The sequence below is a fragment of the Coffea arabica genome, chromosome 7e (genome assembly GCF_036785885.1).
Source record: "Coffea arabica cultivar ET-39 chromosome 7e, Coffea Arabica ET-39 HiFi, whole genome shotgun sequence".
NCBI classification, from domain to species: Eukaryota; Viridiplantae; Streptophyta; class Magnoliopsida; order Gentianales; family Rubiaceae; genus Coffea; species Coffea arabica.
The window spans coordinates 7,491,384-7,544,739 of NC_092323.1; the positions used below are offsets into that span (position 1 = coordinate 7,491,384).

General features: G+C 37.7%; 10 protein-coding genes across 20 annotated transcripts; 4 read left to right on the forward strand and 6 right to left on the reverse strand.

The window, feature by feature from the left end:
• The first annotated feature begins 734 nt into the window (after positions 1 to 734).
• LOC113702418 (uncharacterized) lies at positions 735 to 6,301 on the forward strand. 3 transcript variants are annotated; one of them, XR_003451125.2, is made up of 14 exons: positions 735 to 993; positions 1,114 to 1,196; positions 1,326 to 1,383; positions 1,575 to 1,634; positions 1,900 to 2,029; positions 2,743 to 2,966; positions 3,065 to 3,157; positions 3,258 to 3,329; positions 3,727 to 3,759; positions 4,064 to 4,204; positions 4,776 to 4,832; positions 5,637 to 5,732; positions 5,849 to 5,987; positions 6,108 to 6,301. XR_003451125.2 is itself a non-coding variant. In XM_027223628.2 (13 exons), exons 1-13 carry the CDS (start codon positions 898 to 900, stop codon positions 5,906 to 5,908), a joined length of 1,203 nt encoding a protein of 400 aa, XP_027079429.1. In that variant the 5' UTR covers positions 735 to 897; the 3' UTR covers positions 5,909 to 6,187. The 3 variants fall into 3 exon arrangements, 1 of the variants encoding a protein (XP_027079429.1); XR_011818359.1 differs by having other exon boundaries at positions 6,112 to 6,301; XM_027223628.2 differs by having other exon boundaries at positions 5,849 to 6,187.
• Positions 6,302 to 6,954: 653 nt separating this feature from the next.
• LOC113702420 (uncharacterized) lies at positions 6,955 to 8,322 on the forward strand. 2 transcript variants are annotated; one of them, XM_027223629.2, is made up of 2 exons: positions 6,955 to 7,294; positions 7,431 to 8,322. In XM_027223629.2, exons 1-2 carry the CDS (start codon positions 7,099 to 7,101, stop codon positions 8,225 to 8,227), a joined length of 993 nt encoding a protein of 330 aa, XP_027079430.1. In that variant the 5' UTR covers positions 6,955 to 7,098; the 3' UTR covers positions 8,228 to 8,322. The 2 variants fall into 2 exon arrangements, with proteins under 2 accessions (XP_027079430.1, XP_027079431.1); XM_027223630.2 differs by having other exon boundaries at positions 7,434 to 8,322.
• A 351-nt stretch (positions 8,323 to 8,673) lies between these two features.
• Positions 8,674 to 10,915, reverse strand: LOC140011467 (uncharacterized). Its single transcript, XM_072060379.1, has 3 exons — positions 10,643 to 10,915; positions 10,427 to 10,502; positions 8,674 to 9,514 (listed from the first exon to the last, which is right to left on the reverse strand). The coding sequence occupies exons 1-3, from the start codon at positions 10,688 to 10,690 to the stop codon at positions 8,796 to 8,798; spliced, it is 843 nt and encodes a 280-aa protein (XP_071916480.1). The 5' UTR covers positions 10,691 to 10,915; the 3' UTR covers positions 8,674 to 8,795.
• A 5,054-nt stretch (positions 10,916 to 15,969) lies between these two features.
• On the reverse strand, positions 15,970 to 18,099 carry LOC113702385 (heavy metal-associated isoprenylated plant protein 21). Its single transcript, XM_027223574.2, has 3 exons — positions 17,856 to 18,099; positions 17,613 to 17,688; positions 15,970 to 16,601 (listed from the first exon to the last, which is right to left on the reverse strand). The coding sequence occupies exons 1-3, from the start codon at positions 17,928 to 17,930 to the stop codon at positions 16,309 to 16,311; spliced, it is 444 nt and encodes a 147-aa protein (XP_027079375.1). The 5' UTR covers positions 17,931 to 18,099; the 3' UTR covers positions 15,970 to 16,308.
• Positions 18,100 to 19,517: 1,418 nt separating this feature from the next.
• On the reverse strand, positions 19,518 to 25,343 carry LOC113702488 (uncharacterized). Of its 4 annotated transcripts, XM_072059635.1 has the most exons (13): positions 24,979 to 25,341; positions 24,821 to 24,883; positions 24,005 to 24,139; positions 23,885 to 23,914; positions 22,721 to 22,823; positions 21,927 to 21,997; positions 21,739 to 21,843; positions 21,483 to 21,516; positions 21,109 to 21,209; positions 20,490 to 20,549; positions 20,228 to 20,431; positions 20,043 to 20,157; positions 19,518 to 19,833 (listed from the first exon to the last, which is right to left on the reverse strand). In XM_072059635.1, the coding sequence occupies exons 1-12, from the start codon at positions 25,117 to 25,119 to the stop codon at positions 20,068 to 20,070; spliced, it is 1,137 nt and encodes a 378-aa protein (XP_071915736.1). In that variant the 5' UTR covers positions 25,120 to 25,341; the 3' UTR covers positions 19,518 to 19,833; positions 20,043 to 20,067. The 4 variants fall into 4 exon arrangements, with proteins under 4 accessions (XP_071915736.1, XP_071915735.1, XP_071915737.1 ...); XM_072059634.1 differs by having other exon boundaries at positions 19,518 to 20,157; XM_072059636.1 differs by lacking the exon at positions 24,821 to 24,883 and having other exon boundaries at positions 19,518 to 20,157; positions 24,979 to 25,343.
• Positions 25,344 to 26,875: 1,532 nt separating this feature from the next.
• Positions 26,876 to 32,294, reverse strand: LOC113702160 (uncharacterized). Of its 4 annotated transcripts, XM_027223193.2 has the most exons (9): positions 32,001 to 32,289; positions 31,014 to 31,146; positions 30,173 to 30,306; positions 30,025 to 30,082; positions 29,802 to 29,936; positions 29,117 to 29,719; positions 28,889 to 29,032; positions 28,650 to 28,778; positions 26,876 to 27,855 (listed from the first exon to the last, which is right to left on the reverse strand). In XM_027223193.2, the coding sequence occupies exons 3-9, from the start codon at positions 30,280 to 30,282 to the stop codon at positions 27,241 to 27,243; spliced, it is 1,794 nt and encodes a 597-aa protein (XP_027078994.2). In that variant the 5' UTR covers positions 30,283 to 30,306; positions 31,014 to 31,146; positions 32,001 to 32,289; the 3' UTR covers positions 26,876 to 27,240. The 4 variants fall into 4 exon arrangements, with proteins under 4 accessions (XP_027078994.2, XP_027078995.2, XP_027078993.2 ...); XM_027223194.2 differs by lacking the exon at positions 31,014 to 31,146 and having other exon boundaries at positions 26,876 to 28,125; positions 32,001 to 32,294; XM_027223192.2 differs by lacking the exon at positions 31,014 to 31,146 and having other exon boundaries at positions 26,992 to 27,855; positions 32,001 to 32,172.
• Positions 32,295 to 33,051: 757 nt separating this feature from the next.
• LOC113702492 (E3 ubiquitin-protein ligase SINA-like 7) lies at positions 33,052 to 36,593 on the reverse strand. Its single transcript, XM_027223727.2, has 2 exons — positions 36,076 to 36,593; positions 33,052 to 33,886 (listed from the first exon to the last, which is right to left on the reverse strand). Exons 1-2 carry the CDS (start codon positions 36,514 to 36,516, stop codon positions 33,179 to 33,181), a joined length of 1,149 nt encoding a protein of 382 aa, XP_027079528.2. The 5' UTR covers positions 36,517 to 36,593; the 3' UTR covers positions 33,052 to 33,178.
• An 870-nt stretch (positions 36,594 to 37,463) lies between these two features.
• Positions 37,464 to 43,063, forward strand: LOC113701674 (ATP-dependent Clp protease proteolytic subunit 3, chloroplastic-like). The gene is made up of 5 exons (XM_027222434.2): positions 37,464 to 37,917; positions 38,258 to 38,372; positions 41,414 to 41,589; positions 42,331 to 42,426; positions 42,528 to 43,063. The coding sequence occupies exons 1-5, from the start codon at positions 37,558 to 37,560 to the stop codon at positions 42,816 to 42,818; spliced, it is 1,038 nt and encodes a 345-aa protein (XP_027078235.1). The 5' UTR covers positions 37,464 to 37,557; the 3' UTR covers positions 42,819 to 43,063.
• Positions 43,064 to 43,312: 249 nt separating this feature from the next.
• LOC113701675 (uncharacterized) lies at positions 43,313 to 47,397 on the reverse strand. 2 transcript variants are annotated; one of them, XM_027222436.2, is made up of 4 exons: positions 47,070 to 47,397; positions 46,604 to 46,986; positions 45,611 to 45,653; positions 43,313 to 44,186 (listed from the first exon to the last, which is right to left on the reverse strand). In XM_027222436.2, the coding sequence occupies exons 1-4, from the start codon at positions 47,188 to 47,190 to the stop codon at positions 43,741 to 43,743; spliced, it is 993 nt and encodes a 330-aa protein (XP_027078237.1). In that variant the 5' UTR covers positions 47,191 to 47,397; the 3' UTR covers positions 43,313 to 43,740. The 2 variants fall into 2 exon arrangements, with proteins under 2 accessions (XP_027078237.1, XP_027078236.1); XM_027222435.2 differs by having other exon boundaries at positions 43,313 to 44,192; positions 47,070 to 47,337.
• Positions 47,398 to 48,157: 760 nt separating this feature from the next.
• Positions 48,158 to 49,363, forward strand: LOC113701490 (uncharacterized). Its single transcript, XM_027222186.2, has 2 exons — positions 48,158 to 48,572; positions 49,069 to 49,363. The coding sequence occupies exons 1-2, from the start codon at positions 48,284 to 48,286 to the stop codon at positions 49,221 to 49,223; spliced, it is 444 nt and encodes a 147-aa protein (XP_027077987.1). The 5' UTR covers positions 48,158 to 48,283; the 3' UTR covers positions 49,224 to 49,363.
• The last annotated feature ends 3,993 nt before the right edge of the window (positions 49,364 to 53,356 follow it).

Below are 53,356 nucleotides of genomic sequence, written 5' to 3' on the forward strand. Positions count from 1 at the left end.
AACTCATATAAGCTTATGTATTGGTGTAATTATTGAAATGGTGTTATAGACACATTTAATTGAAGTGTGATTTTTATTGTGCAATTAACACAAAGACATATAAACATGTTGTGCAATAACTAGTTGGAGGGTATTCCTTTGTTTAAAACAACTTATGTCTCCTCTTTGGTAATTTTCAACTGACATCTGTAGAGGTCTTTTGGATATAGTAAAATTATAAAAGCATTAATAAAGCAAAATATACAAGTATGTGCTACAATTAGAATGTACTATTATTAGATTTGTCATATTTGATGACTACTTTTTTTAAATGTATTATTATTTGTTCAATGAAAAATTCTCTTTAACCACATACACCAAACACCCGCCCGATACATGGTACTTCTCACCTAGTTTTCCGTAGAAAAAGAACATATCTCAAGGACATAAATAGCAATATAGGAGCAAAAGTTTTGTAGAGTCAGAACATGAACTATTTTGCTTTACTGTTTTGACCAAGGCAAATAAATCAAGTCGACTCACGAGTTACATTACAACTCGACTCGTCAAGCTCGATTAAATTCTTATTCTCTAGACTCAACCGATAACCAGAAGGCGCAACATTAAAACAGGAGCGCCTAACATTGTGCGCACGCCTTTACCTGAAACGATGATACAGAAAATAGACGAAAAAAGTGTGAATTAAAAATTGGCGGCAGTATATAAACTGGGGTTTGCATGAGAATTAGAAATTTCTGGACTCGTGCCAGAGTAATAGTACCTCAGTACCATCTCGAACTTCCCCGAGCAGAAGATAAAAATCATGTTCCCAGTACCACTGTACCAGAAGTAACAGAACCCTAAAAATCTTCCTTTACGAGCAACGAAATCAGCACCCTTTTTTAATCGGAGACAAAAATGGATCCACAGACAGCGTTGGAGTTGGTTAAGCACGGAGCTACTCTTCTACTGCTGGACGTTCCCCAGTATACACTTATCGGCATTGATACTCAGGCACTACTCTGATGCTCTTTTAACTCTTTAATTGTTTTTATTTTTGTTCTTAATTTTTTTGGTAAATTGATGAGGAGTTCTTTACCTTTGAGACTCGAGTTGCTTGAATATGTTTTGCAGATGTTTTCTTCGGGTCCGAATTTCAAGGGCATTAAAATGATTCCTCCTGGTGTTCATTTTGTGTACTATAGCGCATCCAATAGGTGATTTTGTACTTGCCCTTCTTCTTTTAAACAGTTCTCATTTTTTCACTTCTTCGATTGACCTGAAGGATGAAGTTGATGTTCTTTTCCCAGTTTGCAGAAGCTGATATTCTTTTCCCCTGTTTGCAGAGAAGGCAATCAGTTCTCGCCGATTATTGGATTTTTTGTGGACGCTCAGCCCTCCCAGGTTTCGAGATAACTTGCTGTCTTTCATTCTTGTATCTTGTATGAATTATTGCTGGAGTATTCGGTTTTTAAAGTGCTGATAGGTTCGAGATATTGTTCTGGAATGTTGGTTTACCATAGTCTGTCTTCTTTTGGTGTTAAAGTGAACTGAATAGGGCTAATCTGTGTCATGTCCAAATAACATAATAACAGGTGATTGTTCGGAAATGGGACAAAAATGAAGAACGGCTCACCAAACTCTCAGAAGAAGAGGTATGTTGTTGAACCAAATGGATCGTTTCCTTCTTGGTGATTTATATGCATGGAAGTTGCCTGTCAGTGTGTTGTGACGTCTTGTAAATGTCCTCTACATTTGATTTACTAGTTAAAGCCTGTCGAAATTTTTAGGGGTACTCTTGCCTGCTACTCATCTAGGGAAGAGGACAATGTTCATGGGGGTACCATAAGTAGCTAATCTTATTGAAACCGATGAACTCTTTAGGCTCATTGTCTGTTAATTAACCGTATCCTGCTACAGGAAGAGAGATATGGTGATTCAGTGAAAAGAATGGAGTTTGACAGACAACTGGGACCTTATACCTTAAGCGCATATGGGGATTGGAAGCGATTATCTAACTACATCACAAAGGACACTATTGAACGCATTGGTAAGCATTGCAGCTTATTTGTACCTTCATCTGTCTATTTATGTGAATGCTGGTCTATTTAGAATGAAGGATATCACCAAGTAATGCATAGCGAGACATACTTGTTTGGTTATATAAGGTAGCTTGGTAGATGGTTCAGACACTTTGCATGTTTAAAGAGTTTAATCTTTACACTGGTCCATTGTTGTGCCCATTGTAGGGGTAATTCTGTGGCTCTTTTCTTCTTGTTAGGACCCTATGTTTGCTGAAACTATGTGCTCACATCTCACTTAATATGAGATCTTTCCTGCCTATGACACTTTCCCACCATCTTGCCTCCTTGGGCCACTCCTCCAGCCAAAGGTGGGGAAAAAATGGTGTAATGCAGTATCAAGATGTCATATTATCCTAGCACAAATTAATTACATGGAGGAAGAAGACTGGAAATTTTGGATCCCATAGTTAATCTTTATTCCCAGTGTTATTGGATATACAGATATTTGGGTAGGATCCGATTCATTTCATATAGTACATTTATGTAGATGATTGATGTTGGGTAGTCATAAGGCAAATTTAATTTAGAATTTCACTGATGTCATTTGCCTTCACTTACTGAAGACAATTCTACTCTCATACCAGGCATAGACATTTCTTCATAAATAAACTGTTATCTATAGTGTTTTTCTGCATTCAGTTTGTTGTTTCTGTCTTTAATTGTTTTTCTAAATTCACAGAACCAATTGGAGGGGAAATTACAGTTGCATGTGAAGTTGACATGATTGGAAACAGTCCCAAGACAGCAATGGAAAAAGCTTTAGCTGAGCAATTAAAGACCAGTAAGTTTTCAGAGCCAGGAGAAAATTCTCAAAGGAAGGGTTGTTACTACACACCAATTCCGCGCCTTATCAAGCACAAAGGAATTTGTGCGGAGGAGCTAACCAGTTTGAATCTTGACAAGGTGTTTCTTGAATCATTCTAGCATGAAACTTGCTGAATATCTTGATTCTTGAATATGCTATTAGGCTTACCGAGAAAATGGCTACTCTGTCTAAATAGACCCAGCTACTGGAGAGCTTATTGGTGCAAGATTATGGTGGTACAGAAGACTTGCTTCTAGCAGAGCTGCAATTTGCATTTATTGCATTTCTGGTATGATTAAATCAATCTTCGTCACTTTTCATTTGTTTATATCTTTTTAGATAATTGTAATGGCTAATGTAACCTATCAAGTTGACTTGTGAATATGCAGATGGGGCAGTCACTGGAAGCATTTATGCAATGGAAGCTCTTAGTTAGCCTCTTACTTGGTTGTACAGAAGCTGTAAGTGTTATGATGTGATAAATAAAAAACTAATACTTCTCTTGCTGGTGATAAGTACCCTTCTTTTTTTTTTTAAATCATATAATGAATTATCGAAGATCACAAGTGAATCATGTGCTAGAATAACTTTATTGTCCTTCAATTATGACAATGAAGTTCACCTTTGTCATTATGGGATCTTTTTACTTTAATTTGTATATTCTTGATATAAGGACATAATTCTCTCTGCATTTAAAATTTTCTCACTCCATCAGAACATTTTTTTGTTGCCATTATCTCTTGGTTGTTGTAGAATTATGCTGATTATTATCAATTTCTTTGCTACAAGACTATGAAAAATGATTTTGAACTTCAATCTTGCTAGAGTTTCTAATCATTTTGGATTTATTTGCTGCAGCCTCTACGGACGAGGAGTCAGCTTTTCACAACGGTAATGCTGTTAGTCATTTGATCCTCTTCATATATTATACTTGATTATTTGGTGGTTAAGGATGCATCACGAAACAGCTTGCTAAATCCTTGTCATAATGTTTGGGGTTTGACTACATGCCAAGGGAAATTTTGTTGAGAATATTAGTACTTTCAGCTATTGTTATATTGGTTTTCAATAATATATACTATGATATTTGTCAGTCAGACCACTTGTCGAGTGCATTCTTGTATATGCATGTTTTTCTTCATAGTTGTTATCCTTTTTCTTGCACACTGACGTGTTGCATGCTGTATAATTGCAGTTCATTAGAATCATCTATTATCAGTTGAAATATGGATTCCTAAAGGATCATCAGAATACTGCTATTGCAGAAAAAGGGGCTCTAGCCTTGTTGGATGAATCTTGGTTATCTGCTGATAGCTTTCTACACCACCTTTGCAAGGTTTGCTATCCATAGGCATAATTATTTAGGTCCAAGATAATGTGCAATGATCCTACTTCATATTTTGTTCCAAATCTATGCTTTTCAATATAGTTACTTGTTCTCCCATTGGCCAATTAAGAATTATGGTTTTCTAATCGTTTTCTTCAATTAAGAATTACTTCATTTCTTTTTTGGACTAGATGGTAATAATGCTTTGTAAGAATGAGTTTTAGAATGTTCAGGTTATAAGCATAATCTGTCTGGATATTCATGTTTAAGATAGCAAGTTTGAGCAAGTTGGCTGTCTAATTGCTTGTTTAGTGGTTGACTGCAATAATTTTCTCAACCTTGTGACTTATAATACGCTGACAAACTTTAGTGCTATAGTCAGTTTACCTGAATACTTGTCAGAATGTACATGATATGATAGAATGGGATTTCCTATCATAACTCCATCACCACACACCGAAGACTAACTGCACTGTGACCATTATGCATGTATTACTGATTATTAGCTAGACTGCTCCAAAATAGTGAACTTGGTCGTCACTGGATGATTATTTGTATTCACAGTCTGAATTTGATGCAGGATTTCTTTTCATTAGTCCTAGAAGCTCAGGTGGTGGATGGAGAACTTTTGTCTTGGGTACGTGTTTTAGACCATAGTTACTGCTACCTACGCATTAACAAATAATTCCTGTATGCTCTTTTCGTTGTAGAAACTGCTTTTTTTCATTTCCACTGGGAATATGAATAAATATACATGATGAATCTGCACCATAGTGGTTTTCAAGTGAATGGCTTGCTGAAAACTGAGAAATAACAGAGAGTTAAAATGAGCGGTTGAATAGCTGCTGAATAAAAAAATTAGTGTACTAAAGTATGGATTTGAAGACCAAAAGGGAAGGAAAATGCAGTGCTAAGTAACCTTATCTTGATGACGCTAGTAAAGAAAAAACAGACTTGTTCTTAGAGCCATTGGTTAATGCATGGTTAAAGGTAGATATGCCCTATAGTACGAGAACTATTGAGTCTAAGGTATTATGTGCTAACCGATTGATTTTGTTAACAACAAAGACCGTGTTTTGCAGTCTCAATTATTCTTATGTATAAGTAATGGGGCCAATATGCAATATATGGATGAAGGATTATTAGTAACGTAAATTGTTTGTAGAAATATATGCATGGTCTCCTTAGTGCTTATCACCTCTTGAATATTAGAAAGAACATATTGGCTTTTTGTAGTGTAAGATGTTGAAAGTTTCAGATGTGAGCTTTATTCTCATGCCTTTCAGTAATTGCTGGAGTTCTTTTTGGTGTAGTGCTATTACATTTCACCCTATATGGACATATATTTAATCTGTCACCATTTTGGAAACAATGAAAAAGTTGTTTGTTTGCAAACTCAAGCCAAGTTGATACTTAGTTCTGCCTTTTTGTGAATTCTTAGACTAGAAAACTGAAAGAGCTGCTGGAGGATTCTCTGGGGTGGAACTTCCGGCAAAATAGTGCTGTTGATGGGATGTACTTTGAGGATGATGACGAGGTTTGCATGATAGGACTACAGCATACTACTAGTAGTTATGTTCTATTACGAAAGAAACAGAGACAGACAATTTATTCTTTCATAATCTTTACTGAACATGTTTTTCAACTTCACAGTTTGCTCCGGTGGTTGAGATGTTAGATGAGTCATTTAATGATGGTGCCCCGGTTTCATAGAAGCGAGCCGAAACGTGCATCACTTTAGCATCTGGAATCACTCAAAAAGACTTTAAGCTTGCTTGCAGGAAAGCATCGAGTGAGCCCTTGTTTCAGTTTGTGCCTTTAGTTTTCACTGACAAAATGTGGTTTTGAAACGCTTTAACATCATGCTATACTTTTGCACATAACCATCTCAATGTACATTCTTCTTTTGTAGCTAGACTCTCCAAATCTGCCTAGGCTGGTACTCCGAAGCGTTGATCTGATTTTTGAGTTTCAGCGATGTTTTCATGTCAAGTCTTTTCTGTACTACTCATATTTATCATGCTTAACTTACACTGCGTGTACAGTAATTTCATGAATCGTCCAGTGCTGTAATTTTTCTCGATTATTCCCATCTCAGTTTCTTTAGCTAGCTGCGGGACATGTCAGGTTCTAAGAAGCCAAAATGTCTCAAGATCAAGTCTGAAAATTTCTCTAGTAATAGGAAACTAAAGAGGAACCTTGACTTCGGATGTTTTCCTGGTAACTCGTTTGTATGTAAACAAATATTTACAGACTTGGCTCCCTCAGAAATTGGACTACTCTCGATAAACAGGGAGTAATAGGCAGAAATTGTTTTTATCATGCTTTGAACTATGAAATAAAAAAGGGAGATAACTAGTTCAACAAAAATTAAGGACAGGATACAATCTACAGGTATATGCTTTAGAGACTTTCCCAAAACTTTTGCTCCACAGTAATTGAAAATGTTTGAAAATTACTTTCACTTTCTTGGTTGGGGCTTCACGGTATCCAAACCGGAATGCAGTTAAAATTCCATGCCACTCCTTGCAGGTATATGATTTATGCTTGTGCCAGTTGGAACTTGTAATTGCGAGAAATGACAGTTTTAAAGAGCTATGAGACTTGACCGATTAAACTAGGAATAACTATTAGATTCGAAGTTCGATTTGGTTACATCCGTTTATGCGATCTTCGACTAATTATCATCTAACAAATGTTCATAAGAAAATCCAGAGAGTAAATTTGCAATAAGCCAACATACAAGAGATAGCTCAAAAAAAAAAAAAAAAAGGGATCAGCAAGCAATAAAACGACAAAAAGGCAAAAAAGGTCCGAAAGACCTCCGTCGCGGCAGAATGCTAAGGACACTCTGGGGAATGAGTGTACGCATCTGATTTGGCAGCGCCGGTCGGAATTCCGAAATGGTATTAGCCCAAATAAAAATGGCCCGGCGTCCCTATTCCCGCCTTTTATTTCTTCCTTGCCACTTCAATATCACACCGCAAGCGCCCTTACGGTCGCCATTTCTCGCAGCCTTGCAGTCTATTCCTGCCAACTCCGGTTCACTTGTCGTTAACTTTGGCTGTCGTTGCCCCATGCCGCACTTCCAGAAGCAAGGTCACCTTATACCTACCCCCTATTTGTGAAAATTTCCCACAGAAAGCTACCACTAGTAGTGCCTCTCAGGATGACCAATTTCTAAGTTGAACTTTTTTTTTTTGTTGGCCCTAAATTTTCTTGTTTTTCCTGGCAGCAGCAAGATCGTATGCTCGTGGGAGGCGTTCAGATTACGATTTATTTGGCGGTAAAGTTCCGGGGTCCAAGGAATTTCGAAAAACTTGGGCAAAACAAATGAACGACGAAGAGGATTGCCTGTGGACAGCAAGCGAAGATGACGAAAGCGATAAGGAAGATGATCATAGCCGTCTGAAAAAAGACATCAAGAAGGCTAAGCAACGAGCGAAGGAGCATTCTGATCGTATTGATGCTGATGACAGTGATGAACTGTGGAGCGTGTGGTCCGGAAGTGATGAGGAGAAGACACTTTGGACTGGTAGTGAAGAGGACGATGACGATGATATTCCGACAGAGCCTTACCCGAATGAGAGGAGTGATCAGTATATAGATAGGTTGTTTGAGTTCGAGGAGAAACCGAAATATCGTACACTGTCCGAGGCATTGAAAGATGAGGAAGGACCTGAAGAGTTATCACCTGGAAAACAAGCCAGGAAACTTGCTCTTCAGAATGCATTGAAGAAGCTGAAGAAAGGGCCAGATGGGAGGTACACTAATGTTTGGGAGGTGATGAGTGATTTGGACGTTTTGATAGCAGCATTCGAGAACATTGTTTCAGGACCAGAATACGAGGAACTTAGGCAAGGGGGGCCGAAGAAATTGAATATGGAGTTTTTCAAGGATATTCAAGCTAAAATGAGGGATCCAAACTACAAGTTTTCGCCGGAGTTGAAGTTGAAACCAAAGAGCAAGTTTGTTCCGAGAAAGAGATGGCAGAAGGCGCAATCTAGACGTAGGAAAGCACAGAAGCGCTAGTTAATTGTTGCCTTCATTTTACCACCACATTATGTAAATTCTTGGGAAATTCTTTTTTTCATGCATCTTAGTGCCTTTACCTATCTTGATCTAAATACTGTTCCATATCCAGGGATGCTCATTGTTGTCCCGAGTCATATTAACAAACTTTTAATATTTGTACTACTCAACTGCACTATTTATGTTTGGAAAAAAAAATTTTCCTATTAATTCAGGACAAGATAGATTATTTAGTTCATCAGTGTTAAAGTTCGAATTGTGAATAATGTACTATCGTGCCTTATAGATGACTTTGATTCTCAATTCTTACTAGTTTACCGGGATAAATATAAATGTAAATGACGTAACATCTGAAACATTTTCTGCCTGGCTCTCTCTTAGGTTACAATAGAATAGGATTATATAAATAAGGTGAGGATGAAAAAAAAAAAACTAAAGATGCTAAATGACACAACTTTCAGTGACATAATAGATGTTTTGCTCAATCGCAAAGTCACTTCTTCCAACAGTAGTGAGTGATGAGCGCACTTAAACAACAAAAGTTCATAAAATGATATTTATCCTAGAGCTAGTAATAATTCCAGGAATATGGAGTAAGAGTGGGTGATACAGGATTCAAAGTTCCCTGAGTCTGATGCAGGTAAGTGATATCATTCATCATTGGATTGTAGTTGGCATGCATATCTGGGATGGCATTGTTCATTATCACTGGAGTTGGAAGCTTGTAGTGGTACTGCTGCATGTTATTTCTCATCATGAATGGTGAATAATAATGGTCATAAGCGGGGAGTGATTGCAAGTGTTGGAGTCCAGGGTATCCTCTATCTTCATAGCCAGCAAAAGCACCTGCATACTTGCTAGAATCTGGAAAATCCGTGGGCCTCGGTTTTCCTCCTAGGCTCTGTACATCAGGTACTACATCTCCGTTCCAAGCAAGAGGTGCATTATTCCCCACTGCCAGTGCCCTATTGTTGTTCTCACCCATTAAAGATTTGATTCCAGCATTCTCGTCTAAATACCTCTCAAGAGCCCAATCATCAATTCCCCTGTCATACACAGAGGCCAACTTGGGCTGGATATTGGAGGCACTAACACCATCTGGAAGGTAAGCACCATCTGGAGGCCAATTGGATAATTCTTGGAGACTTTGGAACTGCCTAGTCCTTGGTCTCCAAAGCTCAGCATGTTTTCCAGCTTTCATCAACTTCCTGATTAATGTTGCACAATCCACAGTTCCTGATACCTTGACCTTCTGCTCTTCACAATCTATGCTCACTACGTAAACTCCTGAATTTAAGACCCAAAACAACAATAAACAAGAAGTTGAAATACCCACAGAACTATTAGCATAAGCATTGTCACATAGGAGGAGTGTTAGTTGCCTAGAACTTGAAACAGGGTAGGAAGAGATTCTGGAAAAATACAATATAAATTTTTGTGTAGTGCAGTATAGTTACAGGAATAGGAGACTTATATTCATGAAGAGCCAAAGAATTGGGAGCTAAAACTAACAGATCAGCGATGAAGAAACTGGTATCAGATCAGAAATACAGGGTCCTGTCAACCATATTTTGCAAATGACGAAGTTCTAAAACATTTTCCAACACTCAGTAACTAGATATAAACTCTGATTAGTACGGTTGATGCTCTAGCCTTGTGGTACAACCTGGAATAAGTAAAAGGAGAAGGCAGGATCCAATCCATTCATATAGAAGAAAGCTTACAGACAAGAAAACAGCAATCTTTAAAAGAATAGTAGTCTAATGCAGTTCTGATTTTGGATAGAGGATTATGGACTACACATAACATAAGATTCCACTGATAGCACCAACTACTCGAAATAGCCATGGGTTGTAAAGTTCATCGTTACAGGAAACAGAGGAGAAAAAAAAACAGTTTCTTTTTTCACTTTTTTGTCTTTTTTAACAGGTGGTTGTTCTTCCTCCTGTTATTTTTTTACTTAGTTATTTATTCTTACCCCAAATAAAAAAAAAAAAAAGGAACTGGAACAAGAAAACGGGCAATCTTCTACTGCTCCAATAATCTTTCCCATTTTTACGTTTCGGCATTTGAGCAGGTAGGTGTTCTTCTATTTTCTTTTATTTATTTATCAATTGTTACAAAGAAAATTTCAGTAGATGCATAGATGAAGAGGGAAATGTGTAATGCAGTTAATAACCTAGGAGTGGAAGTTGATACCTTCAATCCTCTTGAGAAGTTTCTTCACCTTCCGGGCGCAACCATCGCAGTGAATCTGAACTTTAAGAACATGCGTCTGCAAAACAACAAATATGAAAGAATTTACTTAGTAACCAAAAAGAAGACTGCAGACGATAAGTTCTAGTTAGCAAGAGAAATCCGAAGGGGAAAGAAAGCAATGATCAAGTGAAGAAGCCGTTTTGAAAGTATAGTCACCATTATTTTAACCAGCTGAAATTCCTCATTCCTAGACATATTGATCATTAGTTGTAGGTAGTCTGTTTGTCTTGATATGGAAAAAGAAGTTGGAAGTTATAAAGCCTGATGCTTCCTGCTTTTGGGATTCTTGCTTGAAAAGCTAGACCTCAGACCATATGTATGATACAAAGGGATGTTTCTGGTTTCCAGTTCCAGCCAGTACCTACCATGCAAAACCATCAAGTCATCATGTAGACTTTAAATACAACCACAGCTAGCTTCCTTTCTTTTCGAGTGCCAGTGTGTGTGTGTGTGTGTGAAAGAGAGAACCAAAGACTGGTTAAAAAGTTGTGATTTGACCGGCTGTAGCCTCTCTGCGTACGTACTTATATGGTCATGACTCCTATCCTGTAGACAGTTCAGTGTCTAGCAGGCACAGGCGTATCTCATGTTTCAGTTCACCTCTGCTGCAATTTTGTTGAGGCAGCAGCACGGTGAGGACTGAGCCACTTGGTTCCATCTTTAGGGTATATTGGTTCTTCTCAGAAGTATCATCAGATCACAACAATATGCAATTTCTATTCAGCCTAAATAAATACTAAATGTTCTTTACATTACATTAGCTTTTAGGGTATAGGAGCAGAGGTAGAAAATCATCAAGAATTTTTGAACCTTGTTTGGATTGCAATTTTTCATCCAAAAACTTTTGCGTTTTTGTGAATACATTTTTCAAACGTTTTTCTGTTTCACATATATCAAATAGTTATAGTCTATTTTGCTATTAAAACTCCAAAAATTAGCAATTTAAATGGGTTATTGTCATGCCGACCATACAACATTTGTTAATGATTTACGTCAAAAAGGTTCTATGCTCAATAAAAAGAGGAGAAAAAGTGAAACGTTGATAAAATCATCTCTATGCAAGTAATGAACAAAGTAAATTATTTATTAGTAACAAAGTACAACTTTACAGTTGATTTCTTCCTTGGACCTGGCGCCACGCCATTGATGCGTTTCCCTGGTCCAGCATTTTTATCCCCTGATAGTTTTATACGGGTTGTATAATCAATGCTCAAGTACCCACAGAAGAGAGAAAAAATTCAGTTTGGATAAAACCATTTTTATATGGGCCCCTAGGTTTGGACTTTTACTAGGCAGAAAATCGATCGATGAAAAATCAAGCCTGTAAATCAGAGGAAAGTAGGCTTAACTTCTCTTTTGAGCCGTCATTCCAAGAATAGGAGCTGATGTGGATAGTTGAACGAGAAGCCCAAAATGAAATTTTGGAAAACACTTTTGGAATCATTCAGACCCAACCCAAAATTTCGTTTGACAAATGACACATCCATCCACTTTCTTTCATTTTATCGAAAACCAGTCATGTGAGCCGAACTCATTATAGAGTAAAACGTTGTGTTTGGATTGCTTGTTTCCGTCGGAAAATATTGTCGTTTTTCGTGATCACATTTCCCTATCACCTTTTTCCCTTACATATATCAAATCGCTATAGTAATTTTTTCATGAAAAATGACGAAAAATGCAATCCAAACACAATAATTTTGTGAATTAGGATCGTTCATGTGGATATACAGAGCCATAATATATGAATCACTAGTCCTGCAAGACTTGGAACATTACTAATTTTGTGTAGTTAGTCCCAAGTATTCAATTTAGGGATACAAATTAACCTTACAAACTTCATGGCATTGAAGCACTTATCTCCTTTGAAACTCACATCCCTTAAATTACAAGGATAAGGAAAAGAAAATGGCGGACCCTCTTCTCCCTTCAAACATGTACTCTTGGGAAGTTCACATGATTTGAGAACTTGCGTAGCATTTTTTTTTTTTTTTTTTGCATACATTGTCTGATATTGAAAAAAGAGAACAACGAAGAAGACGAACCCCCCAAAAAAAAAAAAAACAAAAGAAAGATGATGAACTCTTGTTCCATGACATTGGGAAAATTTTGTTACAGTCAAAGTGTAGTTCATTCTTGATGATAGGCTTAACTTCACGCTAACAGCAGAATAGGATAACCCTCTTTTCCCCCGTCCACTTTCCCACTTCTACAGTAGTAACTCATAGCATATAAATGTTTCTTCTACCAACATCCCCATTTCTCACGTATTGGTGTGTGCGTGGTACATTATCATTGAGCAAGTTTTTTCTTGTTGGAAAGGTATAGATGCTTTCCTCTTTAATTTGATGCCCAGCACTGTTTGAATAAAAATAAAAATGTTTAGGCTGCAAAAATATCTGCCTTGACATCCATCCGTTGGCAAACTTGGCCTAATTGTAGGACACAAATACTTTGTCAGTAAGCATATTATCAAGTAGTATTAAAGAAAACGCATTGTTAATATGTGCATTTGACTTTAAGCGGCGCAAATGATGTAAAATAGAGAAAGATACACACAAAATCTTCTGAAGACGTCTCCAAATCCTCTATCTATGCATGTTTGAGACGGATCCCAGATTGTTCGTTCATTTCTTGTCTCTTTTTGAGGTGACCTCTGACCATTACTGTTGCTCGTGGAAGGCATTTTCACAGTGATAAATTATTGCAGGTATTAACATCAAATTATACTAATCACACTAGGATAAGTCGGTTAGCAAGTTGATTAACTTTTTTCGCTTTTTTGGAAGCTGTAGGTCCAAAAAGTGGTTATGAAAAATGGCCACTTTGATTTAATTAAGTTGGTAGTGCAAAAGTAAAACAAGAGGATGCGGCGGTGCTTTAGATTTATGGATTGTTGGTTACGAAAGTGGAGACCCTGTTAGACGTTTGCTAATACGTACCATTAATTAGTAATTTGGACAAAGGTAGTCAGGTTGATAAACATCACCGGTTTATGGGTAGTTTGAAGCCAAGAAATATCAAATACTTAGGACTTGTTTCATATTCCAATTCAGCACTTAAATTTAACGAATTCATAGATTTCAAACTTCAGACGCATCCCTAATCATATCTGTCAGAGGTAGTAGCAGGTCTATTATGAAGTTTGAGCTGTAAAGAAAAATATTTCTTTGTTGGATCCGAACTCAAACAACAAGAAAGAGAGATGTCTTTCAAATAAGTGAAAAGTGAAACCAAAAACTTACCAAAGATTTGAGATAAGATTTTGGGGCGTAATCAGTTTGCATATCTATATCACCAACACAGTTCAATCTTCGTAGTCACATTAAAGCCAAGCCAGAGATTAGGGAAACACACTCTCAATATTTTTGGTTGAAAAGGAAGGATGCCAAGCAGAGGAAGCAGGTATAACTTTACCAAGAACCCCAAATTATTACTTATTAGTAGTAGTACGCCATTAGGGAATCTAGCTAGTGATGAGTACCAAGTTGAAAACTCAGGCACACTTCTGATTGGAAATCTGTCAAAACTGTAAAATTCCTCCGACAGGCCTTGACTAATATGGGTCGTCAAAATTCCATTTTGGAGAATTTTTTTCTTTATAGCCTTCAAAGTTTTAAAAAGGAGGTTTGGTTAGATAAACCTTGGATTTTGCTAGAAGCTAACACCTTTCTTCACAAAGGCATTGAATGAGGTTGCGTTTCAAGCTTGTTTTTGTATGGTTGTTTCAGATACTGATGCCTGTGTCTTTTTTGTAATAAATTGATTAATTCAAGCTGTATACTACATTCTTCTCTGATTCTGATGCCTTGATCGTTTCACATCATCCTGTTACTAGGGAAAACGACTATGGTATTATGCGGTCTTAGTTTTGGCCAAAATTCATTGATAGCTGAAGCAACACGAGGAACTTAGACATTCCGCGACATAAAAAGGTAATAAATAATTAGATTACAGTTTTGTGCCGTAACGTTAATTGCAACCACCTTTTGTTGCCCTCCTCTTTTTTTTTTTCTTATTCGATGGAACTTTATGTTACCCTGTGGCTGATGTGATGATTCAGGAGCACATCGGGCTAGCTGAGGGCAAGCGGGCTGGTCAAACATTCACTCCTCCATATTTCACTCTACGTTCGGAAGTCGAAACTTCCTTTAACCAGGGAAAATTGCATCTTGAACTATTTTTCCAGCGCAAATGCGGAACGCCAAAAGTTGGGCTGAACTCGATTCGTTTACGGCTCTATTTGAAGAAGTAACTTTAGGTCTTGATTATATGTTTACATGACAACTTGATGAAAATTGATGGAAAACAAATTTTGGGATCCAATTCCATGCATTTGATAGTTATTTTTTTTCCCATTTTTACTTGAATTATGCCACTAACTTGCTCAATAAATCACTATTTTCTTGTCATCTCAATCATTGAGATAACTTACTATCGCACCTCTCATTTCTTTTTCGTAACTTGGGACCCGATTCTTGAAATCTAAGATCGACAGTCTCGGCGCGATGCCACTATTCCGTCCAAAAAAAAAACTGTAATTGTGCGAGGGAAAAAATCAAGAGGTGCAATAAGATCCTCAAGTGATATGCCCAAAAAACTGGCAAACCAAACTATGAAACATTTTGGAATGGTGTTCACAAAGTGAGATTTATTTAGACACCCTAGTAATGTTTATTAGCGAGTACCAATTTTTAAGTAACTCAAAATGGGAGCAGTCTGAAAAAGGATCTTAGACTTGCGAGAAGCATGAAACCTGTCGTTAATGGAGGCAAAGCCATGTTAGACGTCGCACCAATCTTTCTTTACGCAATCGTTGATTAATCACTCCTTTTTAAGCAAGAAATCATGGATCCCGTTTAGTTTTGTTTTTGGAGGGGTTGAGGGCGGCGAGAATCTTATTCCTCCACTTGAGAGCAGCTACCCATCTAAAGCAATGTCTTGGATTCACTCTTTCCTTTGCTCCAAGTATAAATTTTTTTTTGATTTGACATTCTCCACGTTTCGCCACTGCTTTTATTTGCCACAAGAATTGATTTGCGCTTTTAACATCACAATTAGCGTTGATTTGCCACAAACATATTCCACTTAGAATAAGTTCAACCCTTTCCTAAAATTAGATACTCGTGTGGTTCAACACATGATAGACAAAGGACTTTATCGACATTGGATTCGTGTAAAGAGTTTAAACGATTAAGGAGAGAAACCCTCGTACAGAAGGCCACCATGAGTTATCTCTTTTACAAATTTTGTTTTAAGGAGAGGGTGTCAAGTTTGTATAGATACAATTATCATACTGGTTCTTGACAGTGTAATTAAATGAGCAGGTTTAACCGACAAAATAGATTTTGACTTATGGTCATCATATCATCTGTTGATATGGAGGTCAATTTCAGTTCAGTTCGGTTTATCTACTGATGTTGTAGGAGAAATTCAATTAACTTGACACAAGAAAATATTAGCTGGTTGATATGATAATCATCATCTCATCTGCTGTTATGCATTTCTTTATTAATTTGAACTTTGTCTCGTGCTTAAACCAAGTAATATCTTCATCCTGTACAAACTATATGGCGACCGGAGAACCGAAAATATATGATAATTGATCCACGATGAATTATTTGGGGAGTTGAAATTATGTGGAAGTAGCTAATACTGCATGCTTTGTGTCACAGATTTGTGACACAAAGTACATATATTTGATCAGGTACTGTAATATGCAAAGCCTCTTCGTTGGAAAAAAAAAAAACGACTCAGAAACAGTTCAAAATGAAGGGAAGGAAACTGAGGTCTACGGGGCACTTTATACTAACTGTTGATAATAATCACATAATGGAGCAGGCATTGGGGTTGTCATCACTGAAAAGGTAGGTGATTCTCTCTTCAGTTGCGTTTGGGGGAGGAGCAGCTTGTACCACATTCCTCACAAATCCCGCAGGTGCTCTCTTGTCGTAGGCTCCAGTTACATATGGGTAAAACACCAGGTTATGAGGGACATATGGCCAGAACTCTGCTCTTTTTCCAGTGTCTTTTATTCTCTTTAATACTTTATTTGGATCAACGTAGCCACTCACCTTTACTCGGCTTTGCTTTCGATCTACTTCCAGTGTTTTCAGACCTAAAAAACCATCTGAAATTAGTTGATATATATCAAACAAGTACAAGCTTACGAAGTAAAGTGTGTTTTCGGCTTGACGAAAAAAATATAAATATATTGTTTTCGGTTGACAAGCTTTTTAGGAGTATGTGTTATGTAACAAGAAAATTATAATCTTTAGTGGAGGTGTAATTAATGAAAACATTGATCAACTTGCTAAAAAGGTTAGTCTATATATTGGTCCGAATTTTCATATTAAAAAAAGGGTTCTCCTCCACCATTAATACGGGATGCACTTTTTGGTATAAAGGGCAGATGAAAGGCATAAATAAGTGGCAATGGATTGAACATAAAAAAGTGGTTGGATTGCATTCTATCCGTAGTTATCCAGATCGATCTTCGCCCTTCATCTTCTTCCGATGAAAAGAGCCCAGCATATTTGGATTTGAGCATTTTCTAATAATGAAAGGTTTTTGCAGGGTTTTTACTTGATACACTCGAATCTGACTGACTTGCAAGAAAACATGCGAAACGCATCCTGATGAAAGTTTCGATCGCCTTGTATTACACTCGAAACTCATCAAGAGTGATCCAAGAGATCCGCCAATACTTTATAGGAAATCAAATAGCTACGACTAGCAGTCATTCCACAAAAAGGAAACAGAGAAAATAGATGTTGGTTGCATGTGTGAATCTGAAACTGACAATGTACCAAAAAAGTTGAAAAGAAAATCAACCAGAAAAAGTAAAAAGGAAGAAAAAGAATAAAGCACCCCAGCAAACTAATGACATCTCTTAAATGACAAGAATTATACACTATTCATTAATCTATGTGCAAAATAATTCAAATGCATTAATTGAAGATAAGAGAGAGGAAGTTTTCGTATTGGTTTCTTCTGACTGAGGTTTTGACTTGCATCAATGCGATGCATCATAACTCAGAAGCAGCAGAAGCTAAACATGTTTTCCTTGGATACACTGAAATAAATAAAAAAAAAAAAAAAAAAAAGAGTGCAATGCAAGTAGTTTTACCTTTCATGTCTTTTACAGCATTCTTCACTCTTCTTTCGCATCCATCACAGTCCATCTTAACTTTAATCTCAACGGTCTGGTTAAGTAAAAATGACAAAAGCAAACATCCCTCATCATTCAGTCCGTTAAGTGAAACAGAAGAGCACCAAAACAACAGACGTAAATGTTAAAACCCTGAGAAGCGATTAAGAAGTTGACTATGCGCGCGACGCGCAGGTGCTCCCTAGAAAATTAAGCAGTTACCTGCATTGGTTTCCTCTTGCTTCTTCTTGTGCTGGTGACAGTACAAAAGTTTGAGAGGTAGTCGAGAGCCCCCATTTGTTCTCCACTGAATATGGAAGAAAGCAAAGCTACCCCAGAGAGAATCGAGAAGAAATGGTCAGATATATGAGTGGGCTGGTCTGCGAGTCTTTGATACCTATTTGCAAGAGGTGGTATTTATGCAAGAAGCTCCTAGCCAAGAGCTTTTGGGATTTAGGCGAAAGGAAATGATATTCTTTTCAAACTCTCAGCTCTGACACTTTCGGGTGTGGAGAGCCTTTTTGAAACTTTTATTTACCTAATTATTTATTTATTTATTAATTTTTGCAAATTTGCCACTAGAGATGTAAAATTACTTAGCTATGTAGTAGTATGTACTTCTTTTATTTTTTTTGCGAACGCTCGAGAACAAGCAGATACATCTAATGCCTCTTGAGATGAATAATATCTTAGGCGAGAAATTCATGAAAAATTATATAGATATCTTACTTAGACTGCACCTCAAGCGTGAAAATCTTCCACGAATTAAGGCCTTTGAGGCTTGAAATTTGTTTATGAGAGAGCAGACGAAGGAGGAGTACGGTTTATTTGAGTCCAAAAAAAAAAAAACAGATAGAGTGTTAAGTAGTAGAGTATATTTTAGAAAAAGCAAATGCCAACAAGTGCCGGGGAATGATGAGTGGGCAAGAATGCTTTTGGATTTTGCTCATTTGTTTATGTTGATGTGTTAGCGAGAAAATGGTGTAAAGTGCGTTTGTGTTTGCTTTCATTTTCGTTCAATGGGTGTGAGTGACTTTGCTTTTTCCCATTATTTATTTATATAAGTGAAGGAAGACCACCAATGATTGCTTAGTCCCCAGATTTTTGTGATGATTCCATTTCCATCCACAGTCCCAAGATTTTTGTGAGCAATATTAATGGTCATTTCAGTTTCACCTTCCTGATGTTAGAGACTGTGTATCACCTCTCTTCTCTTTCGAATTTGCGGCTTGATGGAGTTATAAAAAGAAGATATGTATTATATCACTCACTCACAGATGACTTCATTGCCTAATCAGATGAAGCCTTCTTCAATTGATTGATATAAGCAGGCACTCTTCCAATCACCCACTAGCTACAAGAAAATTTTCAGCTTTCTGATCATCTCATCATTACAAAGTACGGAATTGAAGGGCGTTTTTACGTTTAGAATACAAAATTATCAGTAACAAATTAAGGGCAAAGTGTAGCTAGCCTGATGCACAAAACACTTGCTTAACTGGTCGCTTGTTTAAAGTACACCCAAGGACAACTTTTACCAGCCGCCCGTTCAGCCACAATCATGATGATGCGGGCGGGGGCCATTGGAAGAAAAGGAACGATCATTTGTGTCCGACCAACTAGCCTTCATCAATCCCATCAAGATCAATAGTTTTATGGTGTGCTTGCACCCCAAACCAAAACAACAACGCGTCTACTCAATACTCACGCTTTTGTAGGTTGTACATGGCCAACCCCGCAATAGGCATTGCTGGGGAAGGCACGACTCAATTCGTAAGAAGTGCTCGTTTCCTCTTTTCACCTTGTTTACATGCAAAATTAAAGGATTCGAGGGACCAAACAGAACAAGAGAAGAGAGAATTTGGTAGGAAGCAGAATGCGACATAAACAACAAAATTCAAATGACATTCTTACTCCCCTTTTAGGACAAAGAGGAGCCTGAAGGGTTCTTCTGAGTACCCCGTGAGAGTCAGTCCTCGAAGAAATTCCAATGATATTATCTCAAGGATAAACTACAAGTAGAGCTCTACTCGGGGACTTTTAGATCCATTTTTCGTAGCCCAGAAGAACAACCAATCTAAAAGGTGAATGTTAAGAAATGGGAAGAAAACGAACTCTTCTTCAATCTTTCCCTCCATTGGTGCAGCAGGTCCAGTCCTTCATATCACAATACGGTAATCTTTTTTAGAAGGGGCTGTACCTGACCAACGCACAAACCAACTAATAGCGATGCTCTGTTCTCGGTGCACAACAATAATACAAGAATGATCCCTTTGGTACGGAAACACCAGAATCCTCCGTTCCACATGTATTAAGAAAAATTAAAGACATTAAAACTAACAATATTTTCATTTTTGAGAGGAAGGATGATAGAACTCAATGTGTTTCCTTGTCTACTTCACAACTTACATGGACTGCTGCTCAGCAACTGTAGTCATATCCGCTTCAATTTCTGACCTCTCAATCCATTCCAAAATGCTGACGCATTTACCACCTTTTTACCTGGAAGTTGCACTTCTAGCACCTGCAATGATACAAGATGCTAATCACTGTGATGGCTGCAAGAAGTAGACCAAATTAACGACAATTCCCACCTCCAGTGCCGTCTGCCTGCCACATGGGAATATCAGTGAACCTTTGTTGAAAACCACATCATCAGCATCCCCACTCTGAGCTTTGGCACCATTATAAACTCTTGTTGTGATAATCTTAAGCTCGGTAGTATTAGACTGACCGTTTTGGGGATCCACAATCATGACTTTAGCTCTGGTACCAGGCCAACCTGCAAATGCACGAACCTAGAAGACTATGTGTCATGATTATACAGTAGGAGCAACATGAGGATCAAACCAATACCTTGTTATGAAGGGTTATAGCTTCTTGATCAAAGGATAGCCATGACTCCTTGGGTGTTATCTGTATCGAGCAATCAAAGTAACCCAATATTCATATGTAGGTAAGATATGTCCCAAGAATCAACCAGAAGAAAAACAAGTATATAATCTCAAATGCAAATTTAATCAACAGGCTACTCATACAAAAATTTAAGCAGCGTAATCCTCATTAACAAATGAAGGGGATAAAAATTGCAGGATATGACCTGCACCATTTTTAGACAAGATCATAAGAAAATTTTGTTGCGAGTTTTGGATCAAATTCAATCCAAAAATCTAATAATCAAGTAGCAGCATCAAATTGGGCTTTATTGAAATTCATTTTGTTCATCAGTTGGCAAAGAGAGAAATCAGGTCAGTTACTCCAAGATGAGAGAGAATAGATGAATATCAAGATCGATGTCTCTAAAGAAATCAATTCAACAACTACTTTCCTTAACTTCTTTGAATGGCTGCAAGTATCAGATGCACATCTTACGGGTATCAACTCCAAAACAATTTGTAAATAATCTGATATTCTTGTGATTATTCCTCAGTTACTTCATACTTATTTCAACTAAGGGATGTTAAACAAACTTCACCTTTGGAGCCAGAGTTGCTTTAGATTCATCCTGCTCTTCTGCTTTTCTTTTAGCTGATCCATCAAAAATAAAGGGAAGCTCACGGAGCAGAAGTTCAGATCCTGAATGTTCCAAGAACTAATGAGTCACCAATACCTTTTACAGTAGGCTAGAAAAATAAAAGCCCCATTTCTCTAAAAGAACAAAAGCCAATTTCTCTAAGCATTCCACTCACTGCTAAACTAACAGAGTCCAGATTGCACTAAAGTCCTGAGAAATATTAATTGATATGCCAAAGATCTCAAAGTGGCATAAATCTATTAAGTATTATATCAGATGAATACTTAAAATATTAATGCAAAGCAGTAGTAGGAGAAGGAATGCACAACACCTACCTTGTGCAAATAATAACTCAAGTAGCTCTGCTGCCTGCAAACGAATCAGTACAAAGTTAGCTGACTTTAAGAAAGCAGTATATGCTAGCCTTATAGAATTACTTCAATTCAGATATAACATACACTCAAGATCTTTTTCAGTCGTGGACGACACATTAATGATTTTCAGTGGTTTGGGAAAGAGTATAGATTCATAAGACACTAGAATGAGGAGCTTATATGACATAAATCGAAGGAAGAAGAAAGACTTTAGTACCTTTATTTGATCATCTACATCTATTCTTTGACAAGAAATAACAGGTCCAGCATCCAGTTGACGTACAGTAAATGCTAGTGACACTCCTGTTTCCTTTACGCCATCCTGTTACAAAATTCATTTCATGATTAATAAATGTCTAAATATTAAACAAGTCAGAGTCAAAGTCTAAGTCTAAGAAACTTAACCTCCAATGCTCGCTGAACAGGGGCTGCACCACGGTAGAGAGGCAGCAAGCTTGGGTGAATGTTTACGGTCCCTACAAGAATGCATTTGAATAAGAAAAAGCTTAAATCAAATTCCCCAATTTACAGATTTGATGCAATAAATGAACTGGAAAAATATTTTGTGCCAAACTATCGTGGGACAGCACTAAAACATTTCTCCTTGCTTCTGGACTATCACTGTAATAACTTACAAATAGTGAACATGTTTCTTCATTTTACTAGTTAAACTTCTGACCATTTCAGTCTATTTTCTCTGCTTCTATTATATGTAGTTGCAACTTTTTACCATTTCACAATCTCATGATTTATTACTCCACCATTTGTTGTTTTGCCCTAAATCTAGCTTGACATACTCTCTTCTCTACTTGTCTTCTTTTCCTTTATACTCTTTTCTTGTTATCATTCAACAATCAGACATTCATCTTATCAAAATTTTGATTTCAACCATGCTCACATACCCATCATCTGTTCGACTTATTCTCCAGGTTCTTATTTTTGTCAGATGTAAATACCAGAAAGGGGACTTTTCTGAAAGTTGTGATAGACAGTTAAATGATAAAATAAGTATTAATTTCTCTTACTTTTGACATCAACATTCCACCAAAGGTCAAAGTACACATCTTTTGCCACTTTCAAGGAATTATTGGTATACATCTCTCCATGGCGTTCACAATTTAGATGTTTAAACTTCTAAAAAACCTGAGATAACAACTAATACAAACGGGATTTCTGACAGAAAAATCACGATTACTAACCCAATGATGGAATCTTCAGAAACTTGCTTGGTAAAATATTCCCATATGCAGCAGTAACACAAAGTTCAGGCTCCAGAGACTTGAAATTCTCAAGAAATGATTCCTAAACAAAATAAAGTTGATGGTAAGTTCTCTTATCAAGGAGGGCATTCCTTCAGAAGTGTTAAGCTCAACAGCATCAATAGCAAAGGGAAATCGGGAAATCAACTGAAGGTCTTCATGGCAATGCAACATATTTGTTTGGATTGTAAGTTATTTGGGATTATTTGGGATATTTTTACTGTAGCACTTTTTGTGATGTGATGTATTTTAGATAAAAAGGTAATTGGAAAGATAAAAAGGTGTATTGGAAATTGTAATGATGATGTAAACAAATAAAACTGGGTAAATAATGCTCAATCCAAACAAACCCATAGATGTTGAATATGCCAAATATATTCATCAAAAAGTATGCATCTTTTTATGATCTACAGTTGTATAACATCACAGCTCCTCAATTGTTTTTCTAACCAGCCAGAATTGCTAATACCACTGTCCAAGCTACAAAATTTTCTAACTTTCTACATGAAAATCTCCCAGTAACAAGTAGGTGCTTCTTGTACAAGTCATGGATCGCATTAAAGTACAAAAGCATCAAGCATTCGCCAATTGGTTGGTAGGCTATCTACATGAAACAGTACAAGCCCTGGTGCACCTGGTAACAGGCCCTGTCCATGGAAACGAGTGACCACCCCTAATAAACCTTTTTAGCCACCAAAAAAAAAAAGGATCTGACTGACAAAGTTCATTGTTAAATATTAACCTGAGGATGTCTGTTACTGCAAAAAGTTTTCTATTCCCTTTCATTCACTCATTCGTAAATGGGCATTCCCCTCTGGGCATGTTTTGAAAGAGCAGAATGCCATTCTAAATTTTTGTATGCTAGTGAATCTAGAATGGAGTACAAGCAGCAATCACCAAGAAATGGCGATCTATGTATAATAATTTAGTTGTCAGTATCGGGCAGCTTGATCCATCAGTGCTTTTAATCGGCTTCCCAGAGCAAAAAATCTCAAATGCGACAGTATACTATCTCCTAATACTTTGGCAGTGGCTTAAAAATTATGCTGCGAAGTGACCATTCACACCCTCAATACAGAATCGTCAGAAAAAAAAGGCTGCAACCTGGATGGTTATCATTTGCCCCCAATTTACCTATGTGCGCAAAAAAGTACAAATGTGATGCACTTGTTGCAAACTGCTATAAGATAATTAAATTTCTGCATAACTGTATTAAGATGTTACCTCACCAGCTTTTACAGGTGTGAATATCAAATCAGAGGGGAAGCCTTTGTCAAGAGCATGCTGTGCTACAGGAGAAGGCGTGATCTTTCTTCCTCTATCTCTCCCAGAGGGTGGCTGAGTAACAATTGCAGCAACCTAGAGCATTGCAAATACCAAAAAAGAAAAAAAAGTGAAAGAATCAATATTGATTAGCGAATTCCAATTGCCATGAATGCCTCAAAGCCTATCAGACCATCATTAAAAATATATACACAATGCTAACAAGAGCAAGGAAATATAGAAAAACTAGGATGAGAAGTACGAATCCTAAGGCCAGATACAGCAGTAAATTTCCCATTGATTATAATTATGAACGACCCAGCAAACCATATTTCCACTTGACAAACTGGGAAATTAAATATGAACTTCTACAAGCAGAAGCTAAAATAATCAGTAAGAGAACTTCAACAAAAGCAACATCAACAAAGAAGACGAAGCTTGCTATATCATCTGCTGCATTGTGCAAATTGTAATTTTTTAAAACTCTATCGCTTCAAATACTCTACTGTGAAACAACAACCAAACACTGTAAAAGAATGATTCATGATTAAGGGTCATGGAATATAGCTGATGCTACAAACCATTAACATTCATGACTGGTGAAAAAATGTCTACAAGTCGTACCTTTACTGTAAATGTTCAGCAGGTCACATAAATTTCAAGGAAAACAAGATTACAACAAAAAATTCTGTATGTTTTTTGAGCAGAATTTACTGTACAAAATGACTTAAGCACAAGCATTACACTACAGAATAATGAAAGATAAAGCAGTAATACCTCAAATAGGGAATCAGGAGCAGAAGATGCAGAGAATAAAGCATCAAGAACCGAAGCAGATACCTAGAGAACAAATAACTAATTTACAAAACGTAGGCATTGTAAGTTGTATTAACTATAAAAGCAGGCAGCGAAGAGAAGAGAGAAGGGTATTAAACCTGAGGGGATCCCAAGAAGACCAGACGCCTTTTCTTGTTAAGGGAAGAAAAAGGAGCAGATGCAAGAGAAGAAGAAGCACTAGTGCTGAAGCAGCAAAAGCGTCGAAGCATCATCGCAGAGGACCATATCAATACCATCATCTTCTTCTTTTCCTCCTCTTTCTTGCTCTTCCAGGTTCCGATTGCAGCTGCTTGATGTTCTCAGAACTGGGCAATGGGGCTAAGTTCCTCGTGGGATTTTACGGACCATATTGCAAATGGGACTCATTGGGCTTTCCAGGATTAATCTACAAAGAATAGAACCAACAGTCCTGCACCCAATATCGCAGACCGGTAACCGATGTTTCGGGGAGGCAAGTAAAGTGAACCCGCCCTGGTCCTTCCCGTAACTTTTTTTTTTTTTCTTGGCAGTCTTTTTTAGTTTGTAAATTAGTATTCTTTTTTTTTTTTTTTTGTCAATACAGAGTGTATCCCAGTTTTGCCGGACTAATCACCCTGCACCTGAAGTACCCCGCCCCAGTTTGTAAATTAGTATTCCGGTCGAACAATTTCACAACTGAAATTGTGACTTCGCAATTCATGCACATGGTTCAATTGAATCGGCGATTTGTCACCTTAAACCATATGGAACGTTGTTTTGCTTTATACAAGAGCTCATAATATTATCTACTACTAACAAAAAAAAAACTTATAAATCTACCATAAAAACTAGGGATACTTGAAGAAACCTCCCATGAGATTTCTAACAATTTCACTAGCCTCCCCTAAATTTTACAAAATCAAGGTTAAGGTTTTGATAATAAAATTGGTCCAATTAGAAAAAGTAACATTAAAAAAATACTTTAAGGAGAGAGATGAAACTTTTGTTCCATTAATACCCCTTATGTATATATATAAGTTGTATCAGTAAAAGAATGAAAATAATTAAAAGTTAGAAACAATTAATAAACACATTTTACAACTCAAAAAGTTCACATTCAATAAATTTGATAATACAAATAAGCAACAAAACTATATTAATGATAATAGGATTCAGCAAAACAGACTAGTCATCTCTTTTGACATGATGTTTGCTACAATTCTTGTGATTTTGAAAAGAAAAATTTTTAAATTTTGCATTTCTTTTCCCTCCTTTCTCCTTTGCTAATATCTAACGATTAAACAATTAGAAACTCTTTAAGTTATGACAGTTGTAAGTAATTTCATGAAAGTAAAGGAAAAAAGAGGGAAAATAAAAACAAAATTCAAAATTCAAAATTTTTGCTATTTAAAATCACAAGAATCATAACAAACATCATATTAAAAGATAAGACTAGTCTGTTTTGCTAAATCTTGTGATCATTAGTATAGTTTTGTTGCTTATTTGTATTGTCTAATTTATTTGAATTTGAACTTTTTCAGTGGTAAAATGTGTTTATTAATTATTTCTAACTTTTAATTATTTTTATTCTTTTACTGGAATAAAAGTTTCATCTCTATTTTTAAAGTGCTTTTTTTAATTGAACTAATTTTGTTTTTAAAAGTTTAAAACCTTAACCTCAAGGGAGGTTTTTATAATTTTGCAAACTTCATGAGAGACTGGTAAAATTGTTAGAAATCTCAAGGGAGGTTTCTGAAATTATCCCTAAAAACTAACCTCGTTTGTTCCTATACCCTGATTCTATACACGGCCCATATCGTGTCAGGATACAAATTTACAAATTGCAAAGGTTAGCCACTCGCTCTCGCACAACTGCATTTCAATGCTGACGGCCAGAGCGATTCAGTTTTCTGAAGTTTCCAGTTTCTACTGTTCTTTATCATTATTGTCATTTTCAACGCTATTCATCCACGTACAGAGCTTGAATTGCTGGAAAAAATGTACAAGGGAGAAGAGTAGTAAGAAAAATCTAGGAGATTTCAATGTCAAATGGCTTCTTTACTCTTTGCTTTGATTTTTTCTTTCAAGCTGAACAAAAGCATGTACCATACACTAACTATGGCTGCTCAATTCTGTGAAGCTGTGCCTACAAATCGCAATCAAACTGCCGCCTTTACTGTCTCTAATCGTCAACCAACAAAAACCAAGCCAAGACCCCACCAGCGCTACCAAGTTAGATGACTCGCTTTTGAGTTCTCGCCGAGTACTAAACTATATGTCCGCCGGTAAGTGTTACACGGTTTTTACAAATTCTGGGAGTACAATTTCCCACTACTAACATTCCTAGACCGAGTGGTCCGACGAGCACTGACAGCTGGCTTGATTTATAACGTCTACATTGGTCAATCAGCACTTGGACCGTTTGAACTCCATATGCAAACTTCTACATCTAGCTGCCCAGATGAGCTGAGATAAGCAAAGGGAACTAGAAGAAAGTCCACAGGAGGTGAACCTTCCACCCTGCCTGGGTAATTTTGTGTGTATGACTTCAATCTCAGAGAGCTGCTTCCTCTTTCTGATGCAAGATCATAAAAATATCGTTCCTTAGATGAGCTTGGGCAAATGCAAGTTATCACGAGGTTATGCCCAATGCTTTCTGTCCCCTTATTCAGGAGAAAGAGAACACCATCTTTTTCTGCTTGCAAAACAAGGTGTGTCTCATTCTTGCCCAGTGAAACACAAAGAGGGCAGTCATACTGAAAGCGTCTTCCCGAGTCCCAGTGTTTGCTGCTGAAATGCAGTGACAACTGCCCAGAGGACCCAACAAAGTCACAGTTCTTAAGGGGGCAGGCACATGGAGTGTATATGCAGGCCTCTTCATGGTCATTCCGCGTTTCATAATCCACAAGTTCTGTGCATCCGTACTCCACATTTCGACATGCTCTTCTGACTGAATCAGCGACAGCAGTCTCTCCACTGACTGCAGTACCTTCTCTGTCATTAATTGGCACATTTTCCTGATGTAAATAAGAAGTCAATCAGAAACCATCTATACATTGCTGGAAATCATGTACCAGATATGTCAGTTGTCTAAAAATTAAACTAGAGGTAAGCAGAACTTGGGGCACTTGTCGAGAAAGTTAAAACAATAATGACAGCAATTCAGGTAAGTGCATAGACAATATAGCATAAAAGATAGCATCCATATCTGCAAATACATTAAGGAAGCCATGATTGTAACTCCCCAGTTATAGCTGCACTCCTCACATTACACCTGCGCCAATAAACTAGAGGGGAAAAAAATTTTGACATTCAGGTTCTGAAACTACAATAAGATTTGAGAGTTGAACAAAAAAAGATAAAATGGTCCTATATTGTCTGCTTCTTACAGTGTTTTCCATGTTTAACCAAAAGATAAAAAGTTATGCTCAAGAAGTCATACTGCTACAGTAGAGAAAGGTAGTCAATGCTGAGTGTTATGCTAAAAAGAAGTTCACTCAGGAATAAGACAAAATATGAAAGGTACACCAAGGTCGCAGAGAGTAGCCTATTCTTTCAAATTAATTATCAAATAAAGAGTTGTATGCATACATCTAGGAAAAGATGAGATAAGCACAGCCCAAAAGAATCATCCTAGACTCAGTAGTTCAACCGCAAGGGAAAAAATGGGAAATACCTGCCATTTTTTATGACACAAATATCATATAAGTTAATTTACCATTTGTAGAAATGGAAGAATACACTGGATGACTGGACACAATATAGTAAAAATAACATATCATCCAAATTCAGAGACAGATTTCATGAATACCAAGTGTCCATCCTGCTCCTGTGCAGGACAATGATCAAACTCAGGTGCCATAATCCTGGTCGGCATGATCTCAGCTTGGCGCTTGTACCCAAGTAGTCCCATCCCAAGTCCTCTCTCCTTACAGACCACCTGCATGTGAATAATAGACTTACAATCTGCAACATAATGTCGAGACTTATAACAATTAATCATTGTACCACCCCCTTCAACGAAAAAAATTAACACCAAATGTCATGTACCTCCCCTGCACCATAACCACCAAGCTCTTTTTCTTGCTTTTCTCTTTCACTAATTTCTTCCTCACCCCAAGAGTATAAGCAAGGAAAAGAAACAGGGGCCAGTTCATGCAATCCTCTAACAGCGACACATTCATAGTAGAAAAGCTGCAAAAGGCTAAATAGTTAAGCTAAGCACTTGAGTATAAGAGGCCAAAGTGATGTTCTATTTTAATTGTCAAACATCCTCACCTGGAGAAACAACAAACAACCACCAACGGCACGTTGCTTCCCTTGACGATAGCGAGCTACCTCACGAACTAGCCGGTCAAGCAAGAACTTTCCCCAATTATACTGATGGATAACTTCCACATTTGTCAAAAAGTGGAGGAATGTTGGGCTAACATCCAATCTTGCAGTAGGACACAAAAGAGTGCCTAATACATAAAGAACAAATGATCTTTTGAAATCCTCTCCCGCTTCTGGAGCTGCCAATCGCTCTTCTAAAAGGCGCACAGAAATCCCACGATTGGTGGCATTGTATTTTTGACGCAATTCCAAAATTACATCATCAGGACCTGAATTCACCACATCCTTTCCACTAGCTGCTAATCCCATGACAAGTTCCACATCTTGTGGAGTTAGAGGTATGCGCTCACCGCAAATCTCCAAGCTACGTCTCATGGTGTTAAATCTCTCCAATAGCCAAAGGCACAAACTACGCCTAAGAGTTCGGCATCTTAAACCAAGGATGCTACCAAATCCCATGCTTTTCACAGAAGCCTTCTGTTCTGGCGTTAGCCGCTGTATTACATTCAATAAACGACCAGGGGAGCACCTTGTAACCAGTTTGGTCTGCATGAAACGGACAAAATTTTTCTTCATCAATTGAAAGAGTCCAAGAAAAGTGTACTCCACAAAAAAAAAAGGGAGTAACCTGCCGTCTTGGTTTAGGAGCCCGGGCAGGACTTGCACTCAAATACTTATCCCACACTTCACGGGCACGAGTAGTGTATTTTTCTTTTTCTTCAGGGCTCATCAGCTTCCAGGCATCTGAGGCAGCTTTTGTGGCCTGAAATGAGCCACACATCATGAATTAACATAACATTCCTAATTTAAATAAAGAAAACTATGATGACATAATATAGCCAGATTCTCACTGTTTTCAGACCCGACGATCCAGGATGTGAAGCACTATACTCCTTAATAAATTCGCGGCTAACAAGTTCCATGTAAATGTTAGTACACCAGTAGAAACAATATAAGGAGACAATGAAACATTGAAGGCCAAAGTTGTGAAAACTTTACCTGAAATGCACCCAAGAGCAGGCAGGGCGGGGCGTGCTAACTTGCCTCTTCTTCTTCTTTTTCCTACTCCCTTCAGAACCTCCATTCTCTGGTTCCTTTCTCTTTTCCATAAGAAGATCTGCTTCACTTGGTACCTTAGAGTTGTATTAGGGTACAAAGCGTATCATTCATGAAGAACACCCACTAGTGCTTAAAAGAATAAAGTAAAGTAAAAGTACAACATGAAAAACAATACTGTACGCCTCACAAGAAAATAAGTACATGAAGAAGATGAAACAGAAGCTGTTGCCTAAAAGGCTAAAAATGTCAACTCAATGGCAATAAAATGCACTACAAAATTACGATCCCAATTCTAACCCAAAAAGAGCCCATGTATTGTATACATGTTTTTCCCAAACGTGTATTAAATCTTTGTGTACTGACGCCTAATCAAATTGTTTGGGATTCAGAAGTAAAAGAAATCATTTTACCTACTAATAGTGGTCAAATTTGCGTATTACCGAACCATGCCCCTATTGCCACAGCTGTAGATATAGGCATTTTGAGAATACGCCATAATGGCCAATGGTTAACGATGGCTCTTATGGGTGGTTTTGCTAAAATAGGCAATAATGAAATCGTTGTTTTAGTAAATGATGCAGAGAAGGGTAATGACATTGATCCACAAGAAGCTCAGCAAACTCTTGAAATAGCGGAAGCTAATTTGAAAAAAGCTGAAGGAAAATTTATGACTTTCCAAAATATATAGATTCAATGTCACATTCAGTGAAGATTTATGATACGTGTATAGGGTGTGCTCAATGTGTCCAAGCTTGCCCGACCGATGTATTAGAAATGATACCTTGGGACGGATGTAAAGCTAAACAAATTGCTTCGGCTCCAAGAACCGAAGACTGCGTTGGTCATAAAAGATGTGAATCCGCCTGCCCAACGGATTTCTTGAGTGTTCGAGTTTATTTATGACATGAAACAACCTGCAGTATGGGTCTCACTTATTGATACGTTCGAGTATATTTTACTTGAATCCATTTGATTTCCAATAATTGCATACCCGATTTGACCTATGGACGAATATGCAAGCATACGTTTCATGCTTGTTTGAGTAATAGTAATGAGATTTCCCAATATCATGCTAAGAATAGCTAGGATTTCCAGAAGAAGATGCCATCCATTTGATGAGAAATAAAAAGGAATATAAAAAATTTGAGTGGTTGAAGCTGAAGCAGCTACTTTCGAAGTAACAGAAAGAAAAGCATATAACCACCTAAAACATAGTCGAAAAATTGTCCAAATTTTTCAAAAACTAATACTGGAAACCAAGCAGTGGCTATTAAAAGGGGCCATAGCTCCCTGACATTTTTCAACACTCAGAAACACATAAAGCTACAACCAGCATAAATTGTCATATCCCATATGAGAAGCAAATAACTACATTTCTGGGAGTTGCCGTGCATGATCTATCAGAAGAGCAATATAGATGGAACTAAGATGACAAAAAGAGTACAACCCAGCCAATTTCATGACTCTCTAAACAAAGCCTCCACAAAAGATCCCCATAAAAGCACAACAGAATTACTCCTTTGCAAATTTCTTACCAATGCAGGCATCACCTTGATATTCAAATTCACAAGATTAAGCAAGAAACAAAAACACATTAACGGGAAAAAGTACCCAGTGAAACACTCACAGGCACATAAGAAGCAGTGTGGGTGAATTCTAGGGGACTAGGAGCTTTGATCAGGTATATACATGCGACAAAATCCAAATTTCATTAACAAAAAATACGAACAACTCAAAAAAGAAATTCCATGGAAATCATACTACCCACCAAAGTGGTCATGAGTGCGGAGTTGGCGGGTGAAATCAAGTGCAGCCGCGTAGCAGCAGACTCCTCCTCGGAAATAACAAAACAACAGATTCCGGAGTGGATTCAGACAGAAGTGTTGATATAATTATGGTGGGTTTCAGAAAGCTAGGTTTCATCGAACTCGACAAATGAAGATGGCCGTTGATGTCTAGGATGGTTGGTTCGCCCGGCGCTGGGTTCCTCTAATGGCCGTTTGGTAGTAACTAGCAAGTACCATCCACAGCCGCACTTTAGTTGGCCATTTTCAGTTGATGTGCTTTATCTGGTTGTACCTTTGGCTTTTATCTTTGTTTAAGTATTTCCGTCCAGGCTCGTGAACAGGGAATGGGTCGCCCAACCCACTGGTTTGACCGGTTTGCTATTCCACACGTGTCAAGGAAGATGTACATTTCTTCTTCTTCTTCTTTTTTTTTCCCCTTCTCTCAGCTGGGTAACAAGTAGATCAACTTTTAAAAGGCTTAGGCGCAGTTGGATATTTTGTTCTCTTTAATCGAGTTTTATGGATTGGATGGCTAAATTGTTGCGGGTTAGTCTCCGGCATATATAAGAATGTTATACACCAGCAGCATTATTAGATGTGGGTGCAATGCAAAATTGGATTGGCTTGCTTGCGCCATCCTGTCTATAAAAAGTTGATCATCCAAATTTTGAAGCTCCCACCCATGCAAAGCATCTCATCCTGGGACAGTAACAGGGGAAACCAATCACCTAGAAGGTCACAAATAAATTAAAGGGAAGGTGTAATTTCCATATTGCCGAGTATATTGGCTCATTTATTTACCGCCCGGGCTGCAGAATTGCCGGGTTGATGGTCCAAAGGTATATTTTGCTTTTTCTTGCAGAGAGTAAAATATTGTCCAACGGTGAAAACATGAATAGGTCAACGATGAAATCTTATCCAACCGTTTGGAGGATAGGTCAACGATGAAAATGAATGGAAATGCTCATAAAATATATATATATATATATATATATATATATATATATATATATATATATATATATATGAAAAGGATAAACAGCCTCCCTACCATTCCAATGCACAAAAACTACACATAACGTTAATAATATAGTACAGCATCACAATGGAATTTCTTTTCTTTTCTTTTCCTAAACTAGAAAGTTTTAACGAAGTGAGGTCAATCAGCCCTGGTAAACAAGAACTTCATGTTATTACCACTTGAGCGAGAACAAGATTGTTCGGCCCGTATGCATACGTCCAACTTAAGCTGTCCACAATTACTGGTATAATAGCATGGAACCAGAAGAAACTTCTTTGCAGGAGCGCAATCAACCCACTTTCGGATGCTTTCTACGGAAGATTGCAGTCTAATAGATGTATCCCCGTCTTTAACAGTAAGATCATAAGAAAACCGAGTACCTGATCCTAACGGTGCAATACGAACAATATTTATTGCACTTCCATGTCGTTCGTTGAAGTTATTCAGGATAAAGATAATATTTCCATCACCCTCTCGAAGAATTATAGACCTTTGGCTTTTCTCCAAAGAAATAGAGAAGGGCTTGCCCAAAAGGAAAGTGTTGCCAGAAGCTGGATGTCTTAGCTTAAAATGTGAATATAATTGCCAGGCAGAGCCAACAAAGTTGCAGTCAAGAAGAGGACATGAACAAGGTGCAAGAATGCATGTATTCTCATGTTCATGCTTATTACAGTATCTCACCATCTGCGTGCACCCATACTTAATGTTTCTGCATGACACTTTCACCGATTCAAGCACTTTCTCAATGGCTCGGCATCGGTTGTACCCGATTGGCCAAGAGCAGGATGGACACTTGTTACGAATCTTTAAGCAGCAAGAGCTGCATGCTATATGCCCATTCTCGCACTGAATTGTAGTCCAGAAAAATAAAACGCATTAGTCCTTGTCCTTGTACATGCCTGCTAACAATTTAATAATTTGCATATATGTAGACTATATATATAAAAAATGGGGCTGCAGGACATGACAAGAATGAGGAGTGAGATGCATAATCATTACACAATTACACAGATTAAATCTGCAGCTTCAGCCAGGTAGTAAGACTACTTTATGCATAATTCTTTTTGTTTGTAATACAAAATGTGAGTAGAAGTTTCTCGAAGGACCTTGGGTAAATACACAACAACAATTAACCATACTGACAACCTTAGATGTTATCTTACTATATGAAAAAAGAATGCATCCCATATTGCAGCTTAAGAATGAGACTTGACGCATGCAAACATTTTTAATTGAAAGATAATTTGCAGGCATTACGAGTCCACGAGAACAAAAATTATTACCCAAAAGATCCATAATGAAGTTCTACTAGTCACTACAAATGTCAAAACAATCCCAATCAATGCATTTGTAAATGCTTTTCTCAAGAGGAATCGGGAGAAATGAATTTTATCAGCTAGCTGGCAAAAGGTTTTTGACGTATTTTTAGTAAATCATACAGAAAATTCAAATAATGATGCAAACAGACAGAAGCTAAACCAATCACATGAAGCTGAAATATTTCCTTGCAGGCTGGCGCACAAGATGTAGTCATTGACAAAGCAATATAGCAGTTGCAATTCATCCACTTGGGAAGGGAATACAAATTAGGAAGAAGATCTAGGGAACCTAAGAACATAAACCCACAATCTAGAGACCACGTCCACACTCCTTTTACAATCTAAAGTAATAAATACAGACAAATGATTGAATTCTCATCCACACTCCTTGTCCACAATACGACAAAATATAACTAATGCTGTGTTTGTGAAAATCGAGTTGATAAACTAAATCAACAAACAACAAAACTACCTAAAGCACGTAAGTCAACATTTTGACCACCAATATCATCTTTGCCCCCACATAGACCTCCACTGCAACAGCCACTAAACATTATAAACAGCAATCCCACCCGATTGGGACTTAATCATAAGCAGATGCGACAATTCTGTCCAACTGGCCATAATAATTGAAGCACTTCAACCAATTTTTACCATGACTAACATAGTGCTACCAGCTAGCATCACAATCGCCAAAAACATCTAAATTAAACACTGTAGACAATATTACGGTGACCATTGCACCAGGGACATAACTAAAGCAACAGAATCAAAACACCTCAAGATCACCAACAGATAATATCCACTGCCACCCACAAATTTAATTCCATTTCGAATGCTGTCAAGGTAAGAAACTCAAAGTCCACAAGAATTTGAACATGAAACAAAGTACATGACCTTTTATGCATTCAATTGTTATGGCAAATAGGGAAACTCAGAAGATCATTGGCCACTATCCTGGCCAAGTAGAAAAATCATCAAAGAATTCTTGCATATTCAGTGTCCATAATACATACATCCAGGAAGCAAACTTGATACAGAACCTAGTAAAAGAGTGGAAGTGGGATTTTGAGTTTCTTTTGTTTCTTCCTGAGTTTTCTGCAAGCAACAGCCTCTCTATGCAAAACTAGATCCACAAAGAAACAAGGAGAGGATATACTCATATACAAGTTATGATTTTTTTTGGTCCAAACTAAAAACTTTATTACAATTGTAGTCGTTACCCATGGCATTCAATCAACACCATTCCAATGAGTTCGGCCCGAAACCACCCTCCAGATAACATACAGAGCCTACAATTCTATACAAAGCCCAAGGACCAATAGAACAGAAGTGACACAAAGAACACATTCAGCTCGAAATTGCTATTCCAACTCCAACCACTAAGTACGCCAAGAGTTAAAGTTCTCCTATCCACTCGTAATGTCAACTTCAAATACATTTAAATTGTAATACATCAATCCCCTCATTGGTTACCGGCTTTTGAGGTGGACTTTGGGAATAGGTTTAGGTTAGTGTGTGTGTGTGTTTCTTCCGGTTGTTGAAAGAAAAAAACAGCAGCACACTTTCGCAACTACTGGTACCTCAAAGTTGATCCATTATCTTAGCTAGCCCTAATTGGGCTTTGATCAAAATGCATCAGCAACAACGATACTAAGCATGCCTGATAATTCGAAGTAATTCAATTTTTGAATTAGGGAAAAAATGGAAAATTACCTGAAAAACAGGGATGCTGAGGGGCTCAATGCAGATAGGGCAATCCAATACATCCGGGTCAGTAAGGGTAACGGAAATGGGCCCATCTCTATTGCCGTCCCCGTTTACCTCAGGCTGCGGCTGCAGAATCCGGTCGTCTTCCTCCTGATCATCGTCGTCATCTTCGTCATCGTCTTCTTCTTCTTGGTCTTCGTACTCAGACCCTTCTTCCTCGGCTTCAATTTCATATTCAGACTCTTCTTCTTCCTCTTCCTCTGCGTCCCCTTCCACTACTTGAACTAAATCATTTGTTTGTATAGGTGCATCCACCGCTGGCTGGGATGGTTGGGGTTGCGGCGAGACTGTGAGTTTTTGCCTCTTAGGGGTGGGTCTGGAGCTGCTGCTGCTGGGATCGGACCTTTCTCGTTCATCCGCTTCATCTCCCAGAGAGAATCTCGCCATCTTCCCTTCTTTAACCTTACCAATCTTCTGTCTCGCCGGTCACTGGTTGAGGGGATGAGCGTGAAATTGAAATTATCGTTCTGTTTTTTCATTGGCTTTTTGAGGGAATTTCGATTTTGGTCCCTTGACACTTCATTTTTTACATAGTCAAGCATCCAACACACAAGTACCCATTTGTGCCCAAAAACATTTCAAAATTCGAGATTGATTTAGCTAACTTGTAATTTATCTGGTTATTACAAGTTTACATCTCAAGTGAAAATAGGCTTATGTCAAGCCAATTTGATATCAACTTTATATTTATTTATGTTTAACCCCTAATTTATATCTCGTTACCTTATAAATGAAATATAATACTTAAACAATAGAAATCATACAAAGTTCAAATATATAATTTATTCAAACAGAAAAATTCCCGTCATATTAAATTATAGACGTGCAAACAAGTACATGTTGCTTTAGGACCAAGTGCTATGATGAATTTATATAATTATTATATTAAATTATGTATTATGCATCATATCTTTTGTATTTTCATATGACTCGTCTCTCGCTTTAAGATAATTAAATGATAACCATAAACTTAGTGTGTGGATAGACATATGATATGAGGGCCAATATGATTCGTTCCACTATTATAATTACTATTATAATTAGGAGTTTAATTCTTATTATTTTTTTATAGGTATATAATTGTGTATTAGAACTTGTCAAATCTTATATAAAAATCTACAGAAGAAATAAAAATCAACGTTATTATAAATCATAGGCTGTCTAAGCAGGAGAATTTTTTTTTCTCACAAGCATGGCACTGTCTACTTTAGGGTTTGTTGTGTTTAATTGTAAATGCAGGTAACTCATACATAATTTTACATAATGCCAGGGACAACTTTTGTTAATCTGCTCAAGCGAGAGAAACGATATCGTGTTGGGGCTGAACCTGAGGACCTCGGCTAAAATTACCTCCCCAATCATCTTTGGTTTTGAGTTTTGAGAACAAAAGCAGCAGGCCAAGCAAGCAAGCAAGGGTATTGTGAAAGGATGGAAAGGGGTTGTCTTGGCTTCACAACAGCCCCGGCACATTCAATGCCAACAACTTTCCCCCATCCAAACAATTCTTTTTCAAAACAATTCCATCAATTAGTCCCTTCTCCATCGACAACTGTAAGCACAATAAAGCAGAATATTAGTTCCAAGAGCATAAGTAGTAGAAGAATAAGAAATGGGTTTTCTGTTAGAGCATCAAAGCAGGCCTTTTCTGCTGCTAGCTCCGGAAATAATTTATCCAGCAACTGGGATATCTCCAATTACTCTGCTGCACCTTCTTTGCTGCCCAGATTTGAAGAACTCGATACCACCAATATGCTTCTTCGCCAGAGGATTGTTTTCTTGGGTTCTCAGGTTTCAGTCTTTGACTCAATTTCTTTTTTGTCAGCATTTGGCCTTTCGACATGGGGTCGGGTATCAACTTCTTTCGGTGTTTTTATCGTTTTTTGGGATTCATGGACTAATTTGCATTTATGTGAGCTTAAGTTGCAATTGTTCCTAAGTTCTTGCCAAAGATTGAATTTTTAAAACTTTCATGGCATTATTTTGGGTCGAGAAGTAAGAGATTTGGTTTATAATCAAATAATGTTGCTTGACTTGAAGTACAGTTTGAGTGCATGGTCCTTTGGGGCGTGAGGATATAGTTCATACTGGAGTTTGATTAGTTTTAGTCCTAATTTTTTTCCATTTCCAGATTGACGATGCTACTGCAGATTTTGTCATTAGCCAGCTATTGTTTCTTGATGCTGAAGACAATAAAAAGGACATTAAATTGTTCATCAATTCGCCTGGGGGCTCTGTTACTGCTGGTAGGTCTATGCTTATTCTTTATTCCCAACCGTTTACATTTGTACTCTTGTGTTGCACAACTGTCTTTAGCATCCATATATAATAGATGGTAATGTGTATATGAGCGAATTGCGTGAAATGTCACTAAACTATTTCAAAGTGCCGGTTCTGGTCACTAAACTTTTTTATTAGCGCGAAATGTCACTAAACTAATAAATCTATACCGTTTTGGTCACTCCGTCTATTTGTGCCGTTAGGAGAGACGGAAATCAACTTTTTGAGGGGTAATTTCGTCTACACAATAGTTAAAAAATTTATGCCCTCATTCTTCTTCACCCACAACCATCCATCACCTACATTGCCACCCACCGCCATCACCTCCACCTCCACTCTCCTTCCTTTCCCTTTTTCTTTCTTCTTCCTCCTCCTCCCTCTTTCACCATTTGTAACAAAGAACACCCTTTATCATTACTTACCTTTCCCAACCGTAAATAAAGGATGAGATGGAAAGCCAGTCTTCATGGTGGGGACCTTGGCATAATCTGGAAAATGACTGCCTGGGCACTTCCATACGAGTAAACTGTGCTTCCACTAACAAAGGTCTCCTTCTCGTCTTTCCCGTGTTGACCAATGCAATAAATAAGTCCAGTTAGCATTTCACCTAACAGATTCAGGATTGACACAATTGCTGTAGAAGGTACTCCATATTCTAACAGATGCATATTTCATGTTCAAAGTTGAACTTTCCATTAGACTCTTGTGATTTTGTGCCCAAATCTGAGATGGGTTTACCAACTATTTTGGAATCTCTGAGTCTCCAAGGGTGATTATTGTCAGGATAAGCAACGGTGGCTATAATTCCAAGGGTCGTTTATGCGTCTCTCCATAGCCAATTTTTGTTATTTTTAAGATGAACCAAGATCAAGAAAAAGAAAACACATTTCCACAAGGTAAAAATGCATAAAAATAGCAGGGCGGTCAGAAGATATGTGGATAATAGAGGAAGTTTCGCTTCTGTCCACCCCCTTGTCTCGGAGTTCTAAATAGAAACCCGAAGCCAATCAAAAGGCCGGGACAAGGGGGAAAACATTAAAAATGAAGGCCAAAAAATGGCGGCGAGATCGGTGTGGCGCGCCAGAGCGAAACTGTTGCTGGCGGCCACAGCCGCGGGAGGCGGAGCCGGTGCGGCTTTGATTTTGAGCTCCGATGATCCAGCGAGCGCATTCAAGCTCTCCACCGCCGTCCCCATCCGCCTCATTCTTCAAGATCTGAGCAAATGCATCTAGGGAGCTTTTGTACTTCCGCATAGAAGCAGATTCCAAAGTTAAACTTCAAACCCACCATGTTAAACCCTTAAATAAGAAAAAGGGTTTTCTTCTTTTCTGCATAATGGGATAAAAATTATTTCCCAAGAAGCAATTAGGTTGAATAAGTTCTGGTGTATGACAAAAGGGAAAATAAAGACAAGAGGAAGGCAATCCCCTTCTCAAACGTTAAAAAGGGGAAAAAAAGGAAATGGGTCACAGCCGGTGGTGGGGATGAGAGGGACGGGGAGGATGATGTTTGGATTTGGGTTTGAGTTTGTGTTCAGGCTTGGGAGGTGTAGCCCCCTTAGCAGGCGGATAGGCTTTAGTATTAGCAGGCGTGTGCTGCGACTTCTCATCGTGCTTAGCTGCTGGGACTACCCCAGTTACGTCCAAGGGGAAATCATGGACATTGTGGTGGTGCTGAGGGTGGAAATGATTTTGTGGAAATGGGTCTTCGTCGGAAGCTGAACGCGGAGCCAATTTGGAAAATCCAGGCTCAAAGGAACCATTGATTATGTAAAAGCTTCAAGGAAAAGGCTGTGCAGACAAATTTGCCCCTCAAAAAGTTGATTTCCATCTCTCCTAACGGCACAAATAGACGGAGTGACCAAAACGGTATAGATTTACTAGTTCAGTGACATTTCGCGCTAATAAAAAAGTTTAGTGACCAGAACCGGCACTTTGAAATAGTTTAGTGACATTTCGCGCAATTCGCTCTGTGTATATTGATGAGACTGTGCTCGATAATAAGCCTATTTTTATAACAATCTAAAGCAACTTAATAAATGTGGATAGGAAACTATAATGGTCACTCTATGGAACAACAGCTCTCAATCTTGGAATCAACTGGTTTCCTTTTCTTACAGGAGAATTGATTTCAGAAAATTAGCAAAATTTTCATGTATAGAAACTTCTTCTGTAGAAATAACATCTGAACCACCATCTGCAAAGTGCATTACTGTTGCTGTTATTGTATGTTGTTGCAACTGACGCTATGGTACCATCTTTACCCTTGTTTTCAATTTAAGCTACAAAGCACAGGATTCATTTCTTTGGTAAATACATTCAGGTATAATTTGCCTGGATATAGGTAGTTTGGAAGCTGTTTTCTTCTCATTCGATCAGAAGTTTATGAATTTAACTTAGCAGAACTATTGAGTTTCTGCTCAATACTCTAAAATGCTAGCAGTTATTGTATTGGCGCATATATTCTCTGGTCATACACTTGAAATTTGAATCTTTTCCTTTCAAATGTTTTTGAATCTTCAATATTACTGCTTCTGTTGTACATCACCCCAATAACTTTCTTGATGATCATTGTGGTTCAGTTGTTTGACAAATAAGCATACAGGGCCTGGGTCATAGAGGAACATCTTACTGAATATATATTCCTAGGATAAAGAAAGATGCCTGCATTTAGAGTCGCACGAATCATCTGGCATGTGGTAAACAGTTGGCTCCATAATTTTCTAAATATCAGAAGTGTAATGTGTTCTTATAAGTTATATATGGTCCACATGAATGCTAGAAAATGAATTTAAATTTTGCCCACCTCCCTGTAAAAATTGCTGAGTAATCATCTCCTCTTGGAGGTCGATCCAAAGTAACGTGCACTATGAGATTACATGTGGTCTAATGTGGCTGGCAATTGTGTAGATTCTAAGCAAAACGCCTACCTTTCAGTGAATGGATTTTCTCTTATCTTCTCTATAAACAGGGCTAGTTCTTGTGACAGTGATAACCATTGTATGTAGGTATGGGAATATATGATGCTATGAAATTGTGCAAGGCTGATGTTTCTACAATCTGCATGGGGCTTGCTGCTTCCATGGGTGCATTTCTCCTTGCATGTGGTAGTAAAGGGAAGAGATTCTGCATGCCAAATGCAAGGGTGATGATCCACCAGCCTCTTGGAACTGCAGGAGGCAAAGTAAGTGCTCTCAACTTGTTGCTGTTGCTAGTAATGTCTTTTCAATGTCTCCATCCCTAATATATATCCACAATATGAAGCTTACTCTTGTACATACAGTAAACTTTTGTTGAAAGTCGGGATATATGAGTGAATAGAACGTCAAACACATTCGTTCATTTTTAATAGCCTAACAGGATTCATAAACTCTTGTTCTTTTTCCTTCTTTTCATGATATATACTGCTTATTTCTCATTCACTTCTATGTGACTTTGTATTTTCCTACTTGTGTCTCACAAATTGCTAGTAGAAATCAATTAAAGCCTTAATCCATAATACTTCAGTATGATCTGTATTTATTGGCTTGATGTTCCCCCACAGCATCTACTTATTTAATCATTTGCGCTTCTTTACCACTAAAGTGTGCTATTTTATAGGGTAAAAGAAAAGATCCGCAGGATTACACTTTATTATGCATGAAGATTGTGATTTTCATTTGATATGCAGGAGGATGAAACTGTGGGGAGTTGCGTGGGTTGGCTAAGGGTGGGGAATATAAGTTTTAGAATTGATAGCAGTTGACTATTTAGCATATTGGGGAAATGGTCAGGAGGGTTTCTTCATGGCATTTATTGAATATTTCACTTTTGAAAGTAACATTTTAGTCATGTCATTGAAAATTATGGCTTGCTAGCACGAAAGGAATTAAGACCAACTACATTATTGTCACTGATTGGTCATGTACACATGATATTTATTCAGGCAACAGAGATGAGCATAAGGATACGAGAAATGGCGTACCACAAAATCAAATTGAACAAAATACTATCAAGAGTCACTGGAAAGCCTGAAGAGCAGGTTCCAACATAATGTTGCATTGATTCATTCGCTACCTAGAAATAGGCTCTAATAAAGCTACTAGAATTAATGAATTATTTTATTGTAAATGTTTCTTCCAGATTGATGTGGATACTGATCGGGATTACTTCATGAATCCTTGGGAGGCAAAGGAGTATGGTTTAGTTGATGCAGTGATTGATGATGGCAAACCAGGATTAGTTGCACCGATTATAGATGCCACACCTCCACCCAAAACCCGGGTGTGGGATTTATGGAAAATTGAAGGTAGTAGGAAAGCCAGGAAGAACTTGCCCTCAGAAGAGAAAATTTTCCAGAATGGATATGTTGGTGGTGAAAATGAGGAGGGCCGAGGCACAGAACAGAGAGAAGAAGCGCCAACTCAGTCATGAGGCATGCCAGTGCATCTCGTGTATACTCCGAAGTACGGAGTTTTGGCCATTGATGGATGCCTGCGTACGAATTTGCACTTTGGGAAATAGAAGTTGTACAAATTGCAAATCTTACTCAGGAGGCTACAACTGTAACTATCTTATTTCCAGGTGTTATGGAAGACACCATATAAGATTTAAAGTTGCTCATCCAAATCAAGATTCTGCTTTTAAGGGCTTTATAAGTAGAATTTTGGTTTTGATTCTTCTTGTCTTGTACAATTTCAAATTCTGCCCGTTTCATTGATAACCGGAGATGTAATAACATTTTCTGGGTGCACCAAGATGGCCGGGGTAGGGCAGTGATGAATTTGTCCGAACGCATCTTCTCTTTTGTGTGTGTGTGTAGGGTAGGGCAAATTTGTTGAACACATTGGGTAGGGCAATGCTACGAGACCCCATATGTGTATGGATATATGATGCTTACGCTGAAAAATGAACATGACTCGTAAGACTGGGGATGTATCCATCTTTTGTGGAGCTTAATTGATTGTAGCTATACATGAACCAAAGGCACAAATATAAAGTCCCATACATACACCCCATTGAATTCTAAAACCATTGGGATTACATATAATAATCACATTCTCCTCCACTGCTTTTGACAGAGCACCGAGCGTAACTCGTCCGACAGCACATAATTTGGATCAAGCTCAACACTCTGAAAATAATTAACGAAATTAAAACTATGAGACAAAATTTTACCACCCCAAATCCTAGTGGTTAAGATGCCTCCTCTCGAAACTCTGAAGATGCCATTCAGCATAGTACCCGTCATACAGTTTTACAGAACATCTACCCAACAAGCAACCTTGCTAATGTCTGCAGTGGTTCCTACGTTTGCAGCGACTAGCGTTCATTATCAATAGCCAACTTTCAATCATCAAATAGAATTAACTGAGTCATCGTCACTGCTTTCACTATCACTACTGCTGCTCCCACTCCCACTGCCACTTCCACTCCCACTTCCGCTTCTACTGCTCTCGCTCCCGCTACTACCGCTAGAGCTTGAAGTTTGCTCCTCCCTTTCCTCTGCATTCACCTGTGCTCGAAGGGCTTCTGCAGCATTACGTCCCTTATCAGCTTCATCATCACTAGCATCCACATCAGCTATCTCATCATCTGTATCATTTTGATGCGGTATATTAATATCGATTCCTGTATGACACTCTTTCACGTCATTATTTCCTCCATTTGCTACATCATCATCATCGTCATTCAATATATCCAATTGTTCCACCAGATCATCCATCTTGTCAGGTGATGCATTTGATTCATTTTCTTGAACAGGAGGATGGTCATCAACTTTCTCATTCCTGGGTTTTGCATCTGCACCTAGGGAGAAATTAATTAGTGACTACAACATAAGCAGATTACAACCAAAAAGAAAAATTGCAGTGACTCAAAATAAGACAATAACTTACACCATACTACAAACAACATAGCCTGGCATGTTCTACCAGCAATATGAATAAATTTTAAGTGGCTAAAACAAAAATACAAGGGTCTGATTAACAGATGGATTTATCACATGACTCACTAGCATTGATCATAAAATATGCTGCAACTACCAAGGATTCTAGTAGAAGCATGGGGCTCAAACAAACATGGTCTGCAAAACCATTAAAGCTAAATTTGCTAATAAAACAATATACATCTTTCAACTCATGTTCTTCACAAGCACCACGAATGATTGGCTCAACAGCTAGATCATTACTATAAAAACAAACATCCATCTGCTTCAACATCAGAGGGGGCATTGACAAAAAGGGAAAAAAAAAAGGATTGGAGGGGGCAATTTTACTGATCCAGTGGTACAAGGTGACAAAAGCACTCTAAAAGTAGTATAACCTAAGTTTCAATACGATATGCAGCATTCTCACATAGTTCAACAATTATTCAAGTGCTTTGTGACTTGAAGCCTTTATTATCTAAAACCAGGGCTTTTTACTGGCTCAGCCCATTTATGAAGACGATGCAACAAGAAAAGGATGCATATCAGTTTTAATACAATTATCTCAGGTCTTTTGTAAGGTGGGATCAAGTTCATTAGATGAGTTCATATACTCCAAAATTGATTTTGTTTTGACTAGCCTTTTCCTCTTCCCCTCCCTTTCCATTTTTTTCCACTTTTTACCCTCTTCCCATCCTTAGTCTTATGGAGCAAAATTTCCAGTATATGCATGGTTGCTAAAACTTTCATTAAAAAAATATATAGACCTTGCGATTAAGGTGCCAATAAGAAAGAAAAGATCTAGATCTCTCTATTGCTGGAACATCGTCAAAATTTGCAGGATAATTTGACCACATGTACATGGTGAGTTGGCAGATCTTAAAAGCCAAAGAGAAAGATCATTCTGAATCCTAAGAATGATTCATCAATGATCTCAGTGTATAGAGATAATGGACCTGAACTAGTAAATGAACACAATATCTGTTAGATACATATGATCTAGGCAGTTAAACTGTCGGGAAGCTAATTCTCAATACATACAACAACCTCTCACATGCTGAAAAGCAACATCATAGACAAGCATATTACAGCAAAAAAAGTTACATCCCTTTCCACCATCCTTAGGCCATATCCCAAGTTAGACACTTCGTTATCAAACACATACTATAAACTCACTAGAGTTTCACACAGGCACTTTAAACTTGCTCTGATAATTTTACATGCACTCATTCTGATTCACGCTCAACACCTTGGTTACTCAGAATCAAAGCTAGTAAGGGTGTAATATGAAAACATATACCTGAGCTTTTGAACCCTCCAATTTCAATCCTTTCCACCTCAACCTGTACAAGCATGCGAAACAACAGCATTAGCTTTATGAAGCAGTATTCGAGCAAAACTAAGAGCACATTCCACTGACCATCTCCTTCTATCCCAGAAAGTGTGTATGGAGAAGGTGTTGCATAAAAATTGTTGAATCAGCTTTATTACAGGCAACCATTCAGAGGTCACATGTGACTCTCGTAGCAAGATGAAAGCAGACCAAAGCAAATTGTATACTCTCTTGCCAAGACATGAGTGATTATACGGTATTAGCATTAGTTCACCGGTGTTTAAAAGCATTTCCAATCAGCACAGTCAGTAAGCTTTTTTATCCTCCTATTCAAATTCTGCACATGTTTACTTTTACTAGAGACAAGCACATATAGTTTCCGGTGCAAAATGTAGAGGAAAGTATTTCAAAAAGGCACATACTGGTTGACAATCTGAAAGAGAGTGAGATATTCAGTTGCAATGACAAGAAGGTTCATTCCATAAATAAAGTTTTATATGGCAAGAAGAACATCCTTATATTGACACATTCTCCACAAAATCAACTCAATCAAACGCCCAAAGCGACAAGTACAAGCAAAAATCTGCTCCCAGGTAGAGTTCAAGACTTATTATTCTCATTCCCAATGTCTAATTCCAGATGAGCTCATAAACAAAAGAAAAGATAGGTGCAATAAAAAAAAAACAAAATTATTCACCCGGTAAACTAAGATCACTGCTGAGTTCAATAGTTATTTTTCCAGACAAATTGAAGATAGCAAAACTAATAGAGAAAAATAGGACAACAAGACTCAGCTGTCCTTACCACTACCAGAAAGAAGAAATAAACAATAATCAATTTAGCCTCCTCATCAAAATTCAAGTTCGATACTATCCAAAGAAAAGTAAAAGTCGAGCTCAAAGAAATCATCTTTCGTCTGATTCTAATCTCAGTATCCCCTATCAAAATAAATAGACTCACCGGGACAGCCGGAATTGTGGTTTTGTTGAAAGGCAATTTATTCCCCTTTGCAACAGGCGGCGAGCCAGCCTCAACAGCTGGTCCACCTGAAGCCGACGAACTACCAGCAGCCGCTGCCGCCGCCACAGCAGCAGACGCAGATTCCCCAGGCAGCCTTACATGCCTCAGCCGCTTGACCGCCCGGTGGAGACGCTCAAGCCGAAAAGACTCACCGTCGAAGAACAAAACGGCGTCGTTCTCCTTGTAATCCTCACTGCTGCCCTCAAACGTGACCTTGGGCTTCCCTGCTTGATTGTTTTGAAATTCAACCGTAATTCTATTGTCCTTGTTCTTGTGCAATGTTCCCGGTTGATTCTTATCAATTGATGCGGGTTTAAATTCATCTGCCACATGAAAAAAAAAAAATTAGAACCCAGAAATACCTTTTGTGGCTAATTAGAAATATAGATTTAAATGGTGGGATTACATCGTAAAGTGCAGAACTTGGAAGAAGGCTGGTGGTCTTTGAATGAGGAGCCTAGGGTTAAATTGTACCATCGATCGGGCAGTGGGGCCGTGCTGGGCTCGTTTTTATTGATGTTTGCCATCTTCTTCTCTTTTTTTTTTTTATCAAAGAAATGATATGTTAATGATGAAAAGTTGATTAATAGAGAGGCTCATAACAAAAATTCGGGGGCTCTGTAATTTTGGAGAACTGAAGTATGATTGGGGAGAAGAAGAAGATGATGATAGACCCTGGGTTTCTTCCTGGGTCCATGGTCCGTGAAGCGTTGGAGGCTCGATTTGGTGTCTCCGGACCATGCGCCGGCGAGGACAAAATGATCTGTCGTTTTAGGTTCTATTTTAACAAGACTACGTCGTTAAATCTTTAGCCGTGGGGTGGTTGCTAAGGAGGTTAATCAAGCCCAAACTTCTGCAAATCCAAAAGCGAATCGAGTATTGATCTAATTGAGTCCAGTTTCACTTAAATTTGTCAAACTTGATTTTGATGCGATTGAGCCTAGCTAGCTCCCCTGAAATTTGTTAGAGTTAATTTTGACTTAATTGATTTTTGAGCTCAATGGAGCACTTAAATCATGCTAACCAATTTGTTTTCGAGAGCTCAGATTAATACTAACTTAAAAGTAAATCAAAGTTGTGCTAGCCTAATTGTATGCATTAATAATAATAACCATGATAAAATTTTAAAAGGGCATAATGTTGATTTCACCATTTTTTTTTTTTTTTGACTAGATGCTGAGCCTTAAGCGAAACCATGAAGTGTTGTAAGTATGGCTTAATGCTTTTAAAGCCATTAAAGTTATTGTCGAATTTGGTTTCATTATTATTTCAATCGAATTCAAGCTACTTAATTCATTAAAGTTATAAATAATGAGTCTAGATTAAAAGGGTCAACCTCTGTTCAGATTTGATTTAGTAAGTTCATGAACCAAAATTTACATAAGCTCAATTCGAGTATTCTGTCTTTTATCCCTATGCAAAATTTTGGAGTTCAAATAAATAAATAAAATAAAATGATACTTTTCCCAAGTGGTCATAAATTGTTAAGTGTTGGCCTCTTGGATGTTTGTGAACCGAGTCAAAGAATAATCTGTCGACTCGACTGTCCCAATTCCTTCGATCCCTAATTACCTTAAAGCTAACAGTCCACTGCTCTTCTTTCGAAATTGAGCAAACGAAATGAGAACCCGAATAGGAGGAGGATCCTGTTACAGTTTATCAATAGGAATTGCACCAACATGCTTTTCTCTTTTTCGTGGAAACCAAAGAAATATCCATCAGACTCTTGTTTTCCTGAGGTCAGACCGAGATTTTACTTCAGAGAAGCCATTGCCCGGAAAATACTCTATCCAATGCTCAGAAAAGCAATCCCAGAATGTACTTAGAACCTGCAAAAATTGCAAGACCCAATTCGACCCTTTGCTCAATCACCCCCGTGCTTGCCGTTTTCACACTGCTCATTTCGGAGGTACGCTTTCCATACATATTTTCAAATTTCGTATTATTCTTCTTTTTTTTACTTTTCCCCTCTTAAAGTTTACTTACATGCACTGGTGTTGGAATGTGACAATCTCCATTGTTGTGTTCTGCTTAGCTGAGGCCGCTCTTTTCTCTGTGTGACAAGTCATCTTGTTTGATAAGGTTGATAGCAACTTGGTTAATGCTAGTAATGACAATCCGGTTTTCTAAGATGTTAAAGAATGTGTTGCAATGACGCAATGCCATTAGGTTCTCCACAGTCTGATATGAATACTTGGGGAGCCTTGACCTTATGTTTACTGATACATATCCCCAAAGCAAGGTTTAATATGCTGAGCTGAACAATCCCCCAAAAAAGGCTCTTTTTTTTTCTGCTTCTGCTTAGTCATGATATTCGTTTTATTCGTTCAACAGAGTGTCTTTGCTGGATCCTTATCAATGGCTATTTGCCGAATAGAACCAGTCTTATTATTGCTTTTATGCAGGAGAAACAAAGAGGAAGTTTGAGAGTGTATATACTGGGGGAACTATGGACACCCCAGACTCTGGGATGGTCTTTCAATACTGGCATTGCTGTGGTTCTGAAGACCCCTTTGACCCCGGTTGTACTGCTGCACCACATGCTTCATATGATGATTAAAGCCTTGATCTTTTGATGGTATGCATCTTGGAGTAACTCAAACTATTGTTAGCTTTTAGATGATTATTTGGTCTGGGACAGTGTACAGATAACAAATACAAATTATTTCCTTTCACCGTAGTGAAGAAGAGTTCTATTCATCCTTCGTTGTCTGGTGTCTTGTCTACTAATGTTTTTGTTTACGAAAATTACATAATGCTTGGCTGGTTATAGAAAACAAATTAATATATTTACCTCAGAAGTTCATTGATTAAGCTTTGAAGACCATAGCACCATGAGGCTGTAATAGAACTGCTGTAGGCAACTTTATTGATTGAAATGTTTATTCATGGCATGCATCATATCTTCCATTGCAAAACCTCACAACACTGACCCACCCCCGATCGAAATAAATTTTTCATCATATAGAATATCACCCCTGCCAAGAAATCATTGTTGAGGGGATGTAGGAGAAAAAGAAGGAACAAGGAATTTGAGCAAACAGGATAAGCAATGAGGATTAATTGTATCTTAAACTGCAGGGATTGAGAGTTATCTTTTATTTCATTTTGAAGCCAAAGATTTAATATTTGAATTCATAGTTCATTGTCTCTAACCATGCTGCTGAGAACCAGCAGTCAATCAAGCTGGTTGTTATCAGGTTGGTACTGATCAAATACATACTCTGAAAGTTGGTTCAGCAGGGTAGTGGTTTAGCTTATATTTTCCAACAGTTTCTGGAAGTAGCATAATTTGACTTATCAGTCCAAATTCTGAGCAATAGCATTCTTGGATATTTGCTTGTGACTGCACAATTTCCACCTAGTAAGCTGATGCTAAGGCTACTCATCAATTGTTGAAGCAGTTACTTTGTGTACGGCTTGACTTTAAAAAACATGATCATAATCTAGATTTGAATAAAAGCCCATTGCCAGACATGAATTTTGTCTTGGAGCAGATAATGCCTTTGCTTGTCCCAAATAAGAAACTGATATCATGTCGGCACAAAATTCTCCAATAGTTCATTCTTGAGGAGTTGATGATTGTGCAATAAATTAAGGAGAAGTTGTTTGAATAAGGACGATTAGCTTTGCAAGGAAAGTCAAATATCATTCATGATTAATTGAATAACATGGCACCACGGAACTTTGGCTCTTTTGGAAGCAAGCCTCAATTAAGGCCCACAAGTTTATGTTTCACGCATGTAATGTAATGCAATATTCAGAGTTTAGGCTTGGGATTCTTTATGTTCTTATTAGCTTGGTAAACACCAATTGCATGATTTGAGATCTGCGTCGCCGGGACAGCACTTATATATATATATATATATATTCTATAACGGTTTCTAGACGTAGCATTGTATCAATTCCAGTCCAAATTCCGAGCAAGTAGCCTTGGTTGTTTGGCTTGAATGGTAGTATGATTACTAGTAATTTGATATTATATTCTCCTTGCATCGAAGGTTTTTGCGTGACTGGTTATCTTTCCATCTAATATGCTACTGCTATTAGTCAAGACACAGGAGAACTTATAAACTGTTAAAGCAGCTAAGTAGCAAGGCAGAGTCCGTGTCCCTTGTTGCTTGCGAATTTCTGAAGGCTTGATTCGGCTTCAAAATGATGCCTCCTGGAAGAAGTGAATTTCTCATTGGAGCAGATAGTGACTTTCCTTTGTCCCAGACAAAGGCCTGATATATTATGATGGGACAAATTTCACACCTTCGAATGTCCTTCCTATTCTTGAAGGGCTGATGATGTTAAATGAATCAGGTGAAATTCACACAAAAAGGGACTAGCATTCTCGAAAGCAAGCTCATAATTTGGCACCACGCGAGCCTTGATTCGCTCGTCATATTCGACTGCATGTCCTTTCTTGTGTTCGTGTGCTTTTTTCCTTATCTTTGGCTCTTTTTGAAGCAACTTCAACGAAGGCCATCAACTGTAGATTTTACGCATGTAATGTAGCAGTCTATCAAATTATTGCCCAAATGCTTGTCGTAGAAGAAGCACAGCAGCACAGGGAAAGCCCTGAAGAATTGCTGTCGAAGCAATTTGTTCGTGTCACGGCACCTATCTCATCTAGTACCATTTTTATGCCAATTTCTTGCGACTTGCGGCTACACGGTCAGACGTCCCACACGGCCACGATGTTGACGCAACCATTCATGTCTAAGACAAAACAAGTTACTCCTCCACAACCCCTTTTTAACAAGAAGAAACCTCTTCTAGCTCCTCAACCTTTATAAACATCACTTGATCGCTTGATCCTTCCCAAGCTCTCACATTCTCTGATAAAGATTCTGATAATTTACTCAGAGAATGGCTGTAGCGGCCTCCTCTTCTAATTACCTTAAGCTTCCTCCTAGGCCATCTTTGACGAAAAACCATTTTAGCTGTACAATTCATGGGGGCTTAACAAGAAATGTTGTCGTCAAAGCAAGAAAGGATGACCACCATGCTCATTATGGAGGCAAGCTCGTGGATGAGAACATGATCGTTCTACGAATGAGAATCAAGAAAATGAAGACGTTAGAGTCGGGCCATGATCAACCACCTTCAAATTGGATGGGGTGGGAAAAGAAATACTTTGCAAGTCATTACAATGAAGATGTTCTTGAAGCAGTAGGAGTGCTACAGTCGTGTTTAATGAACGCGAGACCAAGTATGGCATTAGGGATGTTGGCTATTCTCGCTTTAAGTTTGCCAATTTCAACATACGTTCTACTGGTAAATTTTGTAGAGCTGGCCAGGGGATTATTAGATTCTGGTTTCCATCCTCCCTGATGTTGTTGCATCTAGTCTGCAATTATCCAGATGCTTTGGAACCAGTATAATGGTTTTAACTTTGATTTCTTCTTAGGCTGAGAATAGTTAGATCCATGTTTTAGGTGGCTTTTCAGTAATAAGTAGCTCCAGAGTTCATATTCTTCTAGTCTATGTTACTATAACTTAGTATAGCTTTTTTTTTTTGTTTTTGAAGCAATATATATTGCTTATTCATGTGGCATTTATTTAACTTCGGACTCCTCCAATATATTTAGATTTGCCGATTACGTTTTTAAAAAGTCTGAACCACCCGTAAGCGTAAAGAAACAAAAATCTTTCATCAGCAGAACTTGCTTCATACGATTATTTAATTAAATATGCAAAACCGGTTTATGTCACTAATAAACCAGCACAAATCAAGCTTGTTTTGCTAATTAAAATTGTAGTACGTGTGACTGGGGCAACTGGAATTGGGTTAGGAAATATACACTGACGTCTTGTTACGTATAATTAGAGGTGTCAAAATGGGTGACTTGGGCGGGTTTGGGTTGGGTAAAATGGGTAATTGATATAAGTGAGTCAACTCATTTATACCCATTTAATTAAATGGGTATAAATGGGTAAGTCAAAAAATAAATTGGGTAACCCAATTACCCATTTATAACCCATTTATTGTAACTTTTTGTAAACTCATTTAAATTCATTTTTGCAAACTAAGTTATCAATTTATACCACTCTTTGTATCCATCATTAGTTTTAAATATTTATTTATAATGTTCAATAAACTTAATTACCAATTTTTTTCATTTATACTCTATGTCACAAAATTACCTATTATTTAATAATTGAATAATAAGAATATAAAAATTTGAACTAAGTACTATAAAAATTAATATAAAAATTTAATCCAAAAATTTTGAACCCTAACATTTTTTCATATATAAATTTAAAATTTCATTTTAGAAAGATAAGAAAATAGGCTAAAATTTATCATAAATTAGTAATGCTGAAAAATGAGTAAGTTAACAAACTAAGAGAAAATAAAATAATAAGATAAAACCAACAAATAATAATAATAATAATAATAATAATGAAACAAAAGTAGTTAACATCATGACAAAATGAAAAAATTGAAAAAAAAATGGGTGGGGGAAAAGAAGAGACTTGGGGGGAAGAGAATTCTAAATGGGTTAATTGGGTTTGATGGATTACCCAATAATACCCATTTAATAAATGGGTATTATTGGATAACCCATTTATACCCATATACAAAAATTTAAGATACTCATATCCATCTATTCATGAACGGGTATGAATAAATTTAATTAAGTGAGTTGATTTGCCACCTCTAAGTATAATGTACTTTTTTCGGGTAATATATATTTCTTT

Bases quoted from the DNA above. Each gene is read 5' to 3' on its own strand.
- LOC113702418 (XM_027223628.2), top strand. From the start codon at position 898: ATGGATCCACAGACAGCGTTGGAGTTGGTTAAGCACGGAGCTACTCTT. The intron at 3,158-3,257 runs GTATGATTAAAT...GTGAATATGCAG, and splicing joins TTGCATTTATTGCATTTCTG to ATGGGGCAGTCACTGGAAGC. The intron at 3,760-4,063 runs GTAATGCTGTTA...GTATAATTGCAG, and splicing joins GGAGTCAGCTTTTCACAACG to TTCATTAGAATCATCTATTA.
- LOC113702488 (XM_072059635.1), bottom strand. From the start codon at position 25,119: ATGATGGTATTGATATGGTCCTCTGCGATGATGCTTCGACGCTTTTGC. The intron at 21,844-21,926 runs GTTAAGTTTCTT...ATTTTGTAACAG, and splicing joins CTGTTCAGCGAGCATTGGAG to GATGGCGTAAAGGAAACAGG. The intron at 21,517-21,738 runs GTACTAAAGTCT...ATTCGTTTGCAG, and splicing joins ATGTAGATGATCAAATAAAG to GCAGCAGAGCTACTTGAGTT.
- LOC140011467 (XM_072060379.1), bottom strand. From the start codon at position 10,690: ATGATCAATATGTCTAGGAATGAGGAATTTCAGCTGGTTAAAATAATG. The intron at 10,503-10,642 runs GTGACTATACTT...GTTGTTTTGCAG, and splicing joins TTCAGCTGGTTAAAATAATG to ACGCATGTTCTTAAAGTTCA. The intron at 9,515-10,426 runs GTATCAACTTCC...TCTTAAATTCAG, and splicing joins ACTTCTCAAGAGGATTGAAG to GAGTTTACGTAGTGAGCATA.
- LOC113702385 (XM_027223574.2), bottom strand. From the start codon at position 17,930: ATGGGGGCTCTCGACTACCTCTCAAACTTTTGTACTGTCACCAGCACA. The intron at 17,689-17,855 runs GTAACTGCTTAA...TTACTTAACCAG, and splicing joins GCAAGAGGAAACCAATGCAG to ACCGTTGAGATTAAAGTTAA. The intron at 16,602-17,612 runs GTAAAACTACTT...ATGGTTTTTTAG, and splicing joins TGCTGTAAAAGACATGAAAG to GTCTGAAAACACTGGAAGTA.
- LOC113701490 (XM_027222186.2), top strand. From the start codon at position 48,284: ATGAGAACCCGAATAGGAGGAGGATCCTGTTACAGTTTATCAATAGGA. The intron at 48,573-49,068 runs GTACGCTTTCCA...GCTTTTATGCAG, and splicing joins TCACACTGCTCATTTCGGAG to GAGAAACAAAGAGGAAGTTT.
- LOC113701675 (XM_027222435.2), bottom strand. From the start codon at position 47,190: ATGGCAAACATCAATAAAAACGAGCCCAGCACGGCCCCACTGCCCGAT. The intron at 46,987-47,069 runs GTAATCCCACCA...TTCATGTGGCAG, and splicing joins CAAGTTCTGCACTTTACGAT to ATGAATTTAAACCCGCATCA. The intron at 44,193-45,610 runs GTATATGTTTTC...ATTTCTCCCTAG, and splicing joins TGGAGGGTTCAAAAGCTCAG to GTGCAGATGCAAAACCCAGG.
- LOC113702420 (XM_027223629.2), top strand. From the start codon at position 7,099: ATGGTATTAGCCCAAATAAAAATGGCCCGGCGTCCCTATTCCCGCCTT. The intron at 7,295-7,430 runs GTCACCTTATAC...TTTTCCTGGCAG, and splicing joins GCCGCACTTCCAGAAGCAAG to CAGCAAGATCGTATGCTCGT.
- LOC113701674 (XM_027222434.2), top strand. From the start codon at position 37,558: ATGGAAAGGGGTTGTCTTGGCTTCACAACAGCCCCGGCACATTCAATG. The intron at 38,373-41,413 runs GTAGGTCTATGC...CATTGTATGTAG, and splicing joins TGGGGGCTCTGTTACTGCTG to GTATGGGAATATATGATGCT. The intron at 41,590-42,330 runs GTAAGTGCTCTC...ATATTTATTCAG, and splicing joins TTGGAACTGCAGGAGGCAAA to GCAACAGAGATGAGCATAAG.
- LOC113702492 (XM_027223727.2), bottom strand. From the start codon at position 36,516: ATGGCGAGATTCTCTCTGGGAGATGAAGCGGATGAACGAGAAAGGTCC. The intron at 33,887-36,075 runs GTAATTTTCCAT...ACTACAATTCAG, and splicing joins TCAGCATCCCTGTTTTTCAG to TGCGAGAATGGGCATATAGC.
- LOC113702160 (XM_027223192.2), bottom strand. The intron at 30,083-30,172 runs GTAAAGTTTTCA...GGAACTTGTTAG, and splicing joins TGCTCTTGGGTGCATTTCAG to CCGCGAATTTATTAAGGAGT. The intron at 29,720-29,801 runs GTTACTCCCTTT...CGTTTCATGCAG, and splicing joins CTCCTAAACCAAGACGGCAG to ACCAAACTGGTTACAAGGTG.